The following is a 62,097-nucleotide window of genomic DNA, read 5'->3' as shown; positions in this document are numbered from 1 at the left end:
ATGGCCGTTTCCAACAGTTCCTGCTGCAACGAACTCCGGCGGGGTAGTGCTTAAAACTGCTCCTTGGCACTTAGCCGGGGGTAGCTAATGACTTTGCTTACCCTGTCCGGCGAGCAAACACAGAACACAGCACTCAACTCACGGGCCAACGGAACAACCTTCGTTGGTCTTACCAAAGCGGAACAACCTTCGCTCCTACGGGACACAAACTGTAAAATAAAACAGTTAAAAACGCGCATTTTTTTAACATAAACAAACGACGCGTGTCACTCGTACCGTGATTGAGGCTCAACTCATCATCCCGCGATGGCTGCCTATGTTGCCGACCACAACAAACCCGCCGTGACGTCTTAGTCAGCACTCAGCACACCACTTTTCCGCAGCTAGAGGGAAATTCCGGCCTATCTAACCCTAAAAATTAATTCACAAATATAAAATAAAAATTATCGGCCCTACTAAACGCGACAATATCGTTCACAAACGAAAAAACGAACGAATTTAAACGAATTTACGTGAACGATATTCAGCGCAAGTGGTGAGAACTGTCATAACAAGTACACGCTGCTGCGGGAGCGCCCAAATGCGGGTAATTTTCACTTTACACTCTCTCGCAGCGGCACCCAAAATTAGGGTTATTTTTACGTTAGCGTTACACATAATTAAGTAAATTTCCCACTCGATGCTAAATTTGTAACCGCACAGGTTACACCTTATGGGATTTTCGTTGGGGCTCGATAAAGCCGAGAAAAAGGAAATTCATTTTGCTCATTATTTGTCGAGCAGTTGGACAGGACGAGGTACGGAGTACTATGGGGCAACGTGTACCAGAAAAAACGCCAGTGTTACACTGAAAGAAATCGACACGACATTATAAAGTGTTTTGCACTTGAATTCGCCCTACTGGTCAAAACATATAGAATTCATATGCGAAACACTTTAGAATTATTCATCGTGCAACACCTTATTTTCAAAAGGAAAACACTTTCAATTGGGTCCTAAAGCTATACCAGTTTTTATATATCATTCGAAAAAGCCGCATTTTCGGAGCAAAACGTGATTTTTAAAAAATGTTTATCGTTTTCCTTCGATTTTTAAATGAAGAGTGAAAAAACTGCTCGAAAGGTCTAAGTTGACGTTTCGCCCATGTACGGTATATGAGAGAGCTGTCATTTAAGGCATTTCGAGCAGTTTTTAATTTTTCATTTAAAAATCGAAGGAAAACGATAAACTTTTTTTTAAAAATCACGTTTTGCTCAGAAAATTGCACTCTTTCAGCTGATATATAAAAATCGGAAAACCGTTTTAAACTTTAGGACCCAATTCTGGTGTTATGACATATAGACATAAAGTGTTTGGATTTTAAATCTCAAATGAATGTTTATCGAGCTTCGAATGATTTTTATTCGATTTTAAAATGAAAACAGTTTCACATGGATATGATTGCATATAATATTTTTTATTCATAAAATTAAAATTTCAATATAAAAAATCCATCACTAAATATAAACTATCCTTTTCTGTTGGAGAAGCCTGTAAAGCAAACAAAGATTTAAATTAGTTTAATTTAAATAATTGATGTTTTAGTAAACAAATACTTGCCTCTAGCGTAAAGATGTTTTCATCGAAATCTCTGTGATCTTGTGCTGGAAGGACGAAATAAGATTAGAATTCGATTCTTTTACGTGACATAAATCACTTACCTTCCAAAAATTTACAGATGTAGTCTGGAAAATCCTCAAACTTCTGAGCCGTATGACACTCGTTGACGGCACATCATTTAACATATAAGAACAAAACAAATCAACTGAAAGTGTTTCACACATGATAATCACTGTAATGAAACAGTGGGGCAGATTCAAGTGCAATTCACTTGAAAGGGATGTTGAAATCATACGTAAATGAAAGTGTTTCGCACATGATAATCACTGTGATGAAACAGTGGGCCAGATTCAAGTGCAATTCACCCGAAAGGGATGTTGGAATCATACGTAAGTGGAGTACGGCCCATGGATGTAAGTTGATGTGTGCGACAACTTGAAACGAAAGTGAAAAATGATTGAATTCGATGAAAGAAATTCTACAGATAACAACGCAGAGTCATTTGCATATCCAATTGATGAAACACTTGGATGGAGCGTGCCCAGTTTTTTCAGTGTACGTATGTCTTATGTATGTGGTATCGCCCTTTACTATACGCCGTTTTTAGGTTATTGTATTGGAATACGCCCTTTGCTTTTAATGTTAGTTTGTTGACAACTTTGATTCCGCCCATTCATCAAGATGAAGTCAAATTTCGCCTTTCACTAACTTAAACAACAAAAAGGGCGTATTCTTCATTCTGTTTCATTTCGATATTAAGTAGATTTCGCCCTTAACAAACATCGAACTTTTTGATAGTTATAAAAGAGATACATTATTTCTTGAAGTTTGAAGGTAGATAGTAGCTCACTTCATACGTTTCCGGTATAATCTCTATTTGTTTACAGTTTTTTAGATTCGCCCTTATCACGAAGTATTCCGGAACTAATCGCAACTGTCTTGTGGATTGCCTCATTAAGCAACTACTGAGTGATTTTTACCCATTCGTTAGGTGCTTTTTCGATGAATTGTATAGATTGTATAGTTAGCTTTGCATGCAGCAAAAAACTTTCTCACGAGATTTTCATGATTCATATACTAATTCGGGAAAGAGATTTTGAAGGCTATTCGCACCTACGTGAACACTCATATGTAATTGTCAAAATGTGCGTGATGACAAAAGCAAAAATATTTCCTTCCTTCTTTATCGCATGCAAAAACCAAACAAATATCAGCAACACCGTCAACGCGAATGATTCGGTTGTTTGCAGCTTAATAATGTGTGTATGGCGTGTTTTTTGTTTTCATTCTTTTTCACTCTCGTGTGTTTCTGTGCATGTATCAATTTCATCTAAATAGTGGTTGTGTTGTGCTGCTAATATGGAAGTTATATCGGTAGTGTGCAGTTGAGCTAATGGAAAAATAGAAGCAAAAAATTTAGTTTGCGCGACAAAGCTTAGCATTGTATGACAGCTGTTAAAAAAACAACAAACTATTGAGGGTGAGTAAATTTTCTTACATTTTACGCAATTATATAACTTGTATTATTTCGGAAGTGTAGATTAGTAAACATTTATTGCGCAAATTCATAACACAATAGTATATCAAAAGGAATATCAATGAAAAAAATCCTAGTTTCGACATCACATCACTTTTTTGTATTAAGAGCTTTTTCCTCATTGAGGCTTAAAATACGCAAAATCATACTATTGGGTGATTGAGCTGTTCTGTATGTACGGTACGTACACAATGTATTGGCGTAATTATAATCAAGTTTTATGGAAGTGTCAGCCTATTAGAATAACGGTACATATTGTAGAGTTATATCAGGTAAAGATCCTTTCATTTGAACAGATTGGAAGGAAGCTTTTTTTTATAGAGTTTACATGTCATCTGCGTTTAGGCAATTGTGTTTACGATGAGCTAATTGGATGTAAAAAATATCTGCATTTGAAAGCGCCATATTAAATTTTGTTTTGTTGCTATCCCTTTCTGGATGGTGTCGGTTTAATCTATAGTTTTTCTAATGTTTTGTTTGCAGTGTTTAAAAAATAAATGTATACAAATAGTTCTACAAAAATGTTTTATTTTCACATTTTCAGAAATCTTAAACTGCAAATTTGTCATCCATAATAGATGGGAATCAAGAGACCTTAGTGTGAATAATAACCTTCTGAATTTTATCGTTTTTTAATTCAAAACCAGAATTCAGAATTGTGTCTTGCGAAACATAGTGTAACATTTGCACAACCAATTCACGACTACGGGTAAGTACCATCAATATGTCTGTAGTTTTTTTTTTTCAACACACCGAACAGCTTGAATATTTAAAAAAAAGATAGGTTGAAAAAATAATAGAAAATCAACAGTACATGTAATTCCATATAAACATCAATATTTTTTCCTGAATCAATTTCAGTTTTAACTTTTCCATAAGCTTCAACAGATATCATTACGAACCCGACCAATGTTCTTTAAATGATAGCCTAAGTATGCACAAAAGGCACTCTTGTTGAGCTTTAGGATGTAATTTCTAGTAGGACAAACTTTAGCACATTCAAAATTTCAAAAATGTCTGCTTGAAACACTGTTAGTCAATGTTCCGTTACCACTGGAATATTAATTCCAGGGCCGAAGATTCCTGCACCAGTTTTCGTTCCTATTTTTAAGCCATCTGTCAAAAATATAGTTGAGCCTGAAAAAGCGTCTGGAACATCGATTTTCCAGTCTGTACGCGACGTTTTGCATACCTTGAAGGAAATGTCATAGTATCCTGATGCGCCACCCACTCTACATTCATACTTATCACTGGTCCTTTTCATCATCATATGTTTTGTGTTGGTTCGAAACACCAGGAATAATCCACCTATCATTTTAATGTTGTAGATGTGATTTGTTAAATTCCAAGTTTGCTCTTAAAAACGTAAAATTTTTTAAATATATATTCGAAATAATGAATTACCTACAATTTTGCTTAAATTGGTTTCTACAGAGTTTTCTACGCAATTTTTTATGACTTAATTAAAGAGGCTTTCAGGTTTTTAGTTGGTTTGTCTCTTCCGCCATAAAAAATAAACAGTGCTGAGAAGTTCAGATACCAGCAACTTTAAACAAGCTTGTTACTCGATCTATAAGCAACTAAACTGCTCAGTTCCACACAGCGGCTTGCATTTCTGTTTTGTCTATCGTGATGTTCCATGGAACTCTCCACACGAGAGGAGAAGAATTGATATTATATATTATCTAGTACTTTTTTTAGCATTCAACGTCAATCCCTCAACTTGTCGGAACACTTGTTTCTATAGTAAAAAAAACTGAACCTGTTACTACAACTTTTATATTTGGTTATTTGCATATACTTCATAAACTAATTCAATTTTTTGTCCAATGACTTACATTTTAAGTTATAAAGTAGGCAATTTATGTGAATGATGAACACGGGTTGAGGATGTGATTTAGACTTAGAAAAAATTTCCCTCGTCCAGACGGGATATCGGATATGGCGGGTCCACACTTTCATTCGTTCGACGCATTTATTTCGTTTTATTTCTGTCTTGTGTCTACTCAATCCTATTTTTGTTGAGGAGAAATATTATTACAAGATCAATGATATGGGTAATTTTCAAAACTCTGCGGACGTGTGTAATGCTCCCTTCTTGAAAAAAGTTCAGTGAGAAAACATGGTGGCGAGTACTCGTATGACATGTTTGTTCACGAATACATTTAGACAGCGAGCCTTACCACCGTCAGTAGCAAAAGAAGACGATTATCGCAGTGTATCACCCGGCCAGAAGGACGAATGACATCATCCCGCCGCATGAGCTTATTGTAGTTATTATAATTAATTGTCTGAATTGTTCTTTTTTTCTCCCTAGAAACACCTCAATCATGGCCACAAACATCGAGGATGAAAGTTTCGATGAAACAATAAACAAATTACAGATACTGACCGCTATTTCGCCAGAGTCAGCGACGGTATCGAGTACATCTGCCTCCAGGGAAAATCCATTTAAAATTGTTCCATCTGCACTAGAAAACATCCGCGACCATGAAGCAGTCGTTAAGGAAATATTTGGTACCCACTGTGAATGTGGAGCCGAACGAACACTTACTGTCTCGGTTCCATTAGCAACTAATCTCGGCAAAGGTTGTGGTATTGGCGGTAAGCAGAACGGTGGTATCAATCTGGAGCACGGTATACTCAACCCAACTCCTTTCAAGCATAAAGTAAGAGGTGACAAGAAAATTATTGTTCGTGAATCTGTATTGAAAAATATTGGAAAATGTGTCCATCGAAGTATGGTACAGCAGTCTGAAATTGCTAAAGAAATAATTAATCAAAATCAGCAGCTAATAACTTCAAGCGCTTTTCAACCCACAACAAATTTATTGAAGCCATCACTATCGGAGAATAATCTCACAAAATGCTTCAGTAACAGTTCCAGTGACGATATTTTAGATTTCAGGTTATTAGTGTCTCAATGCAGTGAGCTTACATTATCGTCTTCGTCAACCAGTAAAACATTAGACCGTCCGAATTTTTCACAGAGCAGTTTCAAAGCACTACGTCAACAACCGGATTTCTTTTCTTGTCAAAACAATAGATCTGCACTGCCCCGTCGAAATCGCCGAGTACGATACTTAAAGCGATCGAATAGTACTTCGTCCCTAGAATCTGACAGTAGCAGCACCAGCAGTATGGCACCATTTGGCTCATTGACAGCTGTTATTCCCGGCACAGTAGCTTCAACGTTCACCGGGGCTCAAATACAACAACAGCAGAACCAGTCGAGCCAGCAACAATCTTCGCAGTCTTCATCTCCTTCTTCGTCCTCGTCCGCTTCATGTTCGACACAAGCTCGTCTGAACAGTACTATGCCATGTGATATAACCATCGATGAAATGGCCAGCTATTTCGAAACGCTGGTGCATATTCCCAAGAAAATGTCCAGTATGGCAGAGATGATGTATATTTAAAACATAGCTTGCTCTGCAACCTTGGATGAGGCTACTATTGGAATGTGCAGTTTTTTTTTATATTTGGTTCGTTTAAAATTCGTGTTTGCTAAGCATATAAAACATAAAACTGGGCAAAATTATAGTATTTTACCAAAAGCAAATGTAATGAAGAAGAGCCTAATCGGGGATGTTTTATGGTTGATTGCGTAATGTTTCAATTAGTGATAGTTTTGTCTTTTTGCTGGCAAATTTCAGTTCAACACTTTACCGTTTATAAAATCAATGAGCAAAAAATAAAAAAAAAACTAAACATTTTTGCTTTTTCTTCCAACCATGTAGGCATTATACTGAAGATTTATTGAGCCATGTATTAAGACTTTGTTGTGTAGAGCAACTAGATACGTTTAAAAAAAATATATATAGGTATTTCGTTCACAATATCTACATCAATACACGTACGGTTCAATTGGATCAGTTTGTTTTGATACATAGGGAAACAATTGTGATACTATAATATGTATTTTCCCCGCTTCGGAGCTTTTATTGGATGCAACCTACATTTTATTATACTAGCTTTTAGTTCTATCTTATAATTTTTGTGATAACAAAAAACATTTGATCGGGAATCAAACGCCTTTAACGGATAATTCGGGAGTAGTTAAAATTTGAATAATTGCTCAAAATATTTTTTTGCACTTGATTCGTTCTGGCTACACCCGATCAGTTAACCAACATAACGTTTTTTTACCATGCATGATTGCAATATCATGCATAATATGAGGTATGAAAAAATGTCTAAGTACTGTTCTCTAGCATTACTTTTAAACTTTTTTGCAAGGTTAGTAGAAACGATTTTTGTTTTGTGTTCAAACAGTGAATTCAAGGGCTCTGCTTTTTTCATAAAAATAATAAGAGTCTATATTCTACGAACCAGTGAGTTATTGCAGGTTTCTTTACAATATTCTAACCGAGACAGATAGAAAATAAATATTCACTCCGGTTTCGTCTGGTGTTAGAAAAAACACTTTACTCGAGCATATAGTGTGCTCAAACTTTGAGTTTGTTTTTTTTTCTTCATTAGTGTCGATTTCACCAAAAGTTTGTGTTTTCTTTTTCCTTTGTAGTCGAGGAGCCTATTTTACTAGTGAGAAAATATGTATTAGTGTAAAAGTGTTACTCCGAATACTTAGGCTATTATGTATATAACGTTATAATCCATTTTTATTAAAAAAATAGCAAAGAGCAAGATACAATCTCAATGAACTAGCATAATGTCAAGGGTAGAGGAAATTTGAAACACGGAAAGAATGTGGAAAACATACAGTTTGAAAAAAAAATCTTACATAAAAACGCATGTGGATAGAAACGTTGAAAAATGGACGTGAAATCGCTGAAGGTACCACAAACGATTCGACACTACTTTTCTGTTAAGTTAATCCAAATGACAACCATTGGATGCAGAAGGTGAATTTAGTATAACAACAGAGCGAAATATACTATAATCGACGCGTGTTGAATTGAAATATTTTACAATAAAAAGTGTTTCACTGAAAATTAAGTATTTCTTTACTAATCCTCGAGAAATCTAATTTCTTCAATACGAGGGAATTGATTCAAACAGACAAAATTGTGCTTTATTTTTTATGTTACAGTATGTCACAGTCGTATCCGACCTTCGTCCAAAACGTTTGATTTAAACGAAGAAAATGCTAGATGAACTAAATAAAGGAGCGTTCGAACGCTCGAACTGATTCGAACGAAAATGAGAATGCAAGTGTTCGGAACTTTTAAGCGAATGTGATACCTACGATCAAAAACAAGAATAAGGGTGTATATTAGGATGACAATGAAAATTGCCTTCTCGAATTATGTTTAGAAGTTTCGTCTTATGCAAAATTTCAGCTCAATCGGACTTTGGGAACATGTGCCTCAAAACGGTCAAAGCTTAACTTTTTTGACCGTTGAAAAAAATGCACAGGTAGTGAGTACTTCATGAAACTGTCGATATCGAAACTTTTTTCATGATGTCAAATATCTAAAAAATCTAAAAAATATTTGAAATATCATGAAACGTCGAGATCTGGTGTTATCTATAATTTTTTTGTTTTTGAAAAAATGGAATTTCTGGGACTGAAATTCGTGTACTGGGGTAACGTGTGGGAAAAATTTTACCTTCGAACTTTTTTCAGCAGTAGGGGTTAAATGTTTCTCCCAAATACCTAAGCCACAACCTTTGCCGTTGACTGTTGTGCTTTTCCACACTTTCGAGTGGATTCGTCGGGTTGTGTCCTCATAGCCGAATGTTGCTTGGACTCTGGTGTAAAGTGAAAGAACCGTTTCAGCCTTTGTCACATATAAACGCAAGACACATATAAAGGAAAAGGCAGTCATCTAGGCACCCTAACCTCTCCCTCGATCTCGACACGGCTGTCGTCGCTCACAGATTGGATATGCGACAGGTTGGCCGACCATCCCCTGGTCTGAGATACTGGAACGCCAGACGTGAGACTCGATTACCGGAGGCCAAGGACTAGGCTCGTGGCGTGGAAAGAGTCCACCGATGATACGCTTTAGCATCGCTGGTGGTCGCTTTGCCATTACGATCCTGTAGGCGTTACCCCACGGGTTCGTATTGGCACTCGCGCATGGCCTATCGAAGGAGCGACTTCCCCACTCAACAGCTCAAGCGTTGAAGTCACCCGCCACCACCAACGGCGTTAGACCCGTTAGCTTCATGGATAACTGGTCGACCATCTGGATAAACCTTTCGGTAGACCAACGCGGCGGAGCTTATCAACTGAAGTAGGACACTCCCAGAGCCGGATTTATGGGGGGGCCCAGGGGGCCCGGGCCCCGAGCCCCCACATTTTTAGGGCCCCCACAAATCGACAAAAAGATTTTTTCTCTTTAAAAAAGAGATTTAATCAAAAGTTCGATTTACAGTAAGAAAATTCGAACAGACCATTACAATCTGACACTTTCCTTAAGTGTTATTTTTTCGCGAGCGCCAATATCGCAAATACATCCATAAGAGTTCACCTTGGATTCTCTTGGAATGACACACATTAACACACCATTTGAATCGAACCAGCCCGCATTAAACGCCTAGAGTTAAAGTTTGGCCGACTGTCATTAAAAGCGCCAATCGAAGTGTCAAAACTCGTTCCAATCGAACATAAGCAATGTTAAAACTATGATGAAAAAACTGTTGACTGTTTGATTGGAACTTTTTAATGACAGTCGGCCAAACTTTAACTCTAGGGCTTTAGCGCGCATGGGTGGTAAAGCAGATAAAGAAAATAACCCACAAGTTTTTTAATGCATTGCTTTTGCTCACTGGTCCGAATCAGGGATACCAGATGTGCTTTGCAAAATGCAGATTTTCTGAGCTCGTGTGCAAATTTAATTGACCTGCAGATATGTGTAGTTTTTTCCTAGTTTCCATTATTGTCAGAGTCGTCTTATATTTGTGCAGTCTTTTTAAAATTGTGTGCAAATTTTTGCCTGTGGATCGCATTTTTTTCAAATTGCGGTAGTTTTTTTTCAGGTATCAAGAAAAAAGTTTGAAGATGAAACATATTAAAAATAGGTTGCGTGCGACTGTGAAGAATGGTAGGCAGTCAAACTTAGCATTATTAGGTTTCGAGTACGAGTATACTGAAGAAGTTATGTTGATTATTTAATTAATAAGTTTTCTGCAAAAAAACTCGTAAAGCATAGTTTCCAAGCGAAGTGAAAAATTTGACAAGTAAAAAGCTTAAATTTTCGCTTGCGAAATCTGTCGTGAAAACCCGTTTGTGGAACACGCAGGTATTTCACCAGTCTGCAATTTACAGTTTAAGTGAAGCGAAATTCACGAGTTTACACTCCGAGCGAAGTGAAAATTGGCTGCAACTGACAGAATATAAACGCACGCAAGTTTTTGCTTGCTGCTGCTTTTTTCACTAGCGTTTGCATGCGTGAAAAAAGTGAACACAAGAAAAAGATGAGATCCACAACCTTTCGCGATCGCACAACGATTTCGCTTGATCGAATTTGTCTACAGTTCCTAGCGAAGTGAAATTTTTGCAGGTTGCATTTTTCACGAGCGTAAAAAAATGATCATTTTGTATGAGATTTTCACTTCGCTTGGAACTCTAAATAGGACTTAAGAAAAAATTCTAACAAATTTTTGGTAATTTTTCAATAGCAAATAAATGCTTTTAACTCGTACGATAAAAAACAGTTTTGTTTAATTTTGGGGCCCCCACTATAACTGGGCCCCGGGCCCCCACGATCGTAAATCCGGCCCTGGACACTCCGTTCACCTTGACAACCGCACCCCTCGGTGATTTCGAACTAAGTTTTTCAAGCTGAAGAATCACCTCCGAGGTGAGTACCCGAATCTGCACCTCTTTGCCAAGCACCTGCTCGGCTACCGCCTTGTTGGAAGCGCCCTTGTTTTTCGCATCCTTTCGAAATTCAAGAATTATCTTGCCAGTGCGAGATCGAAGGATGGTGCGCACATCCGCCCCTAAATCCTGGAACTGGGTTCCGTTCCTCATTAGCTCCATGACTTCAGAGTACTTAGACCCGTCAGTCTTGAGTATGAGGGCGTCCCACCTGCTCCTCGCCTTTGGCAGACGTTTTGTCGCCGTTTCGTCTTGGCGCCTTTTCCCCTTTTTGCACCCTTTTCCTACTACGATAACCCATAGGTTTTTTCGCTACTCCGGCCTTTGAGCCTGTTGGTGTGCTAGCTCGGGAGGCTAGCTCCACCAACCTTATCGAGGGCTACCTCGTTCGCTTACCGACCTGCCTCGTAGAGCAGATCGCGGCGAATGGGGGCATCAGTCTGAACCTGCTTAGATTCAGTTTCCCTCCTAGTCCTCACCCCCTTTCCGAATGCTTCAATTCGAGCCACAAGTTCGGCATACTCCTTTTGAGCTTCGTCGATGGTAGCCCGAGGCAGGAGGAGGCCCTGCTTCAGATCCCTGGACATTTTGCTCCTATTGATGATAGCACTGAGCAGTTCGGATAGCGCTGCCACCCATGGCCGCTTGTCTCTGCTATTTTCGATGGCCTTGACTAGCAAGCAGACATCGAAATGGTCACGGTAGAATCACTTTTCACTGCGACAATTGTTTTATTCTTCCTCCACGGCTCGCTATCTTAATACATTCTTGAACAAACATGTCAAACGAGTATCGCCACCACGACGTTTTTTTCCTCAAACGTATTTTGACATTTTTTCTAGAAAGAATTACGCACGTTGGGTCCGGATATTCAGGAAAAAAATTATATCATTAGTCTTGTAATAATATTTTTCAACATAAATAGAACGAAGTAGACAGAAAAAGGCCAAAATAACATCGCCAAACGAATGACAGTGTGCATCTCTTTGGTGCGCGAGTGTCGAATGACCATCCTTTTCTTGTTTGAGAGGCGACGGTTGTTTTGGTTGTTTTACTTTTACAAGCGAAAGCCTACTGTGACGCACGCTAAGGAAGCGAGATCAATTGAATGTGCTGACCGTTTACAAGCCTGCTATATCCGGCTTATATCCGGTGTGGAAACATGGCGTGTTAGCCTTTCCGCCACCGGGTTTTGCTGCATTCGTCTCCACCTGCGAAACCGCTGCAAGCCACCTCGCGCGGAGGGATTCGATAGTCTCTCCACACCCGTCACTTGTTTCTTATTTATACTCATTTTTAGTTAACTGGGTCCCCCTTCCAGTCGCTATCCTTGTTCATAATGAAGTAGTCGCCTATGTGGTCTATGCCGAAGCAGTGAGGTCATGGCTAGGGTAGGTCGCCCATAGCGCTCATGAGCATACCGTTTGGCCTTAAGGAGCCGCCTGTGTATTGAGTTGAGACGAAACACTCGAAATGTGTTGGGTGAAATTCAAACATAAGCATATAAATTTGTAGAAGATAGAGAATCTTTTCTCTGTTACTCTTGCTTTCAGATTGTAAAACTGAGCGAAATTCCACAATAATCAATTTCAAAGGTCCCAATCGAGGGACAATATTACAATCATTCCAAACCTCTTTTAACCAGTTTGCATCTGTTTTGCAGAGGATTTTCTTTAGCACCTGAATGGCTCTAATCATTAAAACTGTCAACATTGATCAAAATTCTGAAGTTCGAGGCCTGTTCCTTCCGACTAATTAAATAATGTACATAGTTATTATTTATTATCGTCAAGACTAGAGACTAGACTTTAGACATAAAGACCTTGAAAATAACTGTCTTTTGTTGATCAGATCTAATCCGACCCGAGGCTGTGATATGCAGAGTTTTGCTTGCGCGAAGATGGACCAAGATATTACAAAGAGATTGATTTATATTTCTACGTATTTTTTCAAGAATATATTTTTGTTCTCTCACTAGTCTGTTGCATTAACTATAATAGAGATTCATGATTCTCATCTGGATTTCAATTGAACCTAATGTGTTTGAAACTTATACCAATCCAAGCCATGTGTTTTTTTATATTTCCTAATGAAACAGTTAGAGAGAAGTTTGATAGATTCATATAAAACTATTTTCCAATCACAAAAGGCAATCAGCTACGCTGATTTAAGGGTGTATGCCGTCCTCTACCAACATGTCTTTTCAGGCAGTCTCATGTGTTCAGCTCATAATTAACTAGTGCAACTACCAGGTAGTTTTATAGATATGTATGATTTGATATTCAGAACTTGTACCCTAAAGTTGTATCAAAACTATATGTAAGGTAATTATACAGAGATTCATTATCCAAAAATATTTGTCGTTCTTCACGTGTCTAACGATTTTTAGTAATTGGTTTTAGTGTTTCGAATGATTTTTGAACTTTCAAAGTTTCATTAAGTAGTTTCAAAGGTTACAAGTTCTTTATAGGAATGTAGTAATATGTCAAGTACAAAAGTTGTAAAAAATATTAAAAAAGTTGTCGATTAGTTAGAGTACATTGTAGATAGAGTTTAAGCTCGATAGATGAGAATTACACAAATAGAACTATGACAAGAATTGCAATACAATACAGTTCAAAGATTAACACTAAACGGCAAAAGTTTCATTGTACGTTTTAGAATTGTATCCGTTCGTCGGAGGCAAGTGATGAGTGGCGTTGAATTGGAATTGGTGACGGAGGTCCCGATGAGTTATGGCTTTCGGGCATACGTCCGGTTGGGGCTGAAGTGGACATTCCGACGGATGCGTTTGCACAAGTACTGCTGCGAACTAGTCGACCACGCTCGTTTTCCTGAAAGCGTTCCATAATTTTCGCTACTATCATAGAAGGAGGAATGTGAGGATTTCCTGCGAGAATGAATAAAAGTCTTTTAGTGTCAAATATCTTCATTTTTTTTTGTTTTTCCATGCAATATGTAAACGAACGAGTTAAATGCAACCACTAAGATTGAGATCGCACTAACAAACAACGTAAGGCTCACTACTACACAAACTTATGTGTAATGCAAAAAATTCTTAATATTTAAATGAGTCAATGAGCAAATAGCTAATAAACAGTACAGTTATTATTAAGAATGTAATGTAAAATTTATTATTAAGAATGGGTAACGGGCTTCCAGTCTATATTCGAATTCAAATACATACAAGCTACAAATTTGTTTGTTTTGTTTGAAGTACTAATCCTGTTTCATTAGCTTTTAATATTCAAATATTTCGTTGAATATTTATTTAATATTTTGTTGAACCAAAATCTATCGTGCATTTTTTCAATAGATAAAATTTCAGGTTAACACACTTTGTTACACAATTTCAATTGCTCTAACGCAGATAAAACAGACAAAATTGCCAAATGATGCGCATGCTATTATAATGCAGTTTTTTTTTCAATTTTTATTAGGTATATTGCATTTTTAAAAAAAAAAGCTAAAAAGTATTCATCATAGGAAACATAAAGGGGGGTGCATCTTTTTGCCTCAGTTTGATGATGATTTTATTTCACACGATTTCCTGAAATTACGCGTTCTTTTCTTGAATTAGGCGATTTGTGACATGGGAACACACACTTGCCACGTAGCGAACGATTTGTTCAAAATTACGTGATTCTTTTTTCACGAGAACGCATCAATTGCATAAAAAAGTATCCAGTGTGATGAAAAAAAATCTTATCTCTTCCTACAAACGACATTAAATACTGCTTATTTGAAGTGACCTTACATCCCGCGTTTCTCAAAATGCAATTTTTCTTCGGGTTTGCGAGCAGTCGCAAGTATTTTTTGAATCATGTGGCATTTCTGTTCACGTCTGTAACAATCGAATTAAAGGACAGAAAGTGCCGAATAAACCAACAATATGAAGACGTGAACTACACAAAGCACAGATTACTGGAAACGATTTTGTTACGTATTTGTACCCGTCCATTGTACAGTTAAATTTTCTATTATGCTATTTTTCCAACTCAATCTAGACTTTTTACGCGGTTCCGTACAAATTTGAAACGTATTCCCCGCGTTAAAAAAAACTATATTGTAGAAAAAATGTAAATTAAACACGATTTTCAAATCTTTTCATGTGTTATTTTTAACAATTCGAAGATTACTACCAAATCCAACTCCAATACTTTTCACAGAATTAAGTTGATGTCCCGCGTTCCAGCTTTAATTGTCTGGTCACTTTATGCTTACTATTAAATGAATTAAACGGAAACACCAAAACAATTATCATGCTATCGACAGCTTTACAAAAAAAAAAAAAAGTGCACTCCAACTTCATAACATTTTATATCTACCATTTACCAGTCTACTCGAATTGATTTTTGTTATTAACTTCCTACGACATGACATTCTAGCTTACGATGGCCGTGACTGAAAACGTTGCAAAATATGCAACTTTTCGTAGTCGGCTGGACGCGGAGATGATTGCGGTTAGGCATGATTGAAGAAACACAAGAGATAATAAAAAGGTACATTAGTTACAACTGAAGGATCTTTTCCCACTTATGATCGTTATCACTCTGCTTCAGACACCAATGACTTGTTGTTTCACTGTCATAATTAAAGAGTTAGGAATATTAACTTACCGACTAGTCCACGATATCCGAGCACACTGTTTTCGTGAATATGCATCGATAGTTGTTGCTGGCGCAAGAAGGCTTCCGTGTCGACGCCTCGTACCTGTGATGGTTTAAGAAACCTGCAGGGGATTTGATAGGATCAAAATGTTTCATAACTGATATTTGCAGCTTTACCTCTTAGGGATTTTGGACAACACATCCCCGCTGTGTGGTGCTGGACCGAAACCAAGATTCAACAGTATTCTTTCTGGATCTGGTTTTCGAGCATTCAGTAGACTTTCAACACTTGAACATCGACTAGAGTCAGACTGCAACGAACTATCCTTTATCAACATAGCACTACGACGTCGAGGGGATTCCGACAAAGAGTTTTCTTGATGAATACTAAGCTTACTCGATGCGTGTGGAATGGGGCTAACTGGAACGGATCTAGTTAGTATATTATTGTTACTGTTATTGATGCTGGAACTTGTATTTAGGGACGACGGGTTCGGACAACTATTGTTAGATTCACTGATGTCAAACTGATCGTCATCATTCATTTCGCTAAAGCTGCGCCCGATTTCCATCAAATTGAAACGCTTATTAGTATGAGGATTTTCACTAGAGCTGCGACCAATTCTACCAATACCCATTCGATGATAGCTTTTCGGGGGAATGAGAAAGTTCTCGTAGCAATCCGGCGGCATTTTGACATTTTCCTTTTCTTCATCTTCACTTGCATCTAGTATGTCCTCGTCCTTCGGAAAAGACTCATCAAAAGAAAATTCATAGATGTCACCGGTGCTGACCTTACCACTGGCCTGTTGAGTGATAATTGTTTACTTATACAAAAATAAAACTTACATGCACACACAATTACCTCAGAGTCATGCAGTTTATGTTCTTCGAGGCTTTCAACTATATGCAAGGGTTCCATTCCTTCTTCGGTGTCAGCTTTTGCTTCCGACTGGAAGTCCTCTGCCTGTCGTTGGGATTGTAGTGGATGCGTGAGATTTTCTTTACTTGCTCCCAACATGTTACGTATATCAAGCTTCTTAGACTTTATTAAATTATACTTTGCTTTGTTCATGCTTAATTTATCATAAAACTCATTGATTTTAATTTTACCGATTGATGCTAAAGAGGTGCTTTTCCGAGGCTCTGCTTCTACTGCTGAAGATTCTTGCTCTAAAGTTGCAGAATTTTCTTGCTCTAAATTTACATTGCTGCGGTTGAGTTTTTCAAGTTTCATTGACAGCAAGTTTTTTATTGATCTCGACTTGCCATCGTTCGATACAGAAGTTTCAACTGCAGCATAATCATCGTAAGAAGTGGTTGTGGAACCCCCTACTCCTACTACAAGTTCGTTGTTTTCCAACTCCAGACTAGATCCAGTTATTTCCCCAGGATCTGAACGGTCCACACCCAACTGTACTTCGGCTGCTAGCTGGCTAGATGATGGGCCGGGGTCAGTATCACTGCTAGCATTTGTCGATGATGGAATTTGTATTGAATCCACCCACTTTTGTACTGATGCAGGACTTTTCTTGCGCATTTCATCGACGATATCGTTAAGCCAGTAGCGAACACGAGATCTGACTGTAATTTGAAACAATTTATGTATTGAATATAACATTGAAATTTAAAAAAAAAATAACATCAAGAAATCAAAAAGATAAAATCATACTCTCATTTTTTTTCCTTTCATGCCCTTTTCTACGGAAGAATATAAGATATTTCACTAGGCTCTCAATTTCGTACATTTGGAAAATTGCGCACTTTATATGCATGCTTTTATAAAAATCTAGAAATATTGAAAAACAAATTGCTGCACTGGTACGAAACAGGCATGTAATAATGTAAACTGTACACTTTCAAATATGCCAGCACAATGAATTCTTTGAGAGAAGATGAAAAAAGTTCAGCTGACTCGACAGAGATGGTTTGTTAGTCATTTATCTGTTCGTAAGAGTAAATCGTAAACGTCAAGAGAAGGCGGTGTTATCATAATCAAACAAAACTTTCGTATTACAGAATGTATATTCTTAAGACTTAAGATACTAACTGCTAAAAGAATCGGACGTGCCTAGACAAGTGCGCGCAAAAACATTCAGCAAAGTCGATTCTTTTTGAACCGGACTTGGATTGCTTTCAAATAGACTCATTCTATTGAAACTTGTCCCTTTAATTTCAAAATTCCTTCTAAACAAATGGTATCTAATAATAGCCCTCAATACGCGTGTGGAATCCCATCATGAGATGCACAATACTATCAAGCTATCAAAATTTTGAGACTAAAGTTGAAAAATTGAAACCATTCAAAACCCTTTTGGAAGCTGTCGATTCTTGAGAAACCTTCAAAGTCTATTCCAGTTTTAAAAGATGGTGAACGTTTTCTTGTATCCAATGAACAAAAGGCTCAAAGACTTGCGCAGCAGTTTGAGAGTGTTCATAATTCAAATTTGAATTTTGTGAGTCCAATTGAAAAAGAAGTTACACGTCAATTTGACTTAATTTCTTCCCAGAATTTTTTACCTGCAGAAATAATTAAAACAAACTTAAAGGAGATTAAATCAATTATTAAAAATTTCAAAAATATGAAAGCACCTGGTGACGCTGAAATCGTTAACATATTTATCAAACATCTCCCTGAGAGCACAATGGAATTTCTAGTAAAAATATTCAATTGCTGCTACAAATTGCATATTTTCCCAAGTTGTGGAAAAATGCAAATATTACTCCAATTTTACAACCGGATAAGAATCCAGCTGAAGTTTCAAGTTATCGACCAATCAGTTTGCTTTCTTCAATAAGTAAACTGTTCGAGAGAAATATTCTTAAAAGAATGATGTCTCACATCAACAAAAACTCAATTTTTGCAGATGAACAGTTTGGATTTCGCCAAGGGCATTCCACTACTTATCAATTGCTCAGAGTTACTAATATGATACGAGCTAACAAATCTGAAGGTTATTCCACTGGAGCTGCTCTTTTAGACATGGAAAAAGCATTCGACAGTGTTTGGCATAAAGGTTTGATTGCGAATGTGCAAACTTTTAATTTTCCAATTTTCCTAATCAAAATTTTGGAAAATTATCTTACTGATCGAACTCTGCAGGTTGATTATCAGAATTCAAAATCTGATAGATTTCCTGTCAGAGCAGGTGTGCCTCAAGGTTCAGTCTTGGGCCCAGTCCTGTACAACATATTCACTTCAGATCTTCGTGATTTGCCTCCAGGATGCACAAAATCATTGTTCTGCGATGACACAAGCATTTCCGTAAAAAGAAAAAGTTTTCGTGTCATATGCAGTCGATTGCAGTAAAGTTTAGATATTTTTTGTTCTTACTTGCAAAAGTGGAAAATCTCTCCCAATGCTTCTAACACTCAAATGATAATTTTTCCCCATAAGACTAAGGCTTCTTTCCTCAAGCCAAACAATAATCACGTTGTCAAGATGAATGGGGTTATTTTAATTTGGTCTGACAAGGTTAAGTACTTGGGACTAATTTACGATAAAAAAATTATTTTCAAAGAGCATATTGAGAGTATACAAGCCAAATGCATCATATACAGTCCCTCTACAATTATGGGTCAGTCAACGTGTTGTCTGAATATTCAAAAATGGATATAAAATCGGAAAAATTATCAACTATGAATGTTTTACTATCTATCTCTGTGTTCTGATGCGTACTTTCGATCAACAATTAGTTTCACTGCAGTTGATGCGTGTAAATCGGTTGGGAAGAGAAATATCACTTACATAGCAAAAGACACAATTATGGGTCATTTTTAGCATTCAAAATCATTTAGTCTATAAAATCGTCCAAATACATAACGCAAGTTATTTTATTGTTGTAAAAGCTTGATAACAAGTTATTTTATTCAGTCTTGATGCATTATCATGTAAAGGTAATGAAAACTGCCAAAATATGGACTGACCCACAATTGTGCACCGCATAATGTAACGTAACTACAATTATGGTGTGACGTCACACCCCGCGAAGATTACCCAATGTTCCGTCACGATGTATCAGAATTCAGGCTAAAAACCATAGTTTGCTGTCGAGCTTACTCAATACTGTAGAGAATCAAAACAATTTCAACATAAACTAGAGCATTAGCTTGCAGAAGAGTTTACTTAACTCGCAAAAAAACAAGTTACAATAACATAGCATTCTAGAGCATCCTTATTATGAATTGTTGGCTGAACAGAACGACATCAAGGCATTTTTGTATTATAAACTGAACCGAACAGAACAAAACATCCTTATTATGATACCTTCAGAACAGTAACCAAACTTCCTAGTTATGAGTCGCCAACTGACCGGTGGCTTACGAAATGTAAATATCCTAACGAGCATGCCACACAATGTTTACCTTTTCAATTTAACTATAAGCAAAACAGAAGCCGGAGGCACAGCGTCACTCACGGTTACCCTTAGGCGCTCACGGTTGCGCACGGTACCGAGAGCTTGCGCGCTCTCGGATACTCACAATTAGCGCGCGAACAAATACCGTACGCTCTCGCACGTGCTTCGATGCCCGCGCTCTATAACGTCGGCGGTATAATAATATGTACTAAAATTCAACTCGAAAACGAAACAGAGTAATAAATACTATAGGTTAGAATAGAACCGCTAGATAGGCGATAACTCAATTCGGAGGAGAAGAGTCTCTCCGCTCTGAGTTACACAGGTTAATATTTAAGCAAAATTGTTACTCAATAAAATCAATCATCTTTATCTATCATCCAAAAGAGGTGATTCCGCGAATGGAATGTTCGCGTACAGGACTTCGTGTGTTTTTTGATTTCTAAGTGATCACAGGTCCTGGTAGAGCTCTAGCTAGCTCTACACGGTGGTGACAGCGGTTTTTTTCGGTTTCTAGAAAAGGAAACGAACCACGCGAGGTAATATAAAGTCAAAAGAAGATCAAGTATAAGTAGTGTTCGATAATGGTAAAAAGCGCGATAAAATAGTTCGAAGTATAAATTGTGTGACGTTGAACGAAAGTGGATATTGTGCAACGAGAACTAAAAGTGTTAGAGGAAAAATTGTGCACAAGAAACAGAAAAAAAAACAGCAGAAAATAGTAAGGAAGAACATTGGTTACAAACTTTTATAGTGTAAAAATAAACTTGGTTCTCACTCGAAGGAAGAACAATGTAAAAGTGGATTATAGTGATAATGAAGCAACACAGTGGGTACCTGCACAGAACACACTAGGAACAAGAGGAAGAAAAATAATATGATCAAGTAAACAATTGTACAAAAATAATACGAGTAAAGACGAAGTGAAAAATTATCAAAAATGGACAAGAACACAAATGCGAAGCTGTTGTTGTGTATGATAAGGATTTTCTTTACCAGTGTGTAAATAGTGTAAAAAAAGTGTTGGAAGAAACCTAACATTACGCGAACTCGATTTATTTGTTTTTTTTTTCAGACGAATCTGTCGCAACAGGAAGATAAATTTTAACCGGTAAGTTCTTGGTTTTCTTCCCTATAACAAAAAAGTTCATTCATTTCGCGCGAAAATAATGTAACTCTCTACCAGCGAAATAAGCTAGCTGACATTTGCACGACCTGATTAATTATATAGCAGTGCCTGCGGCAACACCGATGGCAAGACGAATTGTAGAACGCAAACAGACAGAGTTACGCACATGGAACTCACCTTAATTGTTCTGAAAAAGAGTTTTAGCTCACTGGTAGCTAGCGAACCTATACATAAGAGAAATGACAAGACACTCACCGTTAAGGCAACTGTCAACATCAAAACGGATAACGGCAATGCAAAATTATAAAGATCGCCCGTCTCTCTGGTGTATAGGCTGACTACTGGTAGCCATACAGCAAGTATGTAAATTGGGAGCTACGCTATCGTTAGCGATATAAAAAGAGCGTGAGAGCCTCTGCGATCGCGTCTTCACTTATATAGTATAGTAGCATATGCTAGAATGCTTGTCATCCCGTTCTTATGCCACCAGGTTGAATAGGTGACGTATTTTACAGTGTTATTGCGATAAGCTGTGCCAGGCACGGTCAAGGTCGCGGTTTGTATGCAGTAATTTTAATGGCCGATGGCAGATCGTGCTGCTAGCATAAGCAAAACGAATCAGTAGCGATGAAATGTTGAGTAGGTCAAAGTAAAAATTAGATCAATTAGCGCAACGCGCGCAGCGATGGTTAAATATCCGCCGGTAGAGAAAATAGTAACTAACGGCAGAGATATATAATGTTGGAAGTTTAAATACTAATTCATGAATTATTTCAATAATCATTTAATTACTATTAAAATCTAAAAGTATTTATTTAATTGAAAAAAAGTTTTAACACCAAATGGTTCGAACCTTGGTGTTCAGATTTTTTGATGGCGCGACGAAGAAATTAGAGTCGGTCACGCTACGTTATCACATCTGGTCAACAGAATCGTTAGTGATACCTAGAAAAAAGAGAAAGAAGGCCACATGAGCCTTTAGAGTCGTCTTTGCAGACGGATAATTTTACAGTGCTATTAATTTTTTATGATACAATATCAGCGATATAGAATCGTAATTATTTAGAAAGAGCTTGAAATAATTTACAATTATTTAAAAGAAACTTTAGAATCTTTTTTATCAGAAGGAGTAATACTTATTTTAAAATGGAGTACACGTTCCCAGAAAGAGATGCCATGCAGTGCATCCCAGAATATGACGGATCGGTAGTCGAACTAGAAATATATCTATAGGAGCGGTAATTATTCAGGTAGAAACGTTGAGGCAGGGAGTGTATGAGACCTTCCCTGAATACAAAAGAAGAGTACTTAAAATTAAGAGACAAATCGACTTCTATGAAAACAAATGTGAGAAGTCTTGTATGATAGTGAGTCTCCGGTTACATTGTATAGCAGGGCTGCACGACAGCTTATTGAAAGAAGCCGCCGGAGGTAGAGAAGCGCTGAAATTAGAAAAGCTGCTTGATTACTTAGAAAATTATGAACAGGAGATCAAACATATCACCGATATTGAGAACCGGTTGCGTGGCTTAAAATTGCTCGAAAAACAGCACGCCGCGCTCAAGCATTGTATCAGAAGCAGAAATATTCTCTCAATCAACCACACGGGTACGAGTTATAGAAAAAGGTGGCTCAAAAGAGATAGGCATATCAGTCGCAGAACTAGAAATTATGAAAGATATAGCGGGAATCGGAAGTTATAACAATCACGACGCTCCTAGGAATTGGCGTATTCAGGAGAACTATGCCAGAAACAGGCAGCACAATTATTATGGTCAGAGCGGATCAATGAACGGACGGTCCGATCACCCGTGCGACCGCAGACACCGAAATATTTTGAGTATAAGACATACTGGAAGGGGGGATACAAATTTCCCAAAACAAGTTATAAAAGATCCATTTGCACAAGAGTATTTCAGCGATGACTTCGCAGAATTGTGTCAGGACGTCGACTGGCGTATGTGCACAGATGAACCCAGCAACATAGAAATAGCCGATTGGAGGACCGCATGCAATCACATAAGAGACAACAGTGCTTGTGTGGCTAAGCGCGTCTATTACGATGTCAAAGGGTACTTAATGTTAACGCTGCTGGCTAAGCAGAATGTCCAATTTACGTTAAACTTAATCTTAGATACAGGTGCATGTACGAATATAATTAATGCACGCATTGTAAACCTTTTCAATGTACCGGTAAATACACAGAATGTAACTACTTTTGGAGGTATCGGCCGCAACATTGTACGAACCTCAGGTACAATTACGTTGGATTTAATAGTCGGAGACTTCCTAATCCCGACACAATTTCATATATTAGAAAATTTGCCAAGCGACGGAATAATCGGAGCTGAGTTTTTAAAGAAGCATACGCTTCAAATTGGGAATAATTTTGATTACATCGTGTTCAAGAAACACGGCAATAGAAGTCCGGACGACTTGAGTCCGTGGAGAATGCCCAAAGAAGAAGTCCTTAGTCGACATGTTTATATGGCAGCCAGAAATAGAGTCATTGTGCAGAACGAGTTGCGAGATACTAGCAACACAGCCCACAATGAGGCTGACGTAGACAAAAACGAAATAAATAGAGGGCACCAAACATATCGGGATGAAGAGCCGAAGAATAATTTTCTTGACTCGAAGAATATTATGATGCCCGAGTTAGATCTAGACTCGAGGCTTGACTATGACCTGTTGGAGCACAAGCTGACACCAGAGTCAAAAGGTATTGCAAGAATTGAAAAACTACGGCAAGTGTTAAATTTGGCCCACTTGCCTGATATGGAATTTAAGACAGTGGAGAATATAGTTGAAAGCTTCGCAGACATTTTCTTTTTCAAAGGCGACAGATTGACTACGACTGACGCCGCCGTACACACTATCGAGACGTCATCGGAAGTCCCGATCAACAAGAGACAGTACAGATTTCCGGAAGCTACAAAAAGGCACATTAATAGAGAAATCGATGAAATGAGGGCGCAGGGTATTATAAGACCCAGCACCAGTCCTTGGAATGCACCGGTATTATGTGTACCAAAGAAACCGGATGCTGACGCTAATAAAAGATACAGAATTGTTGTGGACTTCAGATCATTGAACGAAGTTACCAAGCCTTTTGTATACCCAATACCTCTTATAAATGAGATATTGGATAATGTTGGAGGAGCAAAATATTTCTCCTCAATTGATTTAAAATCGGGTTTTTATCAAGTTCCGATTGATCGCCGAGATGCGGCTAAAACGGCGTTTTCCACACCAAAAGGCCATTTTGAATTTACGCGAATGCCAATGGGGTTGAAGAACAGTCCTTTCAAAAACTAATGAATACCGTTTTGTTTGAGATCGGGGATGTGAAAGCATTTGTTTACCTCGATGATATTATAGTTTTCGGTGACACTATCGCCGACCACAATGACAACTTGCGCAAGGTATTACAAGCTTTGCGTAGACATAATTGAACCAGCGAAATGCCAGCTTCTAAAGAGGGAGATAGAATATTTGGGGCATGTCGTTAGTGAAAAGGGCATTAAGCCCACAAACGCAAATATACAGGCCATACAGAGCCTTAAGCCACCCACAAACGTGAAAGGAATAAGATCATTTTTGGGAACAGTGAATTTTTACGGGAAATTTATCCCAAATATCGCGGAAAAACGCAGACCGCTCAATGATTTGTTGAAGAAAGACGCTAAATTTGTGTGGGGAAGAGAATGCCAGGAAGCGTTCGAATTCCTTAGAAACGCACTGATAACAGAGCCAGTTTTAGTCCGTCCGGATTATCAGTGCCGTCTTGTCAAATGAAAAATCTATGCACCGGCCGATCGCATTCGCGAGTCGGGCATTTGTAGGTTCAGAAACAAGGTATCATATTATAAAAAAAGAACTACTGGCAATTGTATGGGCCACAGAATATTTCAAACATTACATTTTTGGTCAAAAGTTTATCGTTTACACGGACCACAGACCACTTATAGCGATTTGGAGGCTCAAAGAGACATCTCCAACGCTGACAAGACTGAGGCTGAAGTTGCAGGGTTTGGAATGCAGCATCAGGTACAAACAAGGAAGCGAGAATGTAGTCGCAGATTTTTTGTCACGTTTGTCAGATGGGACATGTCAGGGGCAAGAAAGTGCTCCCCACAGGCAGATAGCAAAGATTACGCGCCAGCAGAAACACCTGCTAGAGCAGCAGAAAAACACTTCAGATGAATTACAGGGCACAATACAACATTTGAGTGCCATAGACATTGCGGACATCGCTGAGGACGAGGATGAGCAACAACTCGTCAACATTTCGTATGATGATTTTTCCCAGGCATTATCAGATGGCCTGATACCAAACGAGACGGTGGAAGTCTCGAAGAGAATATTGGATGAGAGAAATATCGAAGCTCATCTTGTCATTTTAAACAGTCGGACGGCATACAGAGAACTTCAGAACCTGTATCAGCTGTCACAAGGACTGAAAGAATACGTAGAAGATGGTGTACTCAAATTAAAAGACAAGAAAGTAGGCGGTTTTATATTAGACGGCAGCGGAAATTTATTAATCGACTGCCGGAAATTCTTTTCACTGTTTTTAGAAAGTTTCAATAGAAGTCCCACGGCTGTGAAAGCTGCTGGGGTAATTCATTTAATATCATTTAGAAAAATCAAACAACGGGAGATTTTACAAATGATTCAATTTATAGCGGGTAAGCTAAAGAAGCAAATTATACTATATAATGCTGATAGCGAGCGTACGTTGGTTGCGCCGGATCAGATAGAAACAATTTTGAGAGAATTTCACGATGCACCCTTAGGAGGGCATGTTGGAGCGCGACGAATGCGCCAAAGGATTGGCACACTATTTACGTGGGCCACTATGAAGCGAGATATTGAGAATTATGAACGGCAGTGTGAGTCCTGCCAGAAGAACAAAATTTGTAAGTCCAACAGGATTCCAATGCAGATTACGACAACTGCTTCGGAACCATTTGATAAACTTTATATGGATATAGTTGTGTTACCCGAGTCTGATAGCGGGAACAAATATGGATTAGTCATGCAAGACGATTTGACTAGATACTTGATCGCGGCACCAATGCCGAATCAAGAGAGCTACACAGTAGCTGAAACTTTTGTGGAAAACTATATATGCAAATTTGGGGCACCGTTAGAATTAGTTACGGATAATGGTGCAAATTTTGTGAGCACACTAATGAAAGATGTGTGCAAGATTTTGAAGATCAAGAAAATTACCACTAGCCCATATCACCCACAGGCTAACTTGGTGGAGAGATCAAATCGTGAGTTAAAAACTTACCTAAGGCAATTTATTAGCGGAAAACCGCACACGTGGGATAAATTACTTCCATTTTTTACGTTTGAGTATAATACTTCAGTAAACTCATCAACGGGGTGGGGTACACCCCTTTCGAATTATTGTACGGGCGCACAGCACGGATTCCGACCTCCATTTACAAGCGGAATGGAGTGGACAATTTGAAATATGAAACATATGCACAAGAGATGAAAAAAATATTTTTTGACCTCCACGCAAACGCGAAGGCCAACCTAAGGGATTCAAAAGAAAAGCGCAAGCAAGTTCATGATAGAAAGGCAAATGAATGGCAGCCCATGTTTGGCGATTTAGTTTTAGTGAAATCAGTCCCGACAGGACCAGGTCAAAAGCTCCAGAATATGAGGAGAGGACCTTATGAAGTAGTTGAATTTTCAAGTGAAATGACCACGGTAATCAAAAATGGGAATCGTTTAGAGAAAGTTCATAATAACCGACTTAAACGTTATTATGACTGATTATATGAACTTGAGTTGGAATACGATATTGGATGTTATAAGTTACGACAGCGCAAGCACCTGAGCACCTCAGGGTGACGGGCTGTTTTTTTTTTAAGTAATTCGAAGGAAAACACGAAGTAACGCATGCTGAGTCTAATATATCACAAGATATATTCAAACACAAAATCCCGTGACGAAAAACGGACAGGTAAATACAAAGAAATCTTACGGCTGTTGATGAGCCCAACAAACAACAGTACAACAGAATCGCGTTAACAAGTGCCGACCAAAAGCTACGTAAGTTCGAGGCCAAAATTAGTAATGAATGGGAAAACATGATAATATATTATACCTGCGGGGAAAAATACGATAAATAAAAAAATTAAAGAGGAACATAAAATATAAAGGCGTGAAGAAATAGAAAAAGTCGCCGAGAAAGATGAATGATTTTATTGACGGGAGTCAATAGGCAGAACCAAACGCAAAAAAGTATACTGAAGTTAAGGCGTGAAGAAATAGACAAAGTCGCCGAAAATATCAAGAGCCTTTCAATGACAGGAATCAAAAGGCGTGACAAGGTTTAAAGAAGGAAATGGCGTGAAGAATTACGAAAAGTCGCCGAAAGAGCGACTCAAATGGCATAACACAGTTGGAAAAATTTAAATACGAATGAAGGCGTGAGGGACAAGGAACCCTGCCGATAACAGTTAAATAAATAGAAAACTTGGGGAATTTAAAGGACTAGGATGACCTGGAAGGTTGTAATGGAAAAAAAGAAAGGAGAAAAATTATATAGTGAACAAAAGACCTCATGAAAACGAGGTTTGAATAATTCAAAATAGCTAATGGCCCAATAAGAAATAGAAGCAGAAAATCGATTGATGATGTACTAGGGAATTTTGTGTGATGGAGATAATTTAAATGACGGAAAACAATAGAACTAGGAGAGACTTTGGACAAGAAGGCTAAACCTACCGGACAAGGAGACTGCTGACTTTAGGAGATTCAGACTATTCTAATTTTAGTTAAGGACGAGCGAATGAAGACAACGGGGATGGTTACCCAGAATGATTGGCGGGAGTGCAAATTGAGTGAAAGGAAAACAAGGGAATAACCGGCCCAGGATGATTGAGTGTGCGAGTTTTCGTTTATTTCCTAACCTTCTTATCTTTCAGGAATCTCTAGAGCGGGCGGTCGCACCTTCGGACGGAAGGGGGAGAGGTATTATGCAGACTACTGCATAACAGGAGAAGTGTAAGTAAATGTCGATAAAAGTCGATCATAGAAGATATATGAAGACAGAGGTAATAAAATGAATATTTAACCGACGCGATTGTTTACAACGAAGATTTATTTATGATACAGACAGAGAATACCTGACAAAGAAAAGGAAGAGATCTAACCGATGCGGTTTTAACATGATAAAACGAAGATAGAGAAATGAAAGAATGTGTGAAACAGATATATTTTAGTGAAAATGTTGTAAGGAAAATGAAAGATTATATCCAAAGAAAAGCAAGAGGATGGAAAAATATGTAACCAAAAGGTAACAAACAAGCAAAACATTTATGATTTTTTCAATAAATTGAAAAAAAAGTTATTCAATGGCCAAAAGACAAGTTAAACTGATATTTCAACATAGAAAGTAAAAGGCCTGTTAAAGATGAATCGGATTGATATGTGTCAACATGATGATTAATCTGGAAAAACATCATATATCAAAGTTAAAAGTGAAACGAAATAAAAGAAAGAATGCACATTTAAATATTATTTTTTGTAAAATCAGATAAACAAAATATACACACAAAAATATTGTACACTTTAGTAGGGGAAGAGAATTGAAAGTATATTAACCGAAAGAAAAAAAATACGGGCATAGATTGTAAGTAGAAGATAGAACAGAAAATAAAATGTAAGAGGCCCGTGCGTGAGTGAAAAGTAATTTTAGCCAGCAAGTGGAAAGGAAGTAACAAACCAAAAAAGAATTGATGAATTATTAGCAAAAAATATATGCACCACTTGCATAGCAGGGTTAGCACGTAAGATAAAAGAAAGACATCAAGCAGCCGAACGACGAGATGAGCGAATTAACGATTGCGGACTCTACAGACTACGAGAAGATGCCACCGAGTCGCCTGAAGACAGCAGTTGGCGCTAAGGGGAGACCGGATGGTGGGAGTCGATGGCGGGTGAGGTATTTCGAGCAGTATCGAAGAGAGAACAACCACCAGCCTCCAGTTTCTAGACCAAGGGAGGAATCGCGAACGCGGCGAAGCCGCCAATTCAACACAGATCCCAGACAACACTAAAAAAATTGGCGAGAGCTAACCAGATATCAGTTATCGATCCGGTTTAGCTCAGACTAATCGACACAGCACCAGCACGCAGCCAATGTGAGATATAGGGGGCCGAATAAGTGTTTGTAATATGTTGTACAGAACATTAAAGGAAAAAAAGAAAGAAGAAAATATTAGGCACAAAAAAAAAAACAAAGCCAACATGACTAGGCATTAGGCTGTTATCTCATCGCGATAACAACCACCTCGGGAGAGTGGGGAGATGTGACGTCACACCCCGCGAAGATTACCCAATGTTCCGTCACGATGTATCAGAATTCAGGCTAAAAACCATAGTTTGCTGCCGAGCTTACTCAATACTGTAGAGAATCAAAACAATTTCAACATAAACTAGAGCATTAGCTTGCAGAAGAGTTTACTTAACTCGCAAAAAACCAAGGTACAATAACATAGCATTCTAGAGCATCCTTATTATGAATTGTTGGCTGAACAGAACGACATCAAGGCATTTTTGTATTATAAACTGAACCGAACAGAACAAAACATCCTTATTATGATACCTTCAGAACAGTAACCAAACTTCCTAGTTATGAGTCGCCAACTGACCGGTGGCTTACGAAATGTAAATATCCTAACGAGCATGCCACACAATGTTTACCTTTTCAATTTAACTATAAGCAAAACAGAAGCCGGAGGCACAGCGTCACTCACGGTTACCCTTAGGCGCTCACGGTTGCGCACGGAACCGAGAGCTTGCGCGCTCTCGGATACTCACAATTAGCGCGCGAACAAATACCGTACGCTCTCGCACGTGCTTCGATGCCCGCGCTTTATAACGTCGGCGGTATAATAATATGTACTAAAATTCAACTCGAAAACGAAACAGAGTAATAAATACTATAGGTTAGAATAGAACCGCTAGATAGGCGATAACTCAGGTCGGAGGAGAAGAGTCTCTCCGCTTTGAGTTACACAGGTTAATATTTAAGCAAAATTGTAACTTAATAAAATCAATCATCTTTATCTATCATCCAAAAGAGGTGATTCCGCGAATGGAATGTTCGCGTACAGGACTTCGTGTGTTTCATTTCTAAGTGATCATAGGTCCTGGTAGAGCTCTAGCTAGCCCTACAATGGGTCACTTCACTTATTGCACCGAGCAGAATTATAGTTTTGAGTGACATTTTCAACTTCAAATCATTTTAATCGTATAAATGAGGTTACAAGTAAGTTACAAAAAATACCACTGCTAATGAAAATTATTCTGTTTCGTGAGAATAGACGTATTTGCGTAAAAGTGACCCATAATTGTAGCTGACCCATAACTGTGGAGGCACTGTATACGAGATGTTTATATCCTCTCATAAACAGGAATTCTAAACTAAGTTTACTTCCCTTTTTTTGACAAGTAGGTTTAAATCCCTATGAACGATAAGTCCTATTTGCGAAAGCAAACAAATCTTAACAATTAACATTACAAATTTCTAACAGTGTTGAGAAGTCACCATTTGTGATTGGAAACACATACTCATTACTTACTAATATTTATCATAAATACTTAAGCTACTAACAAATCCCCCCCTTTAAAAAAATCAAGCTATAGCGGAACGTAGGTAAAGACGGACGCTGCGGGTAAGATAGACACTTTTAATATTTTACAAACTAGAATGTATTACGATAGTTGAGTTATGCGAATACCTTCTTTTCTTCATACTTATGAGATGCATTGTCGGTTTTCAGCAAGCAAACTGTCAAATTTGTAAGTAAAACAAAGAAAATTTTCGTGAACGCGCTATTTGATGTAATTTTCATTCCACGGAGAAATAGTGGAAAACTCGTGAAACTTATGTGTTTTCATTTGTTCCCGATAGAAAGTGTTCAATTAGTCTTTCCTCGATTTTCTAGTGAAAATTCAGCAGATTTTCGATGTTCCGATAGAGAGCTACGATCGTTTGAAAAATTTACAGCCAGGTCGGGCAAGACGGACACACTATGATAGGGAAAGATGGACACACGGATTTTCCAAGAATTTTTACATGTAATATCGGTTGTGTACTACAGATGTTTACAAAATACACCCACGAGAGAAACCAGCTGATATTAATCATAGAACAGGCCATATAGGCCGTGAATTTTTGCCTTCATTCTAACCCACTCTTCCAAACTGTTCACGTGATGTATGGATGGACTCTAATAACGTAGAATAGTGTATGGCCATCACTTGACACATAAATCAAAAGAATACGTAACGTACTTCATCTTTTTTGTGAGTGTCCACCTTTACCATCGTAGTGTTCATCTTACCCACCCCAAGTGTCCGTCTTTCCCAACCATGTCAAAAAAAAAACAGCAATTTGTAGTCATATTTTTGAAGACCCAAAACACATAAAACTTGGAGGAAGTTCACTAATACCAAAAATAATTATGACAACAAGTGGAGAAGTTTCAAAATATTTGAAAACGCATCTTTTGATGTAGAAAGCTGGGTGATCAATCCTCCTAAAAGTGAGATAGAATATTTACTCTTTCATTAGATAAAGATAGACGCTTGGTGTCTTAGGCAAAGTATTAGGTGATCTCAAAACAAGAAACTTTACAGAAGACATCATGTTTCTATCTCTTACATATTGCAAGCAACATAAAGTTTTCTATGAGAAGGCATTAAAAATCGTTATTTACATTTTAAGATTTTTCTGGTTGCAATATGTGAGGGATATCAGCATGCTGTCTTCGGCAAAGTTTAGTGTTGTGAGAACATCTAATATTTTGCTTATGGTACTGCGCTACAAAAAAGCAAGTAATTCATTTTACCAATTCAAACAAAAACATGAACGAATAAAAAATCTGCAACTTTACATCGATTTTTTTTAGGTTTTTTATTTTTTTAGGTTTGTTCAGAAAGGTTTTAGGCAACTGAATTATCTATCTAAAAAAATTTTTTAAAAAAAATAGTGATGATCGATTCTTTATAGTCACTTTTTGTTTTTGAAATTTTTTTGTTCAGTACAGGATCTCGATTGATTTTTAAAATATTTTTCATAAAAGCTCAGACAGTTTTTTCAAATTCATCCCTTGACAACTTTTGAAAAAAAAAACTGCAGCTTTTTTCATATGTTTGTACAGATAAATTTTCCAAAAAAATAAAGTCGCTGATTTTACGTATTTAGTTATTGATTTAACATCTTCAATAAAAAAAAATAAAATTTTAAAAATTTCCCGATTTTATCACTTTCCCTATTTTATCACGCCAAAAATCATCAGGGTGAGATATAATCGGGTGATCACTGTATTTGGACAGTTCGGTTTGTAAGGCATTTTTGTTAACTTTTCCATCATAGAAGTTTCATGTCAGGCAATGTTTTCAAATTCTCATCGAAGTGAACAGTGCAGAATAGTTCCGAACGAATTGTCTAAGAGCTGCAAGGTTTATTCTACAAGCTACTCGCGTCTTAAACCAGTGTTGTGCGTGAAATTCCGTTTGTAGTTTGATTTGCTTGTCTCAAATCAACTGTTCCTCCTGGTTGAAGTGGATTCAAAAACTTCGAGCTTATATTGTGCATAGTCGTGTTAAGGCCTCAATTCGTAGGATTTTACTTTCAATCATCCGAACCTACCGGTGTTTACCAGATACCATTTCGAAATTCCATAATGATAACCCGTTCTACGCATATTTGTCCCATGCTCCAGATCAAACAAACGAGTGTTTAGTGGGACGAATTTGATTAGAAAACGTCAAGTGGGTTAAATATGCGTGGAAAATCATTGATGGGACAAACAGGCTCAGTATTGTTTTTGCAGATTTTCGGAACGAACAATGCTATTTTTAATATATTTTGAAAAAACCCTCCCTTAGTTAGCTTAACCAACTTCAAACGCTTTTCGAAGCTGTTACAGGCGGCACGGATTCCCAGATTTTCTGGATAACCGCTTTAACCGCTTTACAAGTTGGAGATTTTGTAAAAAAAAGTTTATTGAGTTGAGATCAGGTGAACTTAACGGCAATTTATTTCTATTCAAAAAATCCCTCAAATTGTCCCTATACCAACCTTGAGTCAAGCTCGCAGTATGCGCTGATGCACCGTCTTGCTGGAACATATAGTAATTAGCTCTGAAGAGTTTTCGAAGACACAGGGTAACGTTTTTTTTCCAAAACTACCGTTTTATAATAAACAGCATTAAATTCGGCGTCTTTGTAAATGAAAATCAGAGGAAGTTTACTCGCTTGCAAATTGCTCCCGAGACCATCACTAAAGTTGTACTCTGCAATCGAAGAACACTCCTTTAGAACTCTGAAGTGTTGTCTCTTGCTGCTGCCCACATTCGATTGTTTTGTGTAACCAGTCACCACACTCCAGGCCAAATAGTTTCTCATCAGAAACAATGAACTCGCGAACAGCGAGTTGTGAAAGTATCATTTTCACTCTATCGAGCCACTTTTTCTAAAAGAATCGGCCAAAATATTGTGGACCGATTCAATAGATATACTCAGATGGGTGGGAATTACAAACTGAACGTTATCATTTCGCCGGACACGCTTCTTCATAACAGTTACAATTTTACGACTTGCGGCATCCTTGCTGATCGTGGCCGACAGAATTTTCAACGATCCCCCAAAGAGAATGTTTCCTTGTATTTTCCGATGGTTTAATAAACGAAATCTCGCCTAGCTTCACATGATTTGAGATGTTTGAATATTGTGCAAGGGCAGTCACTGGCCAAAAATCGTTTTACTACGACTTTCCGGATTTGTTACATCGCACATCAAGAACTAAATACAACTGACAGACCACCAACACACCGTATTCGAGAGTGCATACATTCGTTCACTTACTTTCATTTACACTTATAACTCGAAAACTTGTATTCGAATATATTGAACAAGGTGTTATTAAAACCATTTCAATGTGAAATTATGATACAGATTTTAGTTAGACTTTTTTCTATGAGAACAAATCATTGCACATCCTATGTTTTTAAGACATAAATTTCAGATAAAATTCAACGAATGGTTCAACAATAAATTTCAAAACCCTCTTGTATATTTTTGGTCACTATTTAGTCTCTATTTGGTCACTATTTTAATGAAAAAAGTCACTAAAGTCACTATTATTTTGCTCCAAGTTCGCTACTAGCCCTGAGTGTCCGTCTTTACCTACTTCCCTCTACCTTAAATATAACAGTAGTCAATCTAACAGCATTATCTCTGAAGAAAAGACAATATGCACCTTATACTGTATAATGGAGCCTCAAGCTAATGGGATTTTTTTTGCCATTGTAAGTATGCACAGATACAGTTCATAGTCTTTCCACAAAGCATTAAAATTATTGGATTTTGATATACATATTATATCCTTTGTTTTTCAATTTCCCGAAACGTTGTTAGATATTTATCAACTTTATCTAACATAAACTACACAAGTCTTGTGCAGTGCTTTTTCGATTTTATCAACAGTCGTTTTTAACACTACTCGCCAAATTCACGCTCGATTCTCTCACACTTTTTTTTCGTTTTCATCACGCTTTAAAAAAAGTTCTTAATCAAGAATAAGGTACTTCGACTTCCAATTGTACAAAGTACTTGAAACATAATGTTCGCTTGTGCCTTTTTTTACGGTTCTCCATTTTTCTCGCGCCCTACTCCCCCTGGTACCGCCGTTAGGCATTGCTTCAGGGAGAAGGGCGAGTGTGCTTTTAATGCACCCCACGACAATTCGATAATATAATGACTTGGCTGCTTAAGTAAGGGCACTGGCATTTCGACGGTTGTCCCGTCGATTGATGCCTTGCAGTGAAAGAGCAATCTGGGAAGCAGCCGTGCTGACTGCTCTCCAGGTACCCTCGTCTTTGCACATCCTTTCCACTATGTTTCCCGGAGTAGTATCCGGCCCGCTTATTGCCAGCATTTCGCTCCTCACCTGTGCAAAACGTGGACAAACAAACATCACATGCTCAGCGACTTCTTTCGCCTCCGCACATTGCGGGCACATCGGTGACTCCGCGTGCCCAAACTTGTGCAGGTACTGCTTAAAGCAGCCATGGCCTAACAGTATCTGTGTCAGGTGAAAGTTACCTTCCCCATGGCGCCTCTCGATCCAACCGGCTATCTTCGGGATGGATCATGCCAGCCAGGACGCATATTGCCTCGTATGACACGGTTCGATACGCGCAGGCGACCCTCAGGCACATGAGCCTGTAGGTGCTTTCCAGTTTACTGCGGTAACTGGAAGTACCGTGAGTATGGACGTTGCCACGCTAGCTAGCAGCTTACGCCTGCTGCTAAATACCGCCGAGCTACTCGACATCATGCGCGATAATGCCACTATAGTCGTGGAAGCTTCCTTGCAGGCGTAGTCGATGTGGTTCCCGAACGTGAGCTTGTCATCGACCATCACCCCTAAGAGCTTCAAGGATCGCTTCGAGGCGATAGTGCATCCACTGGCACTGATCGCCGCCTTCTGTTCCGATTTGCGGTTGTTTACCACGATGACCTCCGTTTTGTGATGCGCTAACTCCAGTTTCCTTGAGTGCATCCAATCCTCAACTACGCGTTAGGATAGCGCGGCTTTCAACTCGACCTCGCTGATCGACTCACCGTAGACCTCTAGAGTTATATGGTCTGCGAAGCCCATAATCACCGCTCCCGGTGGGAGCTTTAGCTCCAGCACACGGTTATACACACAGTACCGGACCTAGGATGGAACCTTGCGGTACTCCTGCGGTAATCGGGACGCATTTCTGAGCCTCATGTGTGTTGTAGACTAGCACTCGATTCTGAAAGTAGTTTTCCAGAATCTTGTACAGTGGCAACGGCACTCCGAGACTCCGAAGCGCGTAGGTTATAGAGTCCCAGCTGAGGCTATTGAACGCGTTTTGCACGTCTAGCGTGACGATCGCGCAATAGCGAATGCCCCTTCTTTTACGTTGGAGTGCTATCTCGGCCGTCTTGGTGACGTAGATAATAGCATCCACCGTGGACTTACCCTTACGGAAGTCGAACTGGTTGCTTGACACACCGGTTTCACTCTCGGTGAATCTCACAAGTCTGTTGAGGATTACCCTCTCAAGCACCCATCCGGGAAAAGGCAGTCATCTAAGCATTTCTGCATGACCGCTCTGAACAACCCGGGGACTACCTTTATGGCCGTCAATGAGTTCACTGTTTGTCACCCTTGCCGCATCCTCGGCCTCTGCGCGGCTGCCGTCACTCGCTATTTGCGGTGACTCAGCAGCCGGAGGCCAGGGGTTTGGCTCGTGGTGTGGGAAGAGTCCCTAAATGATCCGCTCCATCATCGCTGGTGATTGCTCCTCCGGGGCTGACGAGCCTCTGGTCTTTGCTGTAACAACCTTATAGGCGTCACCCCATGAGTTCGTGTTGGTATATGGCAGTTTGCTTTTACCCATGCTGAGCAACCTAAGCTGGACAGCTAAAGCCCTTGGTCTCCCCGGGACCGCCGTTAGGCATTACTTCAGGGAGAGGGCCCGTCGTGCTTTTCGCACTTACCTCTATGGGTAGCAGAGCAGCCTATACAGGCCAGTTAGTTAACCGTTAACTAACTGGGGCACGTCGATGGTTTCCCGTCGATTGGTGCCCTGCAAAATACTAACGATCTGTGATGCTGCCGTGATGACCGCATCCCAGATTCCCCTATTTTCGTACATCCTACGCACTATATTCTCTGGCGTGGTGTCCATCCCACTTATTGCCAGCATTTTGTACCGTACCCGCTCGAAGCGCGGACATGTGAAGAACACATGCTCTGCGCTTTCTTCCGCACCCGTACAAGCGGGGCACATAGGGGACTCGGCGTACCCGAACCTATGCAGGTACTGCCTAAAGCAGCCATGGCCTGACAGGATCTGTGTCAGATGGAAGGTTACTTCCCCATGGCGCCTATTAATCCATTGCATTGCGCAGGCCTGCTATCGTATCGCTCCACCAGTATGTCGGTGGCCTACCCTCTCTAGGCGGACGAGACCTAGGCATCGTGGCGTCGCACGCCCATGACAGCATCGAATTTAGATGGTCCACATCCGGGAGCAGTTCCCCCCTTCGTGTTTCCATCTAATTGCCTGCCCAAAAACATCTGCATCGAAATGCAATGTTTTCCAGCCGTAGAAGGATGGAATATTGGTCCTACTCGCTGCTTGCTTCCGCACGCCTACCTCATAGCGGATCGATTGGTGATCGCTATTCGTATAGCTGTCGTCTACCCTCCAGTTCGTGATCAGTCCCGGGCTGCAGAACGTCACATCGATAATCGATTCGGCACCGTTTCTACTGTAGGTGCATTTTGTACCAACGTTAGCCAAGTCTAAGTTGAGCTTTGCCAAAGCTTCCAACAAGACCTGGCCCCTCTGGTTTGTACAGCGACTCCCCCACTCGACAGCCCAAGCGTTGAAGTCACCCGCAACCACCAACGGCCATAGGCCCGTCAGTTCCACGGTTGCTTGATCGACCATCTGCGCGAACGTTTCGGTAGACCAACTTGGCGGAGCATAGCAACTGCAGTAGAATACTCCATCCACTTTGGCAATAACGTACCCCTCTCTGGAGGTCGACACAATCTCCTGAACCGGGGACCTGCCTGTCGTGCAAATGGCCGTCTTCCCAGACTTGTCCGATACCCAGTTACCGTTTCCGGTTGGGATACGGTATGGGTCCGAGACGATGGCCACGTCCGACAACGACTCAGCAGCCGCTTGGTGTGGCAACTGCTGCGCCGCATAGCAGTGGTTCAGGTTTAACTGTATCACCCTCAGGCCTGCGGCCTAGTAGCCGGCCGTGCAGCCGGACACTTGGGGCCTCCCATGGCGTGTTTGGCGTCCCGTTTACCGGTGCATACCAGACACTTGGGAGGTGCACCGCAGTCCCGTGCCTTGTGGCCTGCGCCACCGCAGCGGCGGCATAAATTGGACCTGTCGGGCCCTTTGCACGACCAGGATTTATGCCCCCGCTCAAAGCACCTGAAGCAAACGTCAGGCTGTTGGAAGGTGCCCAGAGGGCAGACCGACCAACCCACCTTCAACGTGGCCTTCTTCAGGGCCTTGTTACCCTCCGCTAGTGGAAGCTTTATGGTAGCAACCTGGGTGCCGGCCGGGCCCCTGCGGAGACGAACTGCCTCTACGGTCACTACCACTCCACACTCTCGTTCGAAGGCTTGTGCTATGTCGCACCCTTCGGTGATCTCGTCCAGATTTTTAAGCTGGAGAGTCACTTCAGGAGTGAGGGCTCGGATTTGAACCTCCTCGCCTAGCACTTCCTGGGCCGTCTTTTTATAGGCACAGCCCTTGCCCTTCGCCTCTTTGCGGAGTTCGAGGATCATCTCGCCGGTGCGTGACCGACGAATTGACCTGACGTCCGTGCCGAGGTCTTTAAGCTTGGGTTCGCCTCTCATGGCCTTCAAGACTTCGGCGTACTTAGACGCATCGGTCTTGAAAATGAGCGCGTCACCCTTGCTCCGCCTACTCGCCCCTTGCGGCTTCTTATTGCGGTCGCCGCGCTTCGCGCGTCGTTCCCGCTTCTGCCGCTTCTTATTCACCACGGTGGTCCAATCCGTGGCTTCGCCGTTTGCCGGTTCTTTGCTCGGCTGGACCGACGAGCCAGCTTCCTGGCTGTCACCGAACAACCGCCTTCGTTGCGTCCTGGGGGCCGTTTCCCCCGGAGAGCCCCTCGCACGTTTGCCAGTCGGTTCAGTTGGACAGACTTCGGCAAACGATGCTGCAGCTGTTTGTGTGTATTTAGACACAGCTGCAGCACTCCCTTTTTTAGGCTGGTTGAGCCTCGCCTCTAGCGCGAGTGCCTTGCTTTCGGCATCGTTAGCCCGTTTAAGGGCTTGCGAAAGCTCGGACTTCGCGCTGCAAACGTTCATACGTAACAACAGAAGACATTGTTTCAGGTCTTTTGATATGTTGCTACGTTCGTCCGTGAACTTGAGTATTTCGTCAAGTTGTACGGACACCGCCTCCACACTTGGGAACTTATTCATGTGGCTTTCTACCGCAGAGAGTAGCATAGCCCCAGATATCTGTTCCCGCTCCTTGGCGGTTTTAGGTGTTTCCACCTTGCCACCAGTCTTCGCCGTTCCGGTTGGTGCTGGCTTAGGCGTGCCCGCCTTTGCCCCAACTCGGAATTCCCCTGTCGGTGTCGCAAAAGGTGTACCAACCTGTGCGCCGCCTTTACCGGCATCGGCCAGTCTCGGTGGAGACCGGGCGATGCCCCGCCAGGCAAACGGGTTCACTAACCCGTCCGCCCCATCCACTACCTTCGCCTCTTCGTCGATTTTAAAGGTAAACATTTTGGTTAAAAGGGTCCCCCTTCCAGCCGCTATCCTTGGTCATGGTGGGGTGGTCGCCTATATGGTCCCATGGTGGCCTATGCCGGAGCAGTGAGGTCATGGCTAGTGGAGGTCGCCATAGCCCCTCATGAGCAACTATGACGCCTCCCGACCGGCGTAAGTCAGGAAAGGGCATCTGATCCCACTCCTGCCTGATTCCCATCAGGCAATGACCGCGGAACGTACTGGAAGGCCTGCCAGGTTTTACGGGACGGAGACCCCTGCAGCCGTATGCCACCTCGCCGTTTCAAGCCGTTGTCACACGACTTTACTAAGGGAGCTCGGTGCAGGTGCCAGCCCTACGTCGTGGTATAAAATCGTATTCCCTCTCAAAAACCTAAAAACACAGCGACCAGTACACCATAATTGAGACCTTACTGGTATCAGCCCCAATAGGCAGGTTAGTGCATTTGGATGATGGGAGCGGCACTACTCGCTCCGTCGAAGCTGTTTACGGGTGGCCGTGGCTTTTACGGGGAATCGACTGCCCAATGCCCGAGACCCCACCACTCCCTAGGCAAGCTCCCGCTGCCGGTCCAGGACTAATTGATGCTATCACGCACCTATCGGTGGTCACGCACGCGTGCATGGCCTCGACGGTCGCCAGGCGTCGACCCGTGGTGGCCTGCAGCTCGGCCAATGGTACTTTGGCAGTCTATCAAAGCAGGCTCGTTTACTAGCCTCTATCGCGCTCTTAAGCGTTACCTTAGCGGACTTGAATGCCGCTTGGCGCACCGATCTTTACGCATCGGCGCGCGCGTTGCAGCCCCGCCTCGCGCGAAGGCACGCGCTACGGAGGGCGGCTATCTCGTCGGTCCTCGCTTGTGCCTTGTGTCCTTGCATGTGTACAGTTTTATGAACTCAATTCAATTGATCAATTTTATGGATAGGGCAACCAAATGTTATATCTGTTACTCAAAATCAGTTGTATCATAATTTTGTGAAAAATTACCCGTGAAATACGTATTTAATTGACTTTGAAGCAAAAATCTTATATTATTCGAGCAGTTGAGAAAGATCTTTTAATAGCTCAACCAGCCCTAAAGTATGGTGTTCATAGAGCATCGATTTAAAAAAAAATCTAGCGGTTTCGCAATTTCACATAAACAAGCGTCTAATGCTCCTGATTAGTGATGGGAAACTTATCGATACTTATCGATAATATCGATAATTGCTGGTCATCGATATTATCGATAATTTTTTTACGTTAACGATAATTATCGATATTATAAGGGTGAGCACAAGTCAGTGCGGCTGGTTACTGGAGGAGACCCAAAAGTAGGAAACCTCTCCTACCCTACCCTAGGAGTTGCTTTTGCCGCTAGGTATTTGTTGGGTGCTGCTATTCGACAAGATTTAGCATTGTTGCGGGTGGTGTAAAAGTTCGCCCCGGGTGTCACTGAGTTTCTGAGGAATAATGGTAACTAAAAAGGTATTTATAGTTTTTAGTTTCCCAAGAACAGATGAATTCGACAGCTTAGTACTGGAGAACTTTAAAAAAATATCCAAACTTTTTGCACCATCTCATAAAAAGCAATGATACGAAATTGCAATAAAATGCATTTTCTTTGGCTTGCCAACTCTTGTAATATGATGGACATGCATAGCGGCAGTCTATTGGTAATTCTCTGATAATTGTTTAGTTTAACTTGGAACTGTTTAAGTTTAAAGTATCTGTTACCCAACAAACAATTTTTAGTACCACTAAATATCCAAATCAACGAAATTGTTGCGCCAAAAAAAAAATTTTGCAACGCATAGAACGTTTTAGGCAACTAAATTGACTATCTAAAATACTTTATTTAAAAAAATCTGAGATCACCGATATTTTCTAAAATCTTTTTTTGTTTTTAAAATTATATTTTTTTCAGAGTAGGATCTTTAACTCATTTTTTTATATTTTTGAAGGAAAGTTCAGATATTTTTTACTAAGATATATTGATTTATAAGAAAAAGGTTCAAATACAGTTAAAAACATGTTAATTCAGAAATCCGCTTGATAAACCGCTTTAATTCAAAAATTCGCGTAAAAAACCACGTTAATTCGAAAATCTGCATAAATAACCTTTTAGAGAAAATCCGCGTGAAAATAAGCTAACCTTTTTCAATGTTAATCCAGATAAATTTTCAAACGCAAGTTTGCAAGTTGCTTGGTTTAATAAGACCTACACACCCACAATGTTCGATTGAATTCTGCTAGAGTGCTGCAAGCTCAAAGAAAATTAGTACCCAACAGGGAAAAAACCGCCAAAATCAACACCCATACTTAATAAATGCATTCCTCGATGATTCCTTGGCGAATTTTCAAACTTTGGCTACCAATAAACCCGAAATAAATTCTGATTTATTGACAACATATAAACCTAAGTGAAACAGAATGTCAGAAAAAGTTCTACGCGTTGCAAAAAAGTACACTTTGGCACACACTCCGGAAATCCAAAACATTTCCAGTGACCCTTGGTTACGTCCAGTTCTCAAGTAATACTAGGAAACTAGGACAGTTTTCCAGTAAAATTAAACCTGTTTTGTCAGAATCGATTCATTTTTCGTGAAGTTTTGGCCATTTGAAAATTGACAGAATTTTGCCTGCTTCAATTATTTCCCTTATTATACACCCTTCAAAACGAACTTCGGCAATGACGCAGCAACAGCGGTTGAATAAGATGGTCAAGTCGATTTTCCCGGTGAATCGCGACGCGACAGTGGTATTGGACGACTAGACCTATCTCACCCTGGATGGAAACGACTAGCAGGGCTCTTCGTATTTTACCTCCCCCACGAAGGAAGTGAGCACCGAGGTAAAGTTTATTTCACAGATCAAGTTCCCCGTAGAAAGCACTCCCGGCGTAAAACCCGAAAACTTTCCAAAACAAACTGTTTAACTCGTCCGGTTGTTTGAATTTTCATTCGCAGTATCGTAAGATTTGTCATTCAAGGCCTTAACACAATGGATACGTTGCGGTTGCGTTTGCGGCAATTTGACAGTTAGCCCATACATTTACTGTCACATTGACGTCAACGCAACGCAAACGTATCCATTCTATTTCGGCCATCTCTGTCTCTGTTTTTAACGAATTTATATAGCAAAATTGCATTTGTCGAATAACGTTTGCGGTGAAAAAATGGTCAAAAATTGCCGATTTTTCATGGGTTTACCTTTAATCGCACTGACGAAACTACTCATGCATCATCAATCATAGTAACCCATGAGTAAGCAAAAAAAAATTGACTGTTCTATCAGTCAAACTTAAACTGTGATGGCGAAAAAAGTGAAGCTACTCCGTTCAGAAGTGTGCGCGTTCAAAGAATGGTACCCCGCCGCGTCAAAAACGGACATCGTGCGGCACTTTGTGGACGCCGGGTATGCCGGTTCTGGCATCTACAACATCTTGACACTATTGGCCAACGATCAGAGCATCGAAAGAAAGCCCGGTTCCGGACGGCAAACGACCCTGAGCGACAAGAGGCCGAAAGGTTGGTACATGCTCTAAAACAGTGTGGAGGACATGGACATGCATGCAGGAAGCGGCAGTCCCGTCCAGTCTCGGAGCTGCAGGCAATGACGCAGCAACAGCGGTTGAATAAGATGGTCAAGTCGATTTTCCCGGTGAATCGCGACGCGGCAGTGGTATTGGACGACTAGACCTATCTCACCCTGGATGGCAACGACTAGCAGGGCTCTTCGTATTTTACCTTTACCGGAGAAAGGGATGTCAAAGTTGCTTTGCTTTCGCTCCGGGCTGGCCGTGAACAGGGAAATTTATAGTACGAAGTGCCTGACAGAAGTTGCGTCGTTCATCAAGAAATACCATAAGCGCGAAGACACGGTGTTCTGGCCAGATTTGACGTCGGCCAACTACTCGAAGCGATCGTTGGAGGAAATGGAGCGGCTGAATATCGATGTGGTACCGAAGTTGGCGAATCCGCCCAATATCCCCCACCTGCTTCCCATCGAGAATTTCTGGACAAACTTGAATCGCCATGGCGAATGTTCCGGTTAACTGCCGGAAGGCTGCACGCAAGGACGTAATATTTTTTGTGAGGAAGCTAACATGATAACCTTCCATGGGAAATTTGTCCAACTGAATTATCTGTCATAGTTTTTTTTCATCACAATCTGAAATAGTTTTTTTTTTTTCATCACCATCTGAAAAAAAAATTTTTTACCGCAAACGTTAGCTGTCAAATTATCGATACTTATCGATAATATCGATAAAAACCCCGGAGTTATCGATTGTTATCGATGTTTGTTTTGGGCGATATTTCCCATCACTACTCCTGATAATGCTTAAGAATAGGCAGTACAAATCATGTTAATATTGCATGGATGTATAATTGCCTTACGAAATTTCGCGAAAATGCTACGGAGATGAATATAAGGAACTAATTTTTTTTAGGTTATTCATTTGTATTTTGAACGTATATCCCGTTGAATTATGAAAGTGCATCATTTTACTCAGAAATCATGAATTTCAATAGAACCTAACACAAAAAATAAATATTTCATCATTTCGCCAAATTCACGGTGAAATTTTTGAGTGATAAAATCGAATAAGCACTGGAATTCAAAAAGCAAGCATCTGAAATTTTATATAAATATATGAAAGTTTATTAACACCTGACGGGAGCTAACTGTGAATCTATTTTAAATTAAAATGAGTATGTGGGTTTGTTTTTTGTGCTGTGAAAGAACAAACATATGGTAAAACTGTTCTTCTATGAGTGAGATAGATCACAATTGATAAGAATAAAAACAAATTGTAGGTATTGTAACAGGTGGTAAGTTAATCTTGTTGTTATATAACAATTCTTTAGACATCAAGATAGAAAAAGAAAATGCATTTGAAAACAGCGGAATAGAATAAGAGACAAGGTGCATCAACACAATTGCTTAATTTAAATGTGAAAGATGAATCATGTTCACGAACCGTTACCGTGACTAGATACATTACTTCCAGCTGTAGATTTCATGCTGTTACCGTCCGGTCCAGCGCGTCCCGGATCCATATCAAGCTCATCGGTGTGCATTGTACAAGTAGAAAACAAATACACTTTGGTTTCATCAATTATTATTCATCTATTTGAGTTATCTTAAAAAAAAAACCTAGAATCCTACAAAAACCATGTTACCTAATATATATTAACTGCACAGAAAAATAGAATAATTGTTTTTGGGCGACGTAATCGAGCATTGAAAATATTCGATATGGTAAACCAACTGTGTCGATGTCCTCCAAAATCTCGTTAATGAGGCTGTACCATAAAAATATACATATCTGTACACAGCAATTGCCCTTTCATGACACGCTCAAGGTTGCTTACGTATACTCAATTTATTATTTGAACATGTTTCGATCGGCCAAATATGTTTACGTTTTAAATATGTTTGTAGCCAAATATTTACCTATTTTTTTGCAGTTGTACTGGGACAGTTTCAGGAATTCTCGATTATTTCGAGACTTACGGAACCTCAGAGCAGCAAGGCACTTCCGATTTCCTAAAAAAAATTTTTTTGGGCGTAATAAATGAACACACCAGTACTAATAGTAATAATAATTTAAACCACTTTGTTGATTATCACTAACGTAACTGGCTATTTTTATCAAAGAATAAGTAATTTACAGATCAACTTTTAGGAGCTAGTAAACAATTAGAAGACACAAGACACAATGAATAATACGTTCTGCTTCTGTTATGTTTTGATTTGTCAAAGGGCCTGCTATAGAAGCAGAGATGCCAGATGTTTTTGAAGATTTTCTGACATTTCTCGAAAACTCAAAAAAAAATCTGACCCAAATTTTAGAAAAAACTACCCGCAGCTCGGAAAAGTTACGCTCGCTCTGCCAAAAGTCTGTAAAAACTGCAACCATTTTGAAAAAAGTCTACCCAAATATGAGGAAGCTCTAACAGAAATCTGCAGGAGCTATCCAGATTTTTACGCACCATAATGGCGGACGCTATAACGCAAAGTTCGTGATAAATTACCCACCCTTTTGACAACTCTGCTTACGTCAGTTTGAAGTCTTCATACAATTTATCAAAGGAAAAATATATCTGGCAACATTTGTGTTGCAAATTTTTCAGAAATCGCAAATCTGACGTCAGCAGGGAGGTTCGCATATTACTAACACGGATTATAGCGACCGCCATTACGGTGCGTAAAAAGCTGAATAGATAAACTATGAATATTTGTAAACCAAAAAAAGTTTGCCGACGGACTTTAAAAATTTGCATTTAGCAGACACATCTGCACATCTGGTATCTGTATAAAAGCATCAATGACAGCCAGTGTTGCCACATTTTCCTCTGTATTTTAAGCACAGAAAATCTGTCACCATAGCCAAATCGTAAAATATCTGTATCCAGTTTTTTACGCACCATAATGTCAGTGCTATATAGCTTTTTACGCGCCATAATGGTGGACTCTATAATGCAAAATTCGTAATAAATTACCCACCCTTTTGATAACTCTGCATACGTCAGTTTGAAGTCTTCATATATTTTATCAAAAGAAAAATATATGTGGCAACATTTATGTTGCCAATTTTTCAGAAACCGCAAACCTGTCGTAAGCAGAGAGGTTCGCATACTACTAACACGGATTATAGCGACCGCCATTATGGTGCGTAAAAAGCTGGATAATGTAAAGTTCGTAATATGCGAACCTTTCTGATTACTTCAGTTTCAAAATTCCTGCTGAAAGAGCTTTCTGAAAGAGAATCAATTTGATATTCATATTTCCGCATCATAGTTTATCGCGTTTCAGTAATTATGTTACATAACAAATATGTAGACGAAGATAATCACTACAATAGGGCCCATCCACATACCACGTGGACAGATTTTTAACGATTTTGACCCCCCCCCCTTCCCCTACATGGACAACTGTCCATATAAATTCTAAAAAAATGTATGGATCGTGGACATTAGCCAACCCCCCCTCCCAAAGCTGTCCACGTGGTTTGTGGATGGACCCATAGACCATTTTACGAGACGTTTCTGAACTCAATTCATGAATGAAATTTTGACAGAACACTCGGAACCACTGACATAAGTAAAAGCCACATCAATATCAGCGGGATCCGTGACACCTTTCAGTTCGTAAAATGGTCTATTTAACGCTAGGTCACAAAATATTGTTTGTGATCTACTATGCCTCGCTGAGTATTGAAAGCTAGCCAAACAATGCACAAGGGATATTTTTTTCTCTTATAATAGTTACGGAAAGTGAACCACATAACATGGTGATTTTGCCTTATTGATTAAAGGTTTAAACACAATTGCTACGTTGCGGCTGCGTTTGCGGCATTTTGACAGTTAGTCCATACATTTTCTGTCAAATTAACGTCAACGCAATGCAAAATATGTGAAAATATAGAAAACTATGTGAAATATGGAAAATATAGGATTACGACCCACATTTTGCAAAGGTGGTAACCTTATTTTTTGTTCCACAGTTATCGATTTGCCGGTAATTTTTAAAGCCTTCAGTCGGTTTTAACCAGGCCTATGAAAAGACTCCATTTTTGTATGACTGGTTTAACCGTTTTAATGATTTCAACGAGCCATCTAGGGTTGGAAGACATGTAAGTCATTTCTTCTCGGTACGTAACAGGGCCATGCTATAAACGTCAAATTTGATATAACAGTCGCGTTACCAAATCTTATAGCGGTACCACTGACATCGTGGTACCACTGACATCGTGGTACCACTGACATTTCGGTACCACTGACACAGCAAGACACGACAAGATTTACCAGTAATGACAATTATTGTTGTAATAATTTTGGTAACACCATTTACATTAATATATCTTCTGCAAGTACTGCACTGTTTATTCAAGTGGTCGAGAAAAATCATGGTTTTCAAATTGTTTACTAAACAAACGACGCCATATTGCATTAAGATCAGGGGGGTTAACCAACATATTCGGCAACATGGCGTTTGTTTAAGTTTTTGTTCTTTTTGGCCATGAAATTGATCGATGTGAAAAAAAACTCGAGAAACCGTGAAAAACTTTCATGAATATGTTGTGTAGTGATTTTTCCCCTATTATTGTTCATAGCTACAAACATCACGGACCAACAAACGTCATGGACCAGAGTTGATCTGCGATAACGCACACATATATTAAATTTGACAGCAGTGAATCCCCTCTGATTAAGATGTTGGATCAGTATACAGATTTTTCTGTATTATACAGATTTTTTGACCACGATACAGAAATGTTACAGAATTCATACACAATTTTGATTTTTAATACAGATTTGTACAGAATTTCAGCAATCAATTTTTTTTATTCTTGCTTATTTTCCGTCGGTTTGGTTCGCCTCAGAAAATCTCCTGGTGTCGGCTAGGACTAAACCTATAGACCAGTTGAGTTAGTTGTGAGTGGATCACGCCACTCCACAACCATCGACACCTATGTCGGCGCTGGAATTCGAACCCAGGCGTCGAACAAAATACAGGAAAATACAGATTTTTTTACGGGTGCATTGCATAAATATATTTCAAAATAAAATCTGGCAGCTCTGTGTTGGATACGGGATAATCATTAAACGACCTGGCATCCCTGCGTATAAGTAGAAATTTGTTATAAACAAACAGTTTTAAACATATCTATCGGAAATGATTTTAGAATTTTTCAGACGTCATAAATGATGAGAAAAACAAAAATGGATAAAAAAACTGACATAAAGGTATTTCGATATGGTCAGATTGTTAAGTCAATAAAAGTAAAATTTTACAGATTGAATTTGCTGTGCAAATCTCTAGCCATCAATGTGTTGAGAAAGTTCACGAAGCACTTGCGGATGTCGGTAAGGTACATATAGATCCGAAAAAAGGAAGTGTGCTAGTGGAGACGGCTCTGCCGTGGATTGAAATACAACGTCGTATTGAAGCTACTGGCAGACGAGCTGTGCTTTCAGGCTTTGGTGGTAAAACATTTGTTTATTTGTTTGTTAGTACATATCCATTAGAAAATAATTGTTTTGGACTAGGACAATCAGCGGTATCCATCGTGAACTATGGTAATAACGATAGCAAGATATGCGGAGTGGTACGATTTTGCACACTCATTGATACGGGAACAGTTGTAGATGGAATAATTGATGGATTGGATGCAAATAAGTCATACAAACTAAACGTTCATGAGTGTGGTGATATGTCGAAAGGATGTGCTTCTGTGGGTGAAATATACAATTGCAACGATATTCAGTCGGATGAAAACGGCAGAGCCACTATAAGATTTTACAAGGAGGAACTTGCTGTGGAAGATCTGATTGGAAGGTCCGTAGTTATAGCCAAAGAATGTAATAACGACAGGTTAGCTTGCGGAATAATAGCTCGATCGGCTGGAATTTTCGAAAACTATAAAAAGATATGTGCTTGTGATGGTGTAACGCTTTGGGATGAACGTGATAGACCACTGGCTGGAAATAATCGTCGCACAGAGGAACAGAAATCAGTCTTAGAAAAAACAGGACGCTGATTCTATAACAAATTATTTTAAAAGGGAGGCTTTTTTGATGCTTGGCTAGTAAAGGAAGGAATGAAATTCCTTTTAAAATTAATCGTTATTCATTATCGATGACAATGAGTTCCTGGCTGATATTTTTTTCACATTCGCTTTTGTTCTCTAACTTCATTAGTTGCGCTCGGCACAGTTGCTTATAGGTTACTACTATTTCCATACATTTTGGAGGAGAAGAAATTGCCATTTTTACATGGATTTGCAGATATTCTAAACTTTCCTCCAGTGGTATCAGTTTAGTCATCATTTCCATCACAAGAATGAAGTTTTCCTTAGTTAATCGATAACTCATTTCCCCGAAGGTTACCTTATACCAACTGCTGTATTCTCCAAGAACATGTTTGTTGGCTGCGCATATTTCTCTGGCAGTTAATATCAGTTGCACAAATTTTTCAAATTGGCCATGTTTGATAATTTCGTTAAATGTTTCTTTAATAATTGCTCTCAAGCGGAGAATCTCCACTTTATTATCGTTGATTGCTACTGATACCAAATGAAGCAAACTAAGAAAATGTTTCCATGAGATATTTGTGTTTGTCATACTTTCAAAAAGTTTTGCAATGGTATTTGCTGTGTCCTGAACCATCTCTAGCATCAATTCGTTCAGGACGCTGTTAGTGCCTATTTGATTGTCGGCAATCCAATTATGTTGTAAACCAATGGCCTGTTCTAAAGTACAACCTATATCTTTGCATAGTAGCAACTGTATATGTTGGTTTCTCAGTGCGTTTAACTCTACATCTTTAAGATAGGGTCGAAGCTGGCGTAGATAATTGCAAGGTATAATGTCCGAATTTTCCAGTAAGTCGTTTAAAGCAAGGGTAAAACATTCCCGCAAGATTTCATTGATTGCTACCGAGTAACTAACTCCTGAAAAAAAAGTTAAGGTTGTGTTAAGTGATTCTTACAACTCTTTTTCACTTTACCTAAATTAGAAACTTGTATCAATTCAGCCAAAAGAATGTGTTTAGTTTCGAGTAAATCATTCATAACCTGTTGTATTTCTTCTCTGGAATTCAAACTAAATCAAAAAAATATTATTTCAGCACGGAAAATAATAGTTTCGGTAAGTATACCTCAACACAAACTCTGACACCGTTGTTATTTCTGCATTTCTATATATTGCTAATACTGTAGTGCTTCCTAGGCTCCATTCATGTTGCATGAATTGTTTTTTAAGAATGACCTGCAAACAGTACATCAATAGTGTTTATAAAGCCACAAGAACATTATCAATTATTAATTACATCATAAAACATTTCCTAAACTAACCTTCTCCTTTGCATTAAGATTTTCTATTCGAGTTTGGAACTCATCTTCGTAAGGTAGATATGGTTTCTCAATTCTTGCGGTGCTATCCTGAAGAAGTAAGATTTAGGGAAAAAATGTATAAGAATGTGAATCATTACCGCTAACAAAAATGTCATTAGAAAAAATGGTTTTGTTGGAATATTTGAACTGTTCGAAGCATGACTCAAACCAACCGCGAATAATCAAAACCAAAATGTAATAGTTTAAACAATGACCTGTAAAATACATTTTAATTTATGATAAATCATCTCTGGGTTGCTAGAAACTGTAACAGTTTTGATTCTTCCGTCCACGTTAATTTCTTGTAGCACAGTAATTTGTTATAAGCCTCGCCTCGAACCGAATCCGCTTAAATCAAGTTCTGCGTACACAATGTAAACAAACTTTTTAAAGTGTCGAATGTATACCTGATAAAAAGACCCTCCTATTTTTCCCCATATTTAGTACATTCTCGTAGGCACAATTGCCCGATTTCGATTCCGACGAATCAACTGATTGTTGCAACAACTCTTATGGGAGTTTAACAGGGGGGTTTACCGATTGATCAGGATACGAAATCGGTCAACGAAAACCAACCAAATCGAGTGATTTTAGGGTGATTTTGTTCGAGCCCATATACGAAACGAAACCAGACGAAACAGGTAGATTAGTCTACAGGTAGAGAAATCGGTGGATCATATTCTAAATCCAATTAAATCAGATAAAATATGCAGATAAGTAGAGAGATTATTTTTATTCAAGCATACTAAATAGGCCGATTAATCCATGTATAGAGTTGAAAAACAAACAAGTAATTTGGAAGTTTAGTTTTAATTTAAACTTATATTTTAACTTACATCGCAGCCGATGTCAGCAGGATCCGTGACACCTATCAGTTTCTAAAATGGTCTTTTTAACGCTAGGTCACAAAATATTGTTTGTGATCTACTATGCACTGCCTAACTGAGTTGTAAAAGCTAGCCAAACAATGCACAAGAAATATTATTATTTTTCTCTTATAATAATTACGGAAAGTGAACCATATAACATGGTGATTTTGCTTCATTGATTAAGGGGTTATATACCTTTTTAGCTTTCAAATAGCCGAAAAAGTTTTCATTGCATTATCTTCAAATAAAACATCTTGAGAACATTTTCACAAATTTTCATAATGATCTGAGCAAATCTGAGAAATCTGATCTGAGAAGAAAGTTAGAGCGATTTGCAGGGCGCCTCGCCACGGCCGCATAAGCTAAACTTGAAACTTTACACGCGATTATCTCGGAATAAAGTTTTTCGAAAAATGACTTTGCGTGATCCTGATTGCAGGACTATTAACGAAAAGGGGACGAAAATTGTCCCTTTTTAAATGCTTATAAATCGGTTTGTTTTCAACCGATTTCCTTCATTCTTGCAGCAATTGATTGGAAAATTATACACTCATCCACCTAAATGTAGAAAAGTGTTGATCGATTATGCGAACTATTGTACTATTGAAAATTGTCAAGCCTTGTTGAAACGAAAATTACGTCCTCTGGTGCAATACAATCCTTAATTTGGTCGTGTTTCATGCGAGAAGATACAATACTGAAAATGCTGTTAAGAATTGCTACAATGACTTATCAATCCACAAAATTTACGTTCTAAAAATATTTCCAAACCAATCGGAGCTTGAGTGTCCAAAAAATCTGGATAAAACTGGCAAATATACAAAAAAAACTGGAAGATTTCGGGATTAAACTGTTTGACTGGATCACTTGAAAAAAACTGGAAGAATCCAGTTTAAACTGGAACATTGGCAACTCTGCTTGCGGTGATCCTGATAGAGACTCAGCTGGTCAACCTTAATCAAAAAACTCATATTATTTCATTGGTTTAGAAGTGTGCCGTGTCCTTGAGCGATCGCTTTTATGAGTATTTTGTTTCCAGTGCAAACGGGAACGTTTTTCCCAAAAAATGCACGTTTTGAGCGCTAAAAATTGCATTAAAATTTTTTTGCGGCAAAATGTAACGGTATGTTTCAAAAAGCGATCGTTCAAGGACCGGCGAATTTAATAACGAAAATTAAAAAAGTAGGAGGTTGTATCCAAGACAAGACCGCATAACTGACGTTGAACTACGCACACTATTAACAAATGCATTGTTGTAAGTGTTTCATTATTGAGTCATAAAGTCTACTATTGCTTGCTTTGTGCTGCCTCAACAGTGGGGGAGTAAAGACACTGAAAACACGAGCTGTAAAAGCTGTTTCACATTCAGTAAATTAGACCAGAGGGGATTGACTGATGTCAAATATTAGTCGAATTAAATGACTTTGTGAATGCGTTCTAACAGGGCAGTTTGTTATTCAAAATCGGTTATGTTGATCGCAGTCTTTGTGCTGCCCTAACAGTGGGTAGGATTAGGTAAATAAATAAGGTAAATTGTTTGACTGCGGCAGAATTTAATGCATAGTTCAACGTCAGTTATGCGGTCTTGTCTTGGATACAACCTCCTACTTTTTAAATTTTCGTTATTATATTCGCCGGTCCTTGAACGATCGCTATTTGAAACATACCGTTACATTTTGCCGCAAAAAAAATTTAATGCAATTTTTAGCGCTCAAAACGTGCATTTTTTGGGAAAAACGTTCCCGTTTGCACTGAAAACAAAATACTCATAAAAGCGATCGCTCAAGGACACGGCACACTCCTAAACCAATGAAATAATATGAGCTTTTTGATTAAGGTTGACCAGCTGAGTCTCTATCAGGATCACCGCAAGCAGAGTTGCCAATGTTCCAGTTTAAACTGGATTCTTCCAGTTTTTTTCAAGTGATCCAGTCAAACAGTTTAATCCCGAAATCTTCCAGGTTTTTTGTATATTTGCCAGTTTTATCCAGATTTTTTGGACACTCAAGCTCCGACTGGTTTGGAAATATTTTTAGAACGTAAATTTTGTGGATTGATAAGTCATTGTAGCAATTCTTAACAGCATTTTCAGTATTGTATCTTCTCGCATGAAACACGACCAAATTAAGGATTGTATTGCATGGTTGAGATAAAAAGACGAGTAAGTTCAGTATGACGAGTATGTTACTCTAAAACTAACAAATAGATTTTATCAGATTATGAAGAAAAGAAAAATTGCAATTACATAAAAATAAAAACCATCCATCTCAAAAATATTATATGCAGGTGGCATTCTTCAAATTGATTCCAGTTGCATAGCAGTTCGGAAATTGTTCGTATTCACTGATGTAACGTAAGAAAACGTTGCATCAATTCTTTTGTTAAAAGTTATAGTGAACGATAAAAGCTTTATTTTCTTGGATTTGTGATAAACTGGTTGCGCAATTTCAAATTTTGCTCCTGTAAATGAAAATTTTCAGTCTACAGTTCAGTCTACAATTTCAACAAAATGTAAGCCCGAAGTTGCTGTATTTAAAACTTATATTGTATTCAATAACCATCATAAAGAAGCTCTCTCACAATTTATTTTTTCAGTATTTTGTAAATTTATTTGGAATCCAGTTTTTTTCCAGTTTTTTCTTTAGCATTCTTCCAGTTCAAATTAAATTTTCATTGGCAACTCTGACCGCAAGCCTCTGCAAAAAAATAGCTTTTCGGGGAAACGGCTATTATTCCAGTAATAATTGGTATATCTCAAAATCAAACGTATTTTTTTGTTGTTGTTAAACTGTACTTTCAGAAAAATACCACTGAAAATGGTGCTATGCACTTGAAAATAAATTCAAACTTCCCTCATTTTTCTCGACCAAAAAGGTATATAACCCCTTAATAGTGGAGATCTATAATCTCCCATCTAGAATGAAGCGACAACAAGTAAACGAAATCGAAATGAAAAAGTCCTTTTGAAAAGTTTCTAGATATTCAACAATTTTCATTTTCGAATGCATTTAGAATCCTCCCGCGAGATTTGTCACTTCAATGTCAAATATGACTTTGACTTTAGATTTGACGGATTGCGGTCCGATAACTGCAAAGTTGTTGCAGTTATCGGTCTTGCAGTTCAAAAGCGTTGCAGTTAAAAGACATGCAGTTATCGAACAGCGACTGTACCTGATATCCCATACAATCGAGCTGTCAACGGATATCACCTCGGCTACATGCTATCGCGGATATCATGTTCGAAAACCAATAATAACCACATTTCAAGCAGTTGACAACACGTCCAACAGACATTTGACGCAACCCTACAAATTTCGAACTTCGCGTTTCATGTGAGAAAAAAGGAAGGAAATATTTTTGCTATTTTCATCCCGCACATGTTGACAATTGCATATGAGAGTTCGCGTTGGTGCGAGCCAACTCGCTGACATCTCTATCCTAATCCCATTGCTCTTGTTGTCTTATTTTATCTTTGACCTGTTTTTGTTTTTTATCTCTTTTCAATTACCAAAGCAAATGTCAAATCATATCAGCTCACTCCAATGTGAACGCTCGAGGTGATATCCGTTGACAGCTCGATTGTATGGGATATCAGGTAATATGGATGGTGATATGGCCTCGATAGCACGAATCGCCTGATATCAGGTGATATGCGGTGTAGTGTGGACGGGGTATTACGTGAGTAGGTTTTGAGTAGCTTTTATTTTTCAATGATACACTTTTTTCAATTAATGTTTATTAAATCGAATGAAATTAACTGAAATCTACCCAAGGCATAGTTCAAAAGATTGAACTAAACGTTGGATATTTTTGACGTATTATTACTCTTAATGCTATATACCTTCTATTGAATTAATCTACAACTACTCAAAAATGGCTTCCTGCATGGAACGACGCCGTTGAGTGAAATCGACATGAAAATGGGTACTTTTCGTTTTACGTGTAGATATTGATATTTTATTTATTAAATATTTTTGGCGACACTGGCAAGCGTCGTTGCCGAAAAGTAATGTTTCATGAGGGCAATTTTAAACCAGTGATACCAAATGTGTAGATTTGTCTGCAAAACGCCGATTTTTGGAGTCCGAATGCAGATATTTATCGATTTGCAGATATTTGCAGTTTTTCCACGGTTTCTGCAGATTTTTGTAAGAATCTCCTTATATTTGCCCAGGTTTTCTTAAAATGTGTGCAGATTTTTACAGACTTTGGCCTGCGCGAGCGAAATTTTTTCGGATCACGGATAGATTTTTTCCAGATTTCGAGCACATTTTTCCGGTTTTCCGAGCAGTTGCAGACATTTTTCGAAAACATCTGGCATCTCTGTTTTAAACGAAAAGAAGAATAACTAGAAGCCACTTTCTGTTTTAGGTACAAATGTTTACATTTTGTACTTGCAAAGGCTTTTAAATCAAACGAAATTTGTTATGGCGTGGTGGATGTAACATTTTATTATTACATAAAGAAGGTTTTGTTATTATCATAGTTTGAAAACTAGCGGAACTAAAAGTGTTCACTATCAGTAAGTCACAATGTCTCTAGTGGCTTACGATTATAGCAGCGATGATGAATCTGAACAAGAAATTGTCGACGAACAATCAGTTGCACCCAATGTGTCACCGAAAACCGTATTTTCCACAAATGTAAATAATGGTCATAACACTGATATGTATGATGAAACAAATTCTAGAGTGAGCCTTAATCTCCCCGCTCCAAAACCCAATATCGATGAATTGAACATCAAGGAAGAAGATGATGAGTTTCTTCATAAGAAAGCAGTGTCTGAAACCAAACCTGCTCCACCGAATAATCTGAACTTTATTCGAGCAAACGTGCCAAATAGGAAAGTGCAGATCGTAATATCATCACTCCGCGATTTTGAAAACGAGGCACCAAAACCGAAAGCGAAATCTGTTGGTCCAGAAACTTCGAAAAAATCTACTGGGCTTCTTAGCATGCTACCAACGCCTAAATCTACAACTTCTTTCCCTGAGTCTGTTGGTGTGTTAAAGAGCCCAGTCAACAAACCTGTCGTGAATCGCCTAATTCCAGATTCAGTAACGAATCGAACTCGTAATGTTGCTGTAAACGAAGTTTGTTCACAGACAAAAATCGCAAATCCTCCCGAACCATCTGATGATACAGGTGAGGATAGTGATGAGGAAAAAACAGATTTTTTTTCTTTCAATACCGACGAGAAACTTCCGGAAATTAGTGTGAATGAAATTGCTGCAATGGTAGCCAAGAAGGCCGCTAAAATGGCCGAAGCTGCAAAGAAATTTGACGAACCCGACCAGGTAGAAAACATGCCTGGGCCAAGTGGATTCCAGCAAGTTGTACCTGTTGTAAACGATTTGGACAATAAACAAGCTCTTGCGACATTGATCGGTGGTAACCGAGCGAAACGAGCTCGAGTTGAGAATGTCAATATCATTGACATTAGTTCTACCGATATTGTTCCTTCAAAGGAAGACTTCTTGCGTCGAAAGTTGCAGGAAGAAACTGGTTATGTTCCGACAGGGCATCTAACGGGGGATTGGACGTGCACTAGTAAACGTAAGTCACACATCACATATCTAGCATCGAAAGCCCAAGCTAATGCCCAGGAACTAGAAGCAATGTGGTCCTCTAACCGTCAAAGTCGGCGGCAAACGCAAAGCAAATATGGTTTTTAGTTGAGCGTTACAAGATTGTCAATAAATGAGCTTTTGTATTAGAATTGTGTCTACTACACCACAGAAAGAAAACCGTTGTTTTACTCATCTTTAAATGTTAGTGTTGGGGTGCGATCCTGGCGACCCTAACTCTCAGGCTGTCATCCGAACAGCTGTCATCCAACCGGATACAATTGCGGTCTTGCACCATCATATAGTATTAAGAGGCAACTGTCATTGGTCATCCAGAAGCCAGCTGAGCACGTTGTGCTATTGTTTTGTAATATATATTTAATAGTTAATAAAGTATCTAATTGTTTGTTACGTTACATATTCGGTCCAACCATCGTATCAAAGTGGCGACGAGGCTGTAAGTAAAGTCGTGCGGGTCGTTTTTTCGTTTTCTCGTGAAAACCACTCGAAAAAGTCGTAAGTTTCACCACCCACGTGTTAACATGGTGCTACCGCCGCCAACACCTGCACAAGGGAGCAACCATTCAAGGAAACGATCCTGCAGATCCTCTCCAATCAGCAGGCCCTGACGAGCCAGCTAGCGGAACAAATGGAAAACATCCAGGAGAACGTGCAAAACACTAACCAGAGCGAGCTGGTGCTGGATTTTTCAGCGAGCAACATTACTGAGTTTACATACGACCTGGAGAAAGGCTGTTTGTTTGATGCGTGGTTTGCCAGGTATGTAGACCTCTTCGAAAAGGACGCTTCCAAACTCGACGATGACGCGAAGGTGCCGCTAGTACTGCGAAATCTCAACCCCACAGCACACGAAAGATACACGTCATTTATCCTTCCAAAGCCCTCTAAGGAATTCACCTTCGAGGAGACGTTTGCCCAGTTGAAAACCATTTTCGGCAGTCCGGTGTCCACCTTCCACCGTCGGTACCAGTGCCTCAAGACTGCGAAAGAGGAAAATGAAGATTTCATAACCTACTCCTGTCGAGTCAATCGAGCTTGTGTAGATTTCAAGCTGCAGGTGCTAAAAGTGGAGCAGTTAAAGGCTTTGATTTTCGTGTGCGGGTTGAGGTCACCTAAGGGCGTGGACATTCGGATGCGGCTACTTTCAAATATTAACGAAACCCAGGACATCACGCTGGAGAAGATTGTAGAGAAGTGCAAGATCATGATCAATTTAAAGAAGGACACTTCTCTAATCGGTCGTAAGGTTCCTCTCGCGACTGGTACATCTGCTACATAGGCCGTTCGTTCCAGTTCTCTCCCCCGCAACCAACAGAAAAAGAACTTCGGCGGCAACAAATCCGACATGCCGAAGTCGCCGTGTTGGGCGTGCGGAAGTATGCACTACTCCAGCGAATACAATTTCAAGATGCACAGATGCCGTGACTGTGGGCGTACGGGCCATAAGGAGGGCTACTGTTCCTGTTTAACATCCAAGTCGAATCCGAAGCCATCGAAGGGGAAACAGAAAAACAAAAACTACCACGCATCAAGGATTGTGACAGTAACAATATTACGCGCAATTGGCGCTATCTGGAGACAGCGATCAACGAAGTTCCAGTCGAAATGCAGCTGGGATCGGGCTCGGGCATCACGATCATATCCAAGCAAAACTGCATTAACGTCGGGGAACCAAGAACATCTCCACCGGACTGTAAAGTTCAAACAGCATCTGGAGATAAGTTGAACATAGAGGCCATGTTCCGGGCCACGTACACCATTGGCGAAACTCACAAGGAAGGTAACTTACGTCTGCTGTGCTGACCTTTCTTTGAATGTTCTAGGCCCAGATCTCATGGACGAATTCGGGCTCTGGGATGTTCCGTTTTCGTCGTTCTTCAAGTTGGTCGGTAGTAAACAGCCAGATCAGCAGGTAGCCGACCTGAAGCCCAATTTTCCCGATGCGTTCACCAATCGCATGGGGCGCTGCACGAAAACTCAAGTCCATCTCACCCTCAAGCCAGCGTTCAGGCTGAATTGGCCAGTTTCCTACAACATGGAGGCCGTAGTCGAGGACGAACTGAAGCGACTTGTAAATTTGGGCATCATCACTCCAGTCACTTATGCCGATTGGGCGGCTCTCATCGTGGTGGTCCGCAAGCCGGACTACCCTCTTCCACTCCCGGAGGATATATTCAACCGCTTGGCGAATTGCAAGATGTTTAGTCACATTGACTTCTCGGATGCCTATCTGCAAGTAAAGCTCGACGAGGAAAGCAGAAATTTCGTCACCATAACACTCACAAAGGGCTATCGATTTAACCGGATCTCCCCCGGTGTCAAGTGCGCATCCGGCGCCTTTCAGCAGATCATGGACGCCATGCTCAGTGGCCTCCCATGCGCATCTGCGTAGCTCGACTTGTGGGTGGCCGCACTGTCGAAGAGCACAATCAGAACCTGAATTGTGTCCTCCAGCGTCTTCAAGAGTATGGGTTTACGGTCAAATTCGAAAAATGTCGATTTTTCATGCGACAAGCTAAATACCTGGGTCATCTTCTTGATACGGAAGGCATTCGTCTAGACCCGGACAAGGTAAAGGCAATCGTAAACATGCCGCCTCCTCATGATGTTCCCACACTGCGGTCGAACTTAGGTGCGAATTATTACTATGGGAAATACATTCGGGAAATGCGCACCCTTCGCCAACCATTGGACGAGCTACTCAAAAAGAGTACCAGCTTCCAGTGGACCGACAGCCAACAGCGCTCCTTTGACCGCTTCAAGGTAATCCTCCAATCGCCGCTCATGCTAACGCACTATAACCCTCGAATTCGAATAATTGTGTCCGCAGACGCGTCGAACGTGGGCATTGGTGCTCGCATCGCGCATCGATTCCCTGATGGATCAGAGAAAGCCACCTACCACGCATCCCGAACGGCCTGACTCCAGCCGAATCCAGGTATAGCCAGATAGAAAAGCAAGCCTTGGGTCTGGTGTACGCCGTTACAAAATTTCACCGGATGATCTACGGAAGGCTGTTTGTTATTCAGACTGATCACAAACCGCTCTTAGCAATTTTCGAGTCAAACCGTCCTCTGTACACTGCCAATCGCCTTCAAAGGTGGGTACTAACCATGCTCCTGTATTACTTCAGCATCAAATACATATCCTCGGACCACTTCGGGCACGCGGATATCCTCTCCAGCCCGATCAACCCACATATCAAGCCGAACGAGAAATACATTACTGCATCGCTAGAAGTCGAAGAAGTCCTCTGCAATATAGTCTGCCATTCCATTGAGTATCTTCCCATCATGTATAAGACGATTGCGGAAGAGACAAACCAGGACTGGACATTGTAGAAGGTCATCGAGTTCGTGTAGAAGGGTTGGCCAGGTGATGCCAAGTCTCTCACCGAAACAGCAGATGTTGAGCAGTTCTTCGCACGTCGTGATTCGCTGTATGTTGCTCACATAGTTTTGATGTACAGTGATCGGATCGTCGTCCCGAAAAAACTGCAGCAAAAAGTACTCCAACAACTGCACAGGGGCCATCCTGGAACCGACCGTATGCGCTCACTGGCGCGAAATTCTTCTATTGGCCCAACATTGACGAGAAAATCACCGTGCTCATACGTGCCTCAGTTGCAAAAACGGACACCAAGACGAAGCTCGAATCGTGGCCGATCCCCGCGAAACCTTGGCAAAGGTTACACGCTGATTTCGCTGGTCCCATCGACGACACATTTCCTTTTAGTGGTGGATTCATACTCCAAATGGCCGGAAATCATTCCAACCAAACGCACCACTACCGCTGCTATACTGTCGAGTCTGCGGAAGATCTTCGGGAGATTCGGTATGCCGGAAGTATTGGTGACCGACAATGGTCCACAGCTTGTAACCTGCGGTTCCCAAATAAACTCTTGGGACTTCATCCCAAGTTTCCCTTGCGACTCGATGAAAAATGCTGTCAACATTGCGAGAGGAGAATGTTGACCACAAAATTCTTCGCCTTCATTCTGGCAACCTTCTCTCAGAAGGGTGTGAACGTACTCCAGAATGTATGCGAAAAGATTGCGTAAAAGGGGGTATTAATTAACTACGTCTCGTGTAAATGCGTTGCTGAACGGATAAGGCCGAATGTCAAGATTTGACAACTAGTGTCAGATCTTGGCCCTCTCTAACAACTTTAGCCCTAGAACTCTCGGCATCTTTCCGAATACGTTCTTTCTGTTCCTAACCGCGAAGGCGAGTAGAAGTGCGCGACGGAAAATTTAATCTAACTCTTGAATTGGAGAAAAGTGAAGAAGTGTAAAATAGTTAAAAAGCAGTATAGTGTAAAAAAAAGTTAAGAAAATTAAGAGTGGCAGAAGAAAGTTGAAAAGTGTTACCAAAATAAGAAGTGTGATCTAAGGCATTGTAACAACGACACACGGTAACGCTACACTAACGGAAAGATTAAAATACAACGAAAAAAGGTCCAGAAAGGGCCTTTTTTCTGTTTTTGGAACAAATTTCCAAGTTTTTCCCTTCAGAAAATTTGGAGAAAGTTTCCCCCCCTGTTCGGACGGACAATCGGTTCGGAAAGAAGTTAGGGTGACTTGACTTGGAGGAAAGATCACGTGGCTTTCAGTAACTACCCAGTTTGGTGGTGATATTTGCCAGTTTATCGGTGGCAGGATTAGGCTTGGCTTTGGCGACGGTTCGCCTACCATACTTGGCAGCGATTTGGCCACAATTTCGAGCCGTTGTGCTACGTTCTTGGCAGTTTGGTCAGCGCATCCCATCATTAACATCGGCATCCGGCTACGGCAGAAGTCCTTTTGTGGGCTGAGGTGCCCCAACCCGAAGATTCACACATCGTTCGCCAGCGGTGAGGCCTAAGTCGGTGTACAGAACTGTCAGCGGAACTGGAAACAAGCGACCCGTGGTCGGGAATCGCTCCTAGAGGCAGTTTCGTGAGTTTACTAGCATTAAGACGGTGCATAGTTGTAAGAATACACAATTAATTACTGGGAATTATAGTAGCCGTACACGGCTTAAGCTAGCTTGCAAACTATTCTAGTTTAGGTACTATTTTGCCCTCACTTCACTAACTGCAACGTTTAACTTAAGCCCGCAAAGGGGTTATCAGCCCTCGCGTCTCTTCGGTTGGTTGGAAAAAGTCGCATCCGTTGCCTTTGAGCATCCCCCCGTTTGTTAGGGTCCGTTCGGCGACACATGCCACAGTTGACCGCGAGTTAGTTCATTCCCCTTCACGACGAGAAGGCTGTACAGGGTGGCTCGCATCGGCTGACAGCATTAGTTCACCAGTAAACGACACCCTTGAGAAGCAAACCCCGACTGAAGTGCAGGTAGCCTACAGTTGGGGGTTAAGGAGT

At 39.9% G+C, this 62,097-nt stretch overlaps 6 protein-coding genes across 17 annotated transcripts; 4 read left to right on the top strand and 2 right to left on the bottom strand.

The window, feature by feature from the left end:
• The first annotated feature begins 2,839 nt into the window (after positions 1–2,839).
• LOC129725046 (uncharacterized) lies at positions 2,840–8,095 on the top strand. 3 transcript variants are annotated; one of them, XM_055680442.1, is made up of 3 exons: positions 2,840–3,079; positions 3,681–3,845; positions 5,454–8,095. In XM_055680442.1, exon 3 carries the CDS (start codon positions 5,467–5,469, stop codon positions 6,553–6,555), a length of 1,089 nt encoding a protein of 362 aa, XP_055536417.1. In that variant the 5' UTR covers positions 2,840–3,079; positions 3,681–3,845; positions 5,454–5,466; the 3' UTR covers positions 6,556–8,095. The 3 variants fall into 3 exon arrangements, with proteins under 3 accessions (XP_055536417.1, XP_055536419.1, XP_055536418.1); XM_055680444.1 differs by lacking the exon at positions 2,840–3,079 and adding an exon at positions 3,124–3,316; XM_055680443.1 differs by lacking the exon at positions 2,840–3,079 and adding an exon at positions 3,124–3,408.
• Positions 8,096–12,841: 4,746 nt separating this feature from the next.
• LOC129725033 (uncharacterized) lies at positions 12,842–45,142 on the bottom strand. Of its 7 annotated transcripts, none has more exons than XM_055680414.1 (6): positions 44,839–45,142; positions 44,363–44,485; positions 16,404–17,122; positions 15,716–16,344; positions 15,548–15,660; positions 12,842–13,818 (listed from the first exon to the last, which is right to left on the bottom strand). In XM_055680414.1, exons 2-6 carry the CDS (start codon positions 44,460–44,462, stop codon positions 13,586–13,588), a joined length of 1,794 nt encoding a protein of 597 aa, XP_055536389.1. In that variant the 5' UTR covers positions 44,463–44,485; positions 44,839–45,142; the 3' UTR covers positions 12,842–13,585. The 7 variants fall into 7 exon arrangements, 5 of the variants coding, with proteins under 5 accessions (XP_055536389.1, XP_055536391.1, XP_055536388.1 ...); XM_055680416.1 differs by having other exon boundaries at positions 44,387–44,485; XR_008728006.1 differs by lacking the exons at positions 44,363–44,485; positions 44,839–45,142 and adding exons at positions 15,257–15,370; positions 17,211–24,477 and having other exon boundaries at positions 13,678–13,818.
• A 2,835-nt stretch (positions 45,143–47,977) lies between these two features.
• Positions 47,978–49,006, top strand: LOC129725052 (copper chaperone for superoxide dismutase). Its single transcript, XM_055680449.1, has 3 exons — positions 47,978–48,134; positions 48,185–48,374; positions 48,438–49,006. Exons 1-3 carry the CDS (start codon positions 48,093–48,095, stop codon positions 48,926–48,928), a joined length of 723 nt encoding a protein of 240 aa, XP_055536424.1. The 5' UTR covers positions 47,978–48,092; the 3' UTR covers positions 48,929–49,006.
• On the bottom strand, positions 48,887–51,164 carry LOC129725044 (uncharacterized). 4 transcript variants are annotated; one of them, XM_055680440.1, is made up of 5 exons: positions 51,118–51,164; positions 50,243–50,329; positions 50,047–50,156; positions 49,897–49,991; positions 48,887–49,840 (listed from the first exon to the last, which is right to left on the bottom strand). In XM_055680440.1, the coding sequence occupies exons 3-5, from the start codon at positions 50,133–50,135 to the stop codon at positions 49,014–49,016; spliced, it is 1,011 nt and encodes a 336-aa protein (XP_055536415.1). In that variant the 5' UTR covers positions 50,136–50,156; positions 50,243–50,329; positions 51,118–51,164; the 3' UTR covers positions 48,887–49,013. The 4 variants fall into 4 exon arrangements, with proteins under 4 accessions (XP_055536415.1, XP_055536414.1, XP_055536411.1 ...); XM_055680439.1 differs by having other exon boundaries at positions 50,218–50,329; positions 51,118–51,136; XM_055680436.1 differs by lacking the exon at positions 51,118–51,164 and adding an exon at positions 50,497–50,824.
• A 4,314-nt stretch (positions 51,165–55,478) lies between these two features.
• LOC129725045 (uncharacterized) lies at positions 55,479–56,869 on the top strand. The gene has a single exon (XM_055680441.1). The coding sequence runs from the start codon at positions 55,683–55,685 to the stop codon at positions 56,823–56,825; it is 1,143 nt and encodes a 380-aa protein (XP_055536416.1). The 5' UTR covers positions 55,479–55,682; the 3' UTR covers positions 56,826–56,869.
• A 497-nt stretch (positions 56,870–57,366) lies between these two features.
• Positions 57,367–59,130, top strand: LOC129719755 (uncharacterized protein K02A2.6-like). Its single transcript, XM_055671155.1, has 3 exons — positions 57,367–58,000; positions 58,216–58,518; positions 58,562–59,130. The coding sequence occupies exons 1-3, from the start codon at positions 57,367–57,369 to the stop codon at positions 59,128–59,130; spliced, it is 1,506 nt and encodes a 501-aa protein (XP_055527130.1).
• The last annotated feature ends 2,967 nt before the right edge of the window (positions 59,131–62,097 follow it).

The sequence above is a fragment of the Wyeomyia smithii genome, chromosome 2 (genome assembly GCF_029784165.1).
Source record: "Wyeomyia smithii strain HCP4-BCI-WySm-NY-G18 chromosome 2, ASM2978416v1, whole genome shotgun sequence".
Classification (NCBI taxonomy): domain Eukaryota; kingdom Metazoa; phylum Arthropoda; class Insecta; order Diptera; family Culicidae; genus Wyeomyia; species Wyeomyia smithii.
This window is presented reverse-complemented; position numbering and strand designations above follow the sequence as displayed.

Bases quoted from the DNA above. Each gene is read 5' to 3' on its own strand.
- LOC129725052 (XM_055680449.1), top strand. From the start codon at position 48,093: ATGATGAGAAAAACAAAAATGGATAAAAAAACTGACATAAAG. The intron at 48,135-48,184 runs GTATTTCGATAT...AAAATTTTACAG, and splicing joins ATAAAAAAACTGACATAAAG to ATTGAATTTGCTGTGCAAAT. The intron at 48,375-48,437 runs GTAAAACATTTG...GTTTTGGACTAG, and splicing joins TGTGCTTTCAGGCTTTGGTG to GACAATCAGCGGTATCCATC.
- LOC129725046 (XM_055680442.1), top strand. From the start codon at position 5,467: ATGGCCACAAACATCGAGGATGAAAGTTTCGATGAAACAATAAACAAA.
- LOC129719755 (XM_055671155.1), top strand. From the start codon at position 57,367: ATGGAAAACATCCAGGAGAACGTGCAAAACACTAACCAGAGCGAGCTG. The intron at 58,001-58,215 runs GTACATCTGCTA...TTAACATCCAAG, and splicing joins TAAGGTTCCTCTCGCGACTG to TCGAATCCGAAGCCATCGAA. The intron at 58,519-58,561 runs GTAACTTACGTC...TGAATGTTCTAG, and splicing joins TGGCGAAACTCACAAGGAAG to GCCCAGATCTCATGGACGAA.
- LOC129725044 (XM_055680436.1), bottom strand. From the start codon at position 50,529: ATGATTTATCATAAATTAAAATGTATTTTACAG. The intron at 50,330-50,496 runs GTCATTGTTTAA...TTACTTCTTCAG, and splicing joins AATTAAAATGTATTTTACAG to GATAGCACCGCAAGAATTGA. The intron at 49,992-50,046 runs GTATACTTACCG...TTTTTGATTTAG, and splicing joins GTGTCAGAGTTTGTGTTGAG to TTTGAATTCCAGAGAAGAAA.
- LOC129725033 (XM_055680411.1), bottom strand. From the start codon at position 17,313: ATGCATATAAAGTGCGCAATTTTCCAAATGTACGAAATTGAGAGCCTA. The intron at 17,123-17,210 runs GTATGATTTTAT...TTCAAATTACAG, and splicing joins TGAAAGGAAAAAAAATGAGA to TCAGATCTCGTGTTCGCTAC. The intron at 15,661-15,715 runs GTAAAGCTGCAA...AATCCCCTGCAG, and splicing joins TTGTCCAAAATCCCTAAGAG to GTTTCTTAAACCATCACAGG.
- LOC129725045 (XM_055680441.1), top strand. From the start codon at position 55,683: ATGTCTCTAGTGGCTTACGATTATAGCAGCGATGATGAATCTGAACAA.